The 72089-nt window shown below is 39.1% G+C and overlaps 1 protein-coding gene across 2 annotated transcripts; it reads left to right on the forward strand.

The window, feature by feature from the left end:
• Positions 1-18592: 18592 nt before the first annotated feature.
• Positions 18593-52197, forward strand: LOC149164613 (uncharacterized). 2 transcript variants are annotated; one of them, XM_089432119.1, is made up of 6 exons: positions 18593-18939; positions 19764-19959; positions 30465-30578; positions 30764-30862; positions 31000-31139; positions 51564-52197. In XM_089432119.1, exons 2-6 carry the CDS (start codon positions 19924-19926, stop codon positions 51943-51945), a joined length of 771 nt encoding a protein of 256 aa, XP_089288245.1. In that variant the 5' UTR covers positions 18593-18939; positions 19764-19923; the 3' UTR covers positions 51946-52197. The 2 variants fall into 2 exon arrangements, with proteins under 2 accessions (XP_089288245.1, XP_089288247.1); XM_089432121.1 differs by lacking the exon at positions 30465-30578.
• The last annotated feature ends 19892 nt before the right edge of the window (positions 52198-72089 follow it).

Consider the following 72089-nt stretch of genomic DNA (forward strand, 5'->3'; position numbering starts at 1 on the left):
TCAGTTTTTTGCATAATTTTCTTACAAGTTTTAGGTCGAGTCTTTCAATTGATCTCGTAACTCAACCTTCATTTCATCCAACTGGTTGAATGAAATGAAGCTAGGGGGGCATGCGCTCTAGCAGTTATGCTTAGGGGGCATCAAGCACAGTTTTCTCTCTGTTTCAAGCTTGTGTAAAAATGAAACTACTTTGAAGCATAGTTTTTCTCTGTTTCAAGCTTTTGTAAAAATGAAACCTATCTCGAGTCAATTTCAGTTATTTTCAAGACTCGTTAAACTCATGAAAATCCCGAGATTATTTTGCTATTTTTCATTCTCGTAAAACAAATGAAAATGCCGAGTTCTTTCCGTCTTTTCCTGCTCGTAAATTAAATTGAAAGTCGGCCATATGGGTACATTTTTATCATTTTTTCGAACTCATTAAACCTTACGAAAAAGTGAAAACCATGAGTACATTTTTATCATTTTTTTCGAACTCGTTAAAACTTACGAAAAAGTGAAACCTCAGAGTCATCTTTTAAGCCCTTTTCTGACTCCTAAAACATGAAAAGATTGCCGAGCGTTTCTTTTACACTCGTTAAAACGGAATTAAAAGACGGTCCCCTTATAGATCTTTTCTGACCGTAAAATCAGGAAAAGATTGCCGTGTTTTGTCGTTTCAAACTCGATACGGAAATAAAACGACGTGTCCTTGATCGCTTTTTACTTTTCAGGTCAGTGACACTAATTATGAAAGTACTCCTTGGTCGCAAGATCAAGCGGTTCCCCCAGGTATTATTTTATACTTTTTCGGGCTTGAGGGACACAAATTTACGAAAAAGTTCAACTTGGAGTTTCCTTAAGTTTTTCAGACTCTCTAAAATTGAAAAACGCCGAGTTTCTCCTATACTGGGCTCGTTAAACATTTCACAGTAAAGGACCTGTTCAATTACAAACAGGAATGAACCACTCCTTCCTAGGGTTCGAATCAAAACTAGGTTGGACTCATCCGAAGGATGAGCTTATAATCAAGCATATGTTATCCTCCTCAAGCTTGTTAAAAATAAAGAGGTACTTGCCATAAATGGTGGGGGAAAAGAGAGAAGAATGAACCTATTTGTTACCTTTTGTCTCAGAAGAAACTTTATTACCACTCTTGGACACGACACTTTTCATTCACCTGGGTTGGGAAATCTTTTACCTCACAGTCAATCAAACCACTTTTGAAAGTCTTCAACCGGGTTTCGGGGATTAACTTTGAGTTATTTAGCACCAAACCATCTGTCGTGTCGTTATGTGTTCAAAAGGTCTGCAAACAAAACTTTCATCTGCAAAATACTTGTCATCCATTTGACCATCCCTGATTCAGTCCTTACAGCAACATTTCTCCAACTTGAACAATGATTTCGTGTTGTGGGCTTGCCTGCAACGGGTCACTTTCTATCGACATCAGCACATTATCTAGAGAGATGACTTAGAAATCGTCAGTACCTTGAAGTCTGCATGCATCAATGGCAGGTTTCTCGCCTTTGACGTCAGTTTACATCATTGACTTTCGATCAAAGGATTCCGTGAAATGTTCGACATCAACTCATTCATTCACATCTCATGGATTGTACTGGGTACTTTGAGAACCATTGACATTACTGGTGGTCTCTCTCACGCTTGTTAACAGTTCACATCATTGACTGGTAATCAAGTGGTTTCTACCATGTTCGACATCGACTCATTTATTCGCATGGCTAGAATCGTACCAATTCGAGAAGTAGGAATGAAGACCCTGGATCAAATCTTTACCATCCAGGCTGCGAGGAGTTTTGTATTCATTATCTAAGTAGACTAATCATAAACAGATGGCTGCGCCCATACTGTGTCTACAAAAGTCTATGATTATGATGTATTGCAAAATCATTCCTGTATCAGAATAGTTAGTCTGTTAGTTAAAGTTTTTATCTGAGTATGGGAATGCCTACCTCAGTGATGATATAATCTTATCCATGTATTTTGTGTTGAAAATTGCAGGTTCCAACCAGGTTCTCCACAAGATAATCCTCGAAATGATAAAGCGCTTCACCCTTCCTAGATAATACAAAACCCTAATCTATTCCAGGCTTCGCACTTTAGGGGGCAATCTGTTAAACTAAAAAATGTCACCATGGCTATTTACAGTTGGTATGGCTCTATCAACAGTCATACTACCCTCTTGAGCAAGTCTTATGCCTCTACTATTCATGTCAAACTCCAAGAAAGAGAGAAAGTCTTTATAAACATGTTTATCTCTGGGTACGCAGGTTCTCTCAAACCTTGGCTGCGGGTACGCACCTATTGTTCATAAGGTCTGCGTCCAAGGACGCTCTGTATCTAAAGGGGCAGGTGCGTCCCTCTGAAAAGGTTAAAATGCGCAAGTTTTATCTTCAAAAACTTACTTGTGGTCATTTCTAGAGCATTCTAGAAGGTTGTTTGATGTGTATTGAGCGCCTCCAGATGGTTCATGCACTCCTATCAAAGAGGAACTTATCCCATCAATAAGGGAGTGATCCCATCCAAAGAGGGGACTATCCCATTGATGGTGGACCTGATTAACTTCCTCTTGAGCACTATAAAAAGAGGCATTGAGCCAGAAGGAAGAAGGTTGAAAGCTATACATTTCTAAGGGTAAATGCTGCAGGAATTAGGACTCCCATTTAGAAGCTTGTGAGGAGAGATTGCCATCTTTGCTTGTTCTATTTGGAAGTGGGTGAGCTTTGTCAAAGTAGAGGAAGACTCTTGTGGACCCTGGAAGGAGCTTGCACAACACCAAGGCTCAGGTTGTAATGGTTCCTTTTGATTACCTTTAATGCAAATTGGTCCATTCTTCTCAATAACTTGTTGTTTATGGGTTATTTCATGTACTCCTTGGTCTATATGTTGAATATGCTTTGTTTTATGTTATAATCAGGTGCTATTTAATTGTTTGACTGTTGGTGATTGCAGGTTTTGGAGAAAAGGAGGAGCTCATCCAGATCAACAAAGCTTGGACTTCTACAACAGCGTTTGGACAAAGGTAAGAACGAAACACTTGATTTCTCATATCATAATGCATGTTTAGAGAAGGATAGCTCCAGTTTGTTTTGTTTGTCATTAGAATGTCTTAGACTTCTAGGAAGGTCGGTTGTGTCCGCACTTTTGACTGATTCCGTGTGACACGGAGGCAGGCATGTATGCGATAGCGGAACCCCAGACTTGGCGATTGCGATAATCGGCAATCAAAGGAGCAGGGATATGGACCCCGCTAATGCGATACATGATGGGCGATATCGGTGATCAGCGAATCGGCAGATCGGCGGTCAACACGGCCAAAGGAAGGAACCCCTGAGGGCCGTTGCAATTGCGATATTCCGATAGCGATACGCCGATATTGGTGATCAACGATCGAGTGATCGGTGGTCCCCGATACAAAGGGCCGTTGGGCACACGACTTGCGATATGCCGATAAGCGCCGGACCCGATGGGTTTATAGACTCGATTTCATAAATTTTGAAATCCAGGAATTCGGGATTTCTGTGTATTCCCGTGTATTGAGGTTTTTAGATCTCCTGTCTGTGCGATTGCGATATGCCTATGAAATCGCCCTTATAAACCCTATCAGGTCTGCCTTTCATCGAAAGAGATCTAAAAACCTCAATACATGGGAATACACAGAAATCCTGAATTCCCGGATTTCAAAATTTATGAAATCGGGTCTATAAACCCATCAGGTCTAGCCCTTATCGGCATATCGCAAGTTGTGTGCCCAACGACCCTTTGTATCAGGGATCACCGATCACCCGATCGCCGATATCGGTGTATCGCTATTGGCATATTGCAATTGCAATGGCCCGTGGGGGTTCCTTCCTTTGGCCATGCTGACCGCCGATCTGTCAATCTACCAATTGCCGCTACCACCCATCGTGTATCGCATCAGCGGGGTCCATATCCCTGCTCCTCTGGTCGCCGATTATCGCAATCGCATTATCGCAATCGCCAAGTCTGGGGTCCCGCTATCATATACATGCCTGCCTTCGATGCGATGAGTCGAAGATCGCTGATCAGGGGTCCTTCCACCCTGGCCTTAAGTCCGCCCTTTGAACCTTTTGCGATGCAATTTTCCTTTATAAGGCCTTAAGCCCATTTTTGGAAGAAATGCCTCCTTTTTCAAAGGACAAAGGCAATCTTCCTTTTGCAATAACTTCATTATCCAGTCCATTTTATCCCATTCAAGTTGTAGTAGATTCAGAATGAAAAGATCTATGCAATGGAACTATTTCCAGGAGCATCCTTGGACTTTCATTTTCCTCTGTGAGAAACACTTTAGACATAGAAGTCTATCCAAGATCCATTTTGGATCATGCCTTCCCACTAAAGAACTTTTGGTCTCCAAAAGACTGATACACTAATCTGAACAGTAAATGAGAGTAACAGCACCCTCTTCTTTCAGCCTCCATACACTTGCCTTGCATAGTGCCTCTGAACAAAAGCATTTGACCACTCTCCTTCTTGGATGTGCTGGTCCTCTGGGGAAGAATTGTTTTCCTCCTTGAATTCATGTAGAACTCCTATTGATATGGTCACAGAAGGTAGTTTGAACTTCTCTTCCTTGATCATTGATCCAAGGTGGCTCCAACAAATGTGAAGTTACATCTGCTTCACAAATTTTTCATTTGTACTTGTTTGACAAGCTATCAACAACAACTGTTAACAACAAGAGAAATACAGACAACAATGGGATGGCCTAAACTCCTTCTTCAACAAAAGAAACAGATTTTCACATCTTGTGAACACCTCCATGTCTTACATATGGATACAAATGATGGACTAGATAACAAGCCCACAAAACATGCTTTTAAAACAAATGACCCTTCAAGTCAAGCATGTAGAAAAGATCCCAAGGATTCTTTTCAAAAGATGAAACACTTCATCATAATCTCCATCTTGGAGACCAAATCAACTTTTCTCAAGTCAATATTGCATTACATGCATGCCAAAGCAATCAACCCTTCAAGTTAATTACACATACATGTTCAAATATAAGGAAATCATGAGCATCCCTATGTTCATGCACATCAAGTTTATGCAAGCATTTCATCCTTCAACTTTCACTTAAGCACACTGTACTTTCGGAGCTGAAATAAAATATGATGTTGCTGCAATAAAGTGAGTCTCCTACTCAACTTTTCCACTCACCTTCTTGGTAAAATCCTGCAACTTGCATTCTATTAACAAAGAAATGCAAATAGATGTATCAAATCAAAAGACATGCAATCTTTAATTGGATAAGAACTCTAACCATTTCTTACCAATTCATTTCAAAGGTGCTACCTTTGTCTGCACATCAACATCCACATGTGAATCATCCTGAAACACATCATTCATGGAAACTTCCTTTCCATTTCTGCCATCTGTCAGAAAGCAACTGCTTCTCTTTCTCCACGGAATTCAACTGCTCTCTAAGTATGATGCTCTTCCTTCCATCCTCATACATTTCTTTCACCATATCCATCATGGTGGACAAGTCTCGCTTCATGTCTTCATCAAAGACTCTTGTGAAGAAAGAAGAATTTGAGGACTCACTTGTAGAAGTTGTCATTATGCCATTGAACAAAAGAACTTCAACAAGATTAACAAAGAGCTTATTCAAACAACCTTTTGCAACAAACCTCTTATGCTTCAAGGATTGCCTTGAGGTCCTTTGGGATAAGAAGAATGCCTTCAGCCCTTCTTCCTTCTTTTCCTCTCCTGGACTGAGCTATCAATAGATTTCCTTTCACCTCTGCAAACTCAAACAATAGTCAGTCTGCAAACAAGCATACAACAACCTCTGATTGTTTAAACACCTTTTAGACAAGAAATCTTTGCTCTGTCAATCAAGCATTCTGATCTGATACCACTTTCTATGGTATAATCAACTTTGATATGACCTTCTTTGAAGGTGGGGTTAATCAAACTTAAGCTCTAATACCACCCGATCTAAAAATGGGGCACTAAAGGCTTCTTGTCAGCTTACAAGAACCTCTCCCACTTCCAAAGCTTAAATATTTCCAAGACCTTATGATTAACCATTTGCGGAATTAAAAAGTGCTTGAAAATAGGTGTATACTTGTGTTTGCCTTTATACTGTTCAAGTGCTTATGTTCATTTGCTTAAACTGATATGAAATGCATATAACAGTAATTAAAGCAGCAAGTAAGCAAACACATAAGACAACAATATAATTAGGAGTTCACCCAAAAATTTTGGGCTACGTCTCCGTTAGCTCTAGTCAACTCAACTAGGCTCTCTGGGATTATGGCATAAGTTCTTTTACAAGCTCCATGCTCAACTCCATTAGATTACACAGAAACAATGGGCTTAGAATGCCATCTTACCCCTCTGGCTGTCCTCACTCTGCAGACAGATCTAGGCTTCTCTGGACTTGAGTCCTTCAATCAGCGCTCTTACTCTAGCTTGCACCAACTCCCTCAGAATCCTCTTAACTATCTCTGGAATGCCTTCTTCTACTTTAGTACACTCTAGACACCAACATACACCTATTTTCAAGCACTTTTTAATTCTACAATTGGTTAATCATAAGGTCTTGGAAATATTTAAGCTTTGGAAGTGGGAGAGGTTCTTGTAAGCTGACAAGAAGCCTTTAGTGCCCCATTTTTAGATCAGCTATGGAGGCCCATGGCTCTCAACGCTCACCCTACATGTGCCAATGTGGCTCTCTTGAGGATTAGGATCCCGTATAGGGAGACAAAACCCAAGATGGAAACCATCTACAATTACGCATAAGATCCAATGTGTCCCCTAGCCTTCCAGTACAACAAGTCAATATAGAAATCGAGTAAATGAGCTTACCTAATCATGGACCACAGGTGGGGACTTCATAATAGCATGCCCTTCCATAGTGGCCTTTGAGATGTGCCAATGTCTCCTAAAATCCAAATGGGGTTAACTAATAATCCTATTAGGTGGTTTCCACTTCTAAAGGGGATAATATAGTCAATGTACATCCTTCAAAAGGTGGTGGCATGTGACAGATAGGTGAATGAAGTAGGGAATGAGAAGGGGAAAACCTGGGTCATATGTTGGGGTAAAAGGGTAGCTAATAAGAGGGAAGCCCACACTTGGGTTTATAATGTGTAGGAGGGAGAAATCGTGGTACATGAGGTTCCCCAACCTTGATTTTTTTATCCTTCTTTTATTTCTTTTGCCTTTTAATTATTTTCTTTGATTAACTACTCGGGGCTCAAGGGGTTAGAGCATGATGTATAAAATATAGTAGTGAATTTCCCCTTTAAAGGTGGGGCAGTTCATCGCCCACTAGGGGTTGGGACAATCATGGGTTTCTATATGATGAAGAAGGCTCATAGAACCTGTAGGAACTAGGGTGATGGCCATGATGATCTCGTAGAGCTCATGTATTAGTTTCCCATGTGCTAAATGTATTTGTCCCAACCATATTTTTCATTTTGTGTTACATTTTCCTGTTGAAATCGGCCATATATGCTTTTATCTTTCTTTTCAGTTGCTTCAACCTCCGGGCTTCATTCCAGGCCATGAACCAAGGTGTGGGCAAGGGGAAGGTACAAGCTAGCCCTATGTGGACCCAGTGGAGGAATGTGGACCAAGGTGGGAGAAATGATGAATGGTGTAATAATGAATGGAAAGAGGGTAATATAAGCAGACAAGGGAGCAAGACCACGCGACCAAAATCGGGGTTTCCCATGAAATATCATCCCTAGAGTTGAATGGTCAGTAAAAGAGATCCCACGAGACTAGAATCCAAGGTAAATGCTTAAAAGGGGTCTAGGGGACAAAAGCATAGCCCTAGCCCATTCTTTCTGCTGGATCTTCCCATTAACCCATACCCAGAAGTGCCCATGATAAGCAAACTACAATACTCAATTTACAAATGAGAAGGCATACCTTTAGGTTTGGAAGGTCCACCTTTAAACATACGATCATGGCAAATGGGGGAGGGACCACATGATTGGCTTAGGTGGCAGAGAAATGGTATAATGAGCTAGTTGGGGGCTGTTGGTTGCCGACTAAGGACAATCTTGGAGAACAAAATTTTCCTAGTGATATTACCCACAAAATGGTGGGTAATAGGACCGAGGGTGCACAGTCAACCTATTGAGTCATTGTACGGACTTCCCAGTCAACAATCTTGTACTTCAACCGGCAAAATTTTTAGTTGTTTAGGAAAATGACCAGAACACGATATCTTGAGCATACGATGTCAGTTTTGAACGATTCAAGTTGCGTTGGATTCAGGACGACGAGATCTATGTTTTGGCACCATTTTCGAGCACTTTTGAGTGCTTTCATTTTTGAGCACTTTACTAATCCACTAGATCACTCCTCCCCACTGGAAGCTTTTGGATCACCAAAAGACTAATTTTAGTCAACATATAGGTGAGGATACAACTCCCTCACCCTTCCAATATCAATCCATTTGGCTTTAATTGGATTAGTATATTTGAGCCCCACATGAAGGTACTCCACGTTCCCTCATTTTGAAGTTCTTGTTCTCCTGTCAAGGATCGTATCTTGCAGCCATTCTTTAAGATATTCAGGAGAGAAATCTTCAATTGTAGGAATCTGAACATTCTCTCCTCGATCTTCAATTAAAGGAGGCTCATATAATATCAAGTTCTCTTCACCTTGAAGATTTTCTTTTTTGATGCAAAGCCTTATTTCACATCCAACCTGAAAATTGTGGTCAACGCGATGCTTATCATGTATAGCCTTGTACTTGGCTGGACTCTTCACCAAATTTTCTTGTACCATTTTCTTCACTAATTAAATTTGTAATGACTGATTAAGATCTGATGCAAAAATTGATGTTGTACTGATTTTACCTTTCAATGCATTGAAATCTTTCTGTTGCTTGCCTCCCCATTGAGATACATGTTTCACCCTTGTCAAATCATGCAATGAAGCTAGCTTTGTCTTGAAAGCGGTTTTGCATGTATCATCTTCAACAAGTATTATTTGATGGTAACCACTTCGCAAGTTCAACTTAGTGAAATAAACAACATCCTTCAATTGATTTAACAAACCATCAATGTGAGGAAGAGGATAATGATTATTTACTGTGATTTTGTTGAAAGCTCCAAAATTCACACACAGTGATCGCCATCGCCATGTACCATCCTTCTTCAGAGCTAAAACATTAGGAGAACCATAAGGATATGTACTAGACCTAATGACCCCTTTGTCAAGTAGCTCTTGCATCTGCTTCTTGATCCCTGCATTCTCTAACACTGGCATCTTGTTCATACCAATGTTCAAAAGTGATGCATCCTGCTGCAATTGAACTTCATGTTGTTTTCCTCTTTTAGGAGGCAACACGTCAGACTCCTGAAACATCTTATCACATGTGTTAACAACCTCAACTAAATCATGTTTGAGTTTTACATCACATCCTTGGAAAGCTTCAGATTCCTCAACATCTTTGTGTTTGATCATTAACAATGCAAAATTCTGACTAGCATTTACAAGCCTCTTCATTTGTCCAGCATTCATAAGAGACAAATTCAACTTCTTGCGATGTGCTTTAACAATATACTCAATCCCATTGTTAAACAAATGATACTTGTTCTCATGGTGATGAAAGATGGCTTTCCTATCATATGAGTATGGGCTTCCCAAAACAATCCCACACATGTCAAGTGGTACTACATCAAGCTCTACCTCATCAATAAAATTTGCAGTGATGGAAAATTTAAGTATGCATTTTCTTGTCACTTGTAATTTGGCATTGTCACATGCCCAACCCAGAGGATAAGGTTTAGGATGAGGAATGGTTTCCAAGTTTAGTTTATTGACAATGGCTTATGAAATAAGTTTGGCTTGGGATCCACTATCAAACAAACTATCTACTTTGTTATGTTTTGAGATGACTCTAATATGGAAAAGCTCAATTCTTTCTTTCTCACTTTGAGTTTCAATGGGCTTGCTAGAAGAACTGGTACTTGCAATAAAATCTTTACCTTTCAATCCCATAGCTGTGATTTTGGTCTCATCTTCAAAATCAGATCCTAGATCTTGTTCAGTTGTTGCAACAATCTTTTTTCTCTCCGTGTTGTTAAACTTTTTGGGTCTCAACTTAGGATGAAGTTTCCAACAATGGTCTTCATCATGGCCTTCTTTTGAATAGTGTTTACATGTAAGTTTCTCGCCCTCTTTCATGATTGAAGCATTATTTTTGTCTTTGCCTTTAAACTTCCCCTTTCCTTTGTCTCCAAACTTAAATGGCTTCTCTCTAATCTCTTCAGAAACATTCTTCCCTCTTGCTTATAAATGAGTTGCTTGTACACAAACTTCATCTAGCTTTGTAGGTTTAAACATAAGAATTGTATGCCTCAATTAACTATGTAAACCACCTATGTATTTAAGGAGAGTATCTTGAGAGGATAAATCTGCACCCAAAATGGGAGCTTTCTTCTAAACTCCTGGGTATAACTTTGAACACTCATACCTTTTGCTTGTCTAAAATTTTTCCAGTCCATTATTGTTTTCTGCATGTATGCTCATGGATAAAATTGTCTTCTTAATGCAACTACAAAATCATTTCAAGAGGAAATAATCTTACCAATTTTCTTGAGATCCTCTTGAGTTTTGTCCCCCCACCAAATGAGTGTTTCACTTTCCAACCTTAGAGAAGCAAGCTAAATTTTAGTAGAATAATCATCAATTTGTTGAATCCTGCAATAGACTTGAAGTTGACGAACCCAATTACCCAATTTCCCAGCATTTACTTCCCCATTGTACATATGCAATTCAAATTTGACATCAAGCTTTAACAAAGGTGTTTTAACATGTCCTTTTGGAGTTCTTAGAGGAGTATGTGAAGGGGTTGAAGTAGAAGAAGGTGAGGGTGAAGATGGAGGTGAAGAAAAAGGTGGAGGTAGAGGTGGTGGTTTGTCACCATTTCCTCCATTACCTTTATTGAGCTCTCTTCTTGCAACCTTGTGTTTCTCTCTTCAAATAAAACTTTAACCATTTCAAAGAAATATTTTTTGAAAGTTCTCTCATCCTCAGACATCCCCTCATTAGCTTCTTCATGTGCCATGACTAGTGAAGCTTGAGGTATGTGTGGCTTCCTTGAGCCCACTTGAGGATTTGGCTCTACAAGCACTCCTCCTCTTTTCAACTTCAACCTTGTAAGCATCAGAAAACACTTGCAAACAAAATCAAACCTTCAAAATAACCTTGAGCTTTGATACCAAACTGATCTGTATTACAAACTTGAAGGTTTATGGAAAAATTGCAAGTAAATTTTTATATCTTTTAGGCAATGGATAAATTTTCAAAAGTACATAAATTTATGGTTTTTAAACTCAGTTTGCAGCATAAAAACAAGACAAATATACCATACACAACAACACAAGACAACAAAATGATAAAGGAGTTCACCCCTCCTGGGCTACATCTCCTAGTCCAGCTTCCAATGTTGGGCCTCTTTCATTAAGTGCTCAAATATATGATTTCATGGATTTAAAATGCTTAGAATGTAAAAATAATGTCTCCAATGACTTCGGAAGACCCATAAACCCCAAGCTAGGCTCTTATTGGGCTCAATTTGGCCAAAAATTGGGAAAGTTATGCTCTAGATAAGTTTTGCTTCTAATTGTCCTACAAACTAGCTCCTCTGTCTAACCTTCCTAGGAATTCCGCAGTTCAGGAGGCCGCCTAGCACCATTTTCGCCCTTTGCTCGTGGGATTCATGCTAGATTTGGTGCAATTTGTTGGATGATTTAATTGCCCAACGACCCTTATGGCAGAAAAATCTGGCCACATGGGGGCATGCGGTCAGGGGCTGGGGCTAACTGCCCACCCCCGTCGGCTTAGCTCCCTAACCGCCGGGCCACGGTTCCAACGACGCATAAAACCTAGGGCTGTCACCCAAAATCACGCGCTCGTTGCTTTGGCACCTTACTGCTCTCCCGAGGTCTTATGGTTAAACATATGCCCTGGGCTAGGGCTAAACCTTAGCCCTCTCCACATTATCTCCAGTTCCGACAGGTGTGGTCCCGTGGCATGCCATGTAGCCTTGGCCTAGGGCTCCGAACCAGCTCCCATCCTGTTAGTGCCTGCAACCTTCGTCCACCAGTCATATGGTATAGGGTGTGACCTCGGGTTGGGGTTAAGCCTCGAGCCCTTGGTTGCTTCGCCTTCAGTTATGTGGGCATGTAGTGACTGGGGGCCAAGGGCTTAGCGCCGACCCGTTCCCTCAAACATCCAATGCCAAAACTTTAAATAGAACATGGAGCCTATAGTTGTTAAGTCCCACGGTAGCAGAGACGGTAGAGCACTGTAGTGCTGTCCACGAGGCTGAAGGTTCGATCCCCATTGAGTCTTATTCGACCTTAACAATTTTTTTTTGCCATCGGGGTGCCACATGGTAGCCCATGATTGGGCCACATGACACCAAATTATTGGTCCACCAAAACAAGCCATCAACCAATCAAATTCAATTATGTGCTAATTCAGAGGCTGCTACTTGTTAGTTTGTCATTGGCCCGAGGGTGCAAGTCAAGTTGTTGATTCATCATACTGACTTCCCAGTTAGCAGTCTTGTACTTCAACTTGCGAATTTTTTAACTATTTAGGAAAACGATCAGAACGCGATATCTTGAGCATATGATGTCAATTTTGAGCGATTCAAGTTGCGTTGGATTCAGGATGACGAGCTCTACGTTTTGGCACCAATTTTGAGCACTTTTGAACACTTTCATTTCTGAGCACTTTATTGGTCCACTGGATCAAAAGGGATCCCATCGCTCAGGTGGTAAATGCTCAATACATTAACTCATGTAGAATTGAGTTATTTAGTTTCAAAGTGGGAGAGATTTTCAAGAATTTCGAAAGTCTAAGCACACAACCCTCAAGCCTTTAGAGAGAGAAGCCTTTGAAATGTTAATAGTCAAAAGCAAAAAGGACTTCCAAAGCTCGTAACATTAATCTTAACATTTATGTGACACTAAGCCCATGAGTTAAAATTATGTATCTTCGAAATTCACTCCAAGGATTAAAAATAATGCTCCTCATACTTTCAAGGTTTTAGGAGAATGAATATGCCTTAAGGTTTGAGGGATGGAACATAATGTAAGGGAAAGAAATGTCTAAAGGAAATTGATAACATTGATCTAGGTGTAGAAAAATCCTAAGCTTACTAGGACATAAATGTTGATCTATCAAGACTTAAACCTATGAAAAGCCAAAAAAATAAAATAAAAGATGGATGCATACTTCAAGTATGGGTGTGTTAAGAGTTCAACATGGCTCATATTCATAAAGAGCTGGTCTTGATTTCAATCCCCTCATAATTCTCATGCATTGCCACAAATTCAAAAATAGATCCATTGATTGAAATTCTAACAAATAATGTGACTACCTTCTCAACTAACTCAATTTGACACTATGGTTAAACACCCATATCCTTCAAGTCAATAAAACAACAAACATACATGTAAATGTTCACCCTCTATTTTACACATAAGTGAACCAATGGACTTTTACCATTCATTTCCACTTAAACCATTTTTTAATGTTTTTATGATAGCTATTTATAAATCGTATGAACTTCAAACACCACTCTTAGGGAATCATAATATAGTGACTAGAAATTTGTAAGCTATTAATATAACCATAAACCACATTAAGAATAACAATAATGTTGTTTTTGAATATTTTTACTATGTAAGAGGGAGAATTATGTCCAATGTTACATGTGGACACTCCACCCAAAAATCAAATGAAGCCAAATGATTAGCAAATAGTGCAACAAGATTATAAAGATGTAAAGAGGAGGAAAGGACAAACCTTAGATTCAAAGGTCAAATAAATGTTTAGAATTAGAGGACAAAGTTGAAAGGTCAAACCAAAAGGCTAAGAAATAGAGAGTAATAATAGTTAAAATTTAACGACACAAATTAATAAATAAATAAATAGAAGACAAAGGTTAAAGGTCAAAACTAAGGACTAAGAAAACTGAGGGAAGAATAATTAATAAACTAGGAGATTATGAATAAATTAGAAGAAGATTAATAAATTAATAGTCTAAGATGAATACAATTTTACATAAAAATAATTAATAAATAAATAATTAAAATTAAAGGTCAAACAGAAAGACTAAGAAATAGGGTTAATACTAATAAATTAATGATATAAGAGGAATAAAATTGTAAATAACATTAATTAATGAATTAGTAAATTAGAAGAGAAACTAATAACCATAGATTAATAAAAATTCGAATAAAATTAATAAAGAATTAAAAGGAAAACAAAGAGAATAAAATCGATATATTAATAAATAAGGTTAATTTTAAATAAAATAGAAAGTGAAAAAGAAAAAGAGAAAATTACATTAAATTAAGAAAAAAAGGGGGAGGGGGAATTGAATAAACAATGGTGGATTTGTGGGGGGGATGAGGGGATTTGGGAGTGTGCTACTGGGAAATAATATGAAAGTTATAGGAAGAACTAAGGATATAGGATGGAGAAGGCGAGTGGGGATAGAGATTAATAATTAAGGAATTTAGCTCAGAAAGAAAGGGGGGTTTAATGATTAAGGAGTAGAATGAGTGACTTCCAAGAATTGTTTAATTTGTTGCCATCTTCACAGTTAAAATTATTCGTGTGCTTTTCGATTTCGAGGGCTTCACAAATGATTTAAGTGGAATAGAAGGGAGCAGGGGTAAGGATTTTTGCTTGGTTAAGGCATCTAAGGTGCTTAGTTTTATATGAGTGTTCAACAAGAACAATTTTCACAAACTGATTATGATTAGTATCGGCTATGTGTTCTTTCAACCGAGATTTAATTGATCTACATGTTTGACCTATATAAGAATTTTAGCATGAGAAAGTAATTTTATAAACCCTAGGGCATGACAATAGATCTAATTGATCTTTTAGAGATTTGAATAATTGATTTAATATCTTAAAGGGTTTGAAAAGAGTTTTAATGTTTTCCTTGGCTAATATTTTAGAGCTGTGATCATTGGTTTGTTTGATACAGGGAAGGGAAACCATAACTCGAGGGGGAAGGGTGGGGGGTTGCTTAGAGGACCATTGATCACATCTCTAAAAGATTATCCAAGAAAAACATTAAAACTCTTTTCAAACCCTTTAAGATGTTAAAATTATTCAAATCTCCTAATGATCAATTGGATCCATTATCATGCCCTGGGGTTTATTAAATTCATTTCTCATTCAAATATTCTTATATAGGCTAAATAAGGAGATCAATTAAATCCCCGTTGAAATAACACATAGCAGATACTAATCATAATCAGTTTGTGAAATCTGCATTTGTTGAACACTCATATAAATCTAAGCACTTTATATGCTTTGACCAAGCAAAATTCCTTGCCCTCGCTCCCTTCTATTCCACCCAAGTTATTCGTGAAGCCCTAGAAATCGAAAAGCATCCGAATAATTTTAACCATGAAGATGGCTACAAATTAAGCCATTTTTGGAAGCTGCTCATTCAACTCTTTAATAACTAAACCCCCCTTTCTTCCTTGATTGAATTCCTTATTTATTAATCTCTCTCCCTCCTTGCATTCTTCATCCTATATCTTTAATTATTCCTATAACTTCCATATTATTCCTGGTAGTGACCCCCAACTTCTTAATTTAATATAAATTTTCTCCTTCCCCATTTCCTTTTCCCTTTCATTTTATTTAAAACTAACCTTATTTATTAACTTATCAGTTTTTTTATTTGTTGTAAATTGATCTTCTATTCATTCTTCAAAAAAATGTACATCATTAACAAAAACACAAGTAGTCTCACCCCGACCAGGTTTGTTGACTACTTCTAGTAGCAAGTGACAGTAAAAAAAAAACAACAGAAAGTAACAAAGACCACAGCTGAAAGGGCTAGAAGCACCAGAAGACAAGCAAGATACATAAAACACCTGATATCATATCAATCGTCAGAAGTGATGGAGGTTGGGTTGTTTGGGGTTGTTCCAGGAGGCAGAGGAGGGCAGAATGCACATTGCACATGCTCTTCGAAATGGGCCATCCAGGCCTCCAACTTTTCAACTTTATTAGAGAGTAGATTATGGCTGCGCCAGACCACCACCACATGTTATCGGGTATGACACTGAAAATAGTGCATCTTGTTCAATGTCGCGATAAGCTTTGCATGTTCCTCCCGCCTCACACGCTCTGCAATAGCCAATTTATCCATAATTGTCTGGATGAGGTCCCAACAACGATCCATGCAACATGTTTGTTGCTGCCCCCTTCCTCCACGACGCGCCACCCCCTGACTCTGTCCTTCTCCACAACGAGCATACCCTCCTCGGTGTTGACCTCTCATGGTATGAACACCTCGCCCATCAATTGAAACTCTCAGGCCTCTGCCTCCTCTAACCTCCAAACCATCCTTGCAATTGTCACCAGATCTTCCTCCCCCATGCCCTACTGAAGCTGATGAGCAAAGACAACCACCCCTAGAACCACCGCATCCTATATGTTTTCCCCTAGATGTCGGTGTTACCAAGGACAGACTCCCACCACCCACAAGGTCTGCCGAATCAGGCTTCAGATGAGACAACCTGCGCGAAATGTGAGGTGTTGGCCTCATTCCAATACACCAGAAAACACTGACCGAAAGAGAAATGGAGGGCTTCCCTCCTTCCACCACCAGGACCGTCTGCCTACTATCCAAGCCAAGTTGTTGGGCACTCGATCTCACCACCACCAACACAGAACCACAGACGCATGAGGGGAAAACACTGCCTGCCACCCAACCTTCCACCCATGGTGCACTACACCACTAGGACGAAATTATCCTAGCTAAAGAACTAGTGAGGGCACTAAGAACATAGTCTCTCCATGCCCGAACACGCAAATCCCTACCCCAATTGCTCGACAGAAGAATTCCCCACCCTTTGTTGAACCACTGTTGCTCTAGGATAAATGAATTGTCCCATTGGCTGCTCCGACTCACTAAATGTATGTGCTAACTTAACCAATACTTCACCAGGATATACCCTCGCGGGAGCTTGAAGGACTGTCGACGGTAAACCGCTACCTTTCTCACACCAGTCGCGCTCGCGACTTCGAAATTTCCTTCTCCAACCTCACACACAAGGAGCCATAATAACACCATTCATCATGCAGGATTTCGAAATTGAGCCAGGCCTTGTCTGGGTTATAACGGGCCTCCTCCCCGACCATGAACGCTCCCTTGACGCCACCACATGCAACGTACCCTTCGAGCGAATGTTTCACACACTCAAGGTTCAGTGCCCTCGATCTCAAGGTACTTGGAGAAGGCCTGGGGGAAGGCCTTCGTACTTGCATCCACGTGCCCATCATCAATCCCCACGCGGTTCTTCGGGGCTTGCAATCACGTCGTTCAACACCCCCATCGGGGAATTAACTTATCAGTTATATTTTCTTTATCTTCCTTTTAATTCTTTATTAATTCTATTCGAAAATTTTATTTATCTTTTGTTATCAACTTCTCATCTAATTTATTCATTAATTAACTAATTTTATTTACAATTTTGTTCATCTTATATCATTAGTTTATTACTATTAACCCTTATTTCTCAATTTTTGGTTTCACCTCTAATTCTAATATATATATATATATTTTTTAAATTTTATTCATCTTAGACTCTTAATTGATTAATCCTCTTCTAATTGATTCATTATCCCCTAATTTATTAATTATTAACCTTTTTTCTTCGTCTTTTGTTTTGATCTTTAACCTTTGTCTTCTATTTATTTATTAATTAATATATGTCATTAATTTTAACTATTATTACTCCCTATTTCTTAGTCGTTTGGTTCGTTCTTTCACCCTTTGTCCTCATTTGTACCATCTTTGAATCTAAGGTTCACCCTTTCCATCTCTTTGCATTTTTATAATCTTGTTGCACTCTTTACTAATAATTCAGCTTCATTTGGTCCTTAAGAATGGGAGAGTGTCCACCCCAAACGTTGGACATAATCGTCAAAGATGGGTAGAGTGTCCACCCTAAAAGTTAGACATAATCCTCCCACTTACACTGTAAAAAACTCCAAAAACAATATTATTGTTATGATGCTGCACTGTGAAAACCTACATATTCTCACATTATAAATAATAAAAACATGAATAATTAAAAAACACACCATATTACAAAAACCATAAACCTAATTTAAAATTGTAAACACATTTTTAATACAAAATAAGTCACCTCCAAAATATATATATATTTTTTAATAATAGAAAGATTTTAAATAATTATTTATTTATTTTTTAAATAAAAAAGGTTGATCGCTGTATCATCCATATATCAAAAATCATATTACATTGCTCTCACTCTAATTCTTTAACTCGCTGAAATAACCCACAAACGTATAACACAAATTAACTAGAATTTAAAATACGGTGAGTAACATTAACCTTGTGAATCCCAACCATTTAAATTATTCCTTAAAAATATAATTAAAAAAAAACCATAATACATAAAGGCACTTTCTATTTATTTTACATAAACAAAATTTAAATACCTAAAATCTAAATCCATACATTTTAACTTGGTTTACTATATAAATAGCCCTCTCTATCCCTCCATATAATTCACACCAAAATTTTGACCAGAAAGCCCCGGAAAAAGTGGCGAGAGTGTCTTCAAGTACCACAGCACGCCATCTTTAACTACACGCCATCTTGCCTGTTCGAAATAAAGGAAACGTTAACTCCTGCCTTTTCCCACGCATTTCCGTCCTGCAAAACTCTGCTGATTCCGCCTCCTCCCCCAGGCCTCGACCACACGTCCTCCTTGAAATTGTGCCCGTCCACCGCCTCTACCGCCGCGCAAAGATCATCCTGCGCTTTCTTTATCATTTTCTCGAAACGGGCTCTCACTGAGTTCGTGCTCGACGACTCTGATTCGCCATCTCTCAGAAACGTTCCGGGCGGCGGGAATTAGCTCAGTAAGCATAATTTCTTTAACGCCTTTAATCTGATTGCCGAATCTTTAATCTGTATTTCCTTTAATAATGCGCTCAGTCTGATGTTTCCTTTAATAATGCCTTCAATCTGCGTTTGCATTTTAATCTGTATTTCCTCTTCAATAATGACTTTAATTTGATGTTTGAATTTCTGTTTTTACGTTTTAAGGTTAAATTTTATCATAAATATTTTAAATATTTTGTTCTATACCGAACTGCTCGAATCTTTAATAATGCCTTTAATTGGATGTCTGGATTCCTCTTTAACGTTTTAAGGTTAAATTTATGAAGATTAAATCAATGCATAGGCATTTGATAGTTCGCTTAAAATGCGGTTCGGTCAAACCTACCATAAATATTTTGTTTTACTCTCTCCTCGTGTACAGAAATGCTGGAATCCGTGTTTGCAATTTTACCTTGTTTTTCTTTTAAAAATGTTGTTGGATTCTGCATATGCATTTGATAAGTTTGGTATGCATTTGATAGGATCGGCTTTAAACGCCGGTACTGTTAAATTTGATAGGATCTTGAGGATGCTTTTAATTTGATCCATCTCGCACTTGTTATGATCTACGTAATGTTATGCTGGATCAGCTTTAAATTAGATTATACGAAGTTCTAATTTGATTCTTATACTTGTTACAATAATCTTTAATATAAAGTGTTTTGGAATAATTGTCTTTATCTCATATATAAATAATGTTCAACTGTTTACATATTTAGATATTTCTGTACTCCTCGCCACTTACAGCTAATTGATATTAAATGACAGAAGACTGATTAGTTTGCACTCTGATTTCTGAAAGCTTACCCCTCAAACTCCTCCATAACGTCGATAATTAGATCTATTCTCCGGTCTATTGACGAAAAGCCAGCTTGCAAGTAATTAGTAACAGAGGAAACCTGGTAAAAGAATAAAGCATTGGATATTAAGAGGAGTGGTGGTGAAGCATTCTGCTATTTGCAATGGCGTGGAATCAACATCCAGCAAATATCCCACAGGTAATCTGTTTTTTTTCTTAATTAACGTTTTCAATGTTGGTTGACTCACCTACATTTGCTCTCACATCTCATTTTTGTACCTGATCTAGGTATTTCTTTGAAGAAACACCAGAAACCATATGTTACAGAAAAGTTTCTTAGTATTCGATTCTGTTTTATTTATTCCGCTGTTTTTGTATGTATTTCACAATCATGGACACACATATACTGAATTTAAGTTTTCAAACCCTAGTTCTGAAGCCATTGATGCACGAAAACCCTAGTAAATTTAAGTTTTAAAACCCCAGTTTTTCTTTAGTCAAGATCACGGTGGTTTTTTAGAACATTGTGGAAAGCAGATTTGAATTTACCTTGCCTTCTTAGCAAGATTTTCTTTTTATCCCCATTAAGCCAATTCCGATTTTATTGCTCCCGACGTTATTGGGAGTGTTTAGAAGCAAATAAGTCCGCAACGCATACGATATATCTGCCGAATTATTGATTCAACTGCAGATGTTCAGACTACAATTTCCAACACCAGCTAACCACATGGTCAGGCTAACCTAAATAATTAGAAGAGATGGTGTACAGTAAAAGACCATCTTAATAGAAATCACCCTCGCTCTCGGGAAATTGGCGAACAGATGCAGTCTTGGCTCACGTTCAGATATAATGCAATAATGAAGAATAGCAATTCTATTATATTTGCAAGAATAAAGAAAAATACATAATAATGAAGAATAGCAATTCTATTATATTTGCAAGAATAAAGAAAAATACATAATAATGAAGAATAGCAATTCTATTATATATGCCAGAATAAAGAAAAAAACCTCCCATAGTAAACTCACTTGATGACAAGGTCTCATACTGGCATCACTTTACATCATCCCCGTAGGGGGCTTGTGGAATCTGAGTACAACAGAAAAAATAGAGTTAAAAAACTCTGATGATACATGAAGCTTCTGGTACATCCTTGGGCATGGAGTCCTCAAAAATCTTTGGGTACACTTCAGTTGTCAACACTTTGCTTTTACAATCACTTAAATCCAGAGCTTTTTTATGTTGCAATATACGTTAAGTAATTGTAGATAGAACATAAACCATATAAACCATATGCACAATAGAAGACAACCAAGAACTCAATGAGACATAGAGAAGTTAGGTCAATGATTAGGGCAAAACCCACAAGTGAAAGACTTAATCAGATTCTTTTTCTATTAGAAATCAATCGTTCAAGAGAGATACAAAGTATAATGAGAGAATGAAGAAGTTCATCCAAATCTGAAGAAGATCTCTTACAATAGTAGCTGATGCAAACACTGATCACTTTGGCTCTCCAAGACCTTCTCTTGCTTTTCAAGAATCTCTATCTCTCTCTATCTTCCCCTAGACTCTCCAACTCTCTCTCTCAAGTTCGAATTCTCTTTTCACAAGCACAAGTAAGTGTGTCAAGTGAGGAGGAGAGACACAAATATATAGGAAGAACAAGGAGGTTGAATTCATGAAAGAGTAACTCCTATGCCTTGAGGAGTTACACATGCCAAAATAGGAGTGTAACTTATGCCATAAAGGAGAGGAGTGTAATTTGTGCATTTAGGAGATAAGTGTAACTTATGCCATTAAGGAGAGAAGTGTAACATATGCATTAAAGAGGTGTAAGAGGAATCATTTTATGACGAGTCATTAAAGTGTGTAAGAGTGTAAAAGGTGCGTGAGAGCATTAAAGAGAGAGAGGAATGAATCCATCAAGAGAGAGAGAGTAACATTTGCATTAATTGAGGGGAGTTACATATGACATGATTGAGTTCCATGATTGAGAGACTTGAATTTTTTTTAATAATAATATAATAATATCTTAAAGAGGATAATAATAATAATAATATTAATATTGATGATTAAGTTAAAAATGAAACAATTGAGATAGATTAAGGACAAGTTAAATGATTTTCTATCATATATATATATGCTTATGAATTGATGGAAGGTGATTTACTATTTTCATGGTTGCAAAGATAGACATGATTTTCTGTTTTAGAAATTCATTCTAGAAAGGTCAGAAATGAAATTTAATCAAGGAAATTCATCCCATAGCTGCCAATTTCAACACTTTCCCTGTTTTTGTTTTTTTGTTTTTTAGCCTGCATTTCTGCTCAAGTGGGCCCTGCACTAATACAGATTTTCCATATAATAAATGTTAGTTTCTTGTAGAAAATTTGAATGTAAAATAACGAATAAAACTAATACTGAGGCAAAATTAACCTCTGCATTATTTTCCTACATTTCATTGTAACACAGTCAGTAATAAAGTTTAGAACTTTGGATAGCTTGTTTTTTTTCCAAGGAAAAAAGCGAACTTTTCATTAAACATAAAAAGTTACAAGTATATGCCAAAGGCATTCCGTTTGCTGTATGATGTTCTCATATAGCTGCTACAAAAAGACAGTCCTTTCTGCACCTCAAAATCTGGCTAAAGTATCAGCTGAAAGGCGTAAAAATACACAGTTACGCTTTCAGCCTATCAAGATCTATAAACAGTCCAAAAAATATGTGAACCATCTGGTTATGACCAATTTCTATTTCCTGGGCCTCCTCTTAGGAGGAAAACAGCCCAAAACGAAAATAGAAAAAGCATTCAGAATAATACTGTTGTGTAGTTGAACCCCATTATCTAAAAAAAAACAGTAAGTTTCCAAGTGTTTTTGTAATATCGTAAAAGTCTTTAGAACTGAAAAGATAAAATAAAATATTAAGTGTGAGGTGGCTGATCCGACACACGGATCTGTCCCTGATCTTCTTCCACTACTTTCCAACTGCCCATAACCTGCTGTAAACCTTCCTTAGAAAGGTTGTCTGCTGTAACATTTCGCTCCCTGTAGATGTGGCAAATTGAAAACACATTAAAAGAGAGTTTCAAGGACAAAATTTCTTCTAACAAAGGTCTGAGCATATAACTGTGGCATCTACTTTGTCCATTGACCCATTTAATGACAGATAAAGAATCTCCAAAGATCTGAACTGTGAGGATGTTCCTGTGAATGAGCCAGCATAGAAGAAGTTTTAACGCTGAGAGTTCTGCAAAATTGTTTGTCCCTGAGCCTAGCCCTACAGAAGCTTTTAAGGACTGGGTTTCGTTTAGATGGATAATCATTCCTGCTCCTGCTGTGTTGTTCTGAGAAGCCCCGTCAAAATATGCCCATGGTCCTTCTCTGATCTGTTCCTCCCTTATCTGCCTGGTATTCTTTCCTTCCTCTGAATCTGGGATATTTTTGAGGATAGAAGTACTTTGAATTGCAATCGATGCGGCTGTGGTTTCCTTTTCCATGAAAATACTCCTATTTTTTGCAATCCAGATTCCCCAACATATGATAGGTGGTAAATTTCTCATTTTCCCATCAGGATAATTGCACCACCACTTATCCCATACCTCCTGGACATTTCCCCCCTCCCATTCAATCCTTTTTCCAATAAGTTTCCCGACCTCCGCCCAAACTGTTTTGGCAAAAGGGCATGCAAGGAATATATGTCTTATATTTTCAGAATCAGCCTTGCATAGAGGGCATCTCCTGGGCCCTTGTTTATACCTAGCTTGAAGAATATCCCATGTAGGAATTTTCCTTTCTAGAATGCACCAGAAGAAAAGTCTGGCTTTTGCTGGGCATTTGAGTTTCCATATTAGTTTGACCCACCATTCCGGATCTGCCTCCTTTTCTAGTCATTAGAAATTTGTATCCGAATTTTGGGGAATAAGATCCATTTTCCGCGTGTGCCTAGACCAGCTGATCCTGTCTGTCCCTTATCCTTACATTTGACCGAGATAGCTCTTCAGTGTATACCTTCCATTCGTTCCACCAGGCTGGTCGAAGGCCTAGATCTTCTCCAGATTTCCAGGCTTGCCCCCATATTGAGGAGAAACCAATTTTCTCAATTTGACTAAGATGCCAGATACCTTTTGATTCTAGATGTCTGATTAGACCAGGAGAGAGGGCATAGTTTTCATTGCATCCAACCCAAGGATCTTTCCCAACCCTCAGGTTTTCCCCATTTCCAATCTGCCATGCCAGCCCTTGTTCGATCACCTTGAACGCCTCCACAGTGGCTTTCCACACCACCGAAACATTTTTCTCCTTCTTAGCTGGGTTCCTTATCCATTCTTCTAAAGGAGTAGGGTCTATGTATTTCCTTTTTACCACTTTTGTCTAAAGATTTTCCATTTTGATTATTCTCCAACCTGATTTTGCTGCCAGCGATATGTTGAAATCAGTGAGGTTTTTTATCCCCCATCCACCCCATTCTTTTGGTCTTGCTACTTTATCCCAGGCTACCCATGGAAGAACAGAGTCCTCCTTTGAGCCTGCCTAGAGAAATCTACTGCAGATTCTATTTATTTTCCTTAGAATCCCTTTTGGAACCCATGTTAATGTAGCCCAATAGACTGGCATGGCTAGTAGCACCTATTTGATTAAAGTCAGTCTCCCTGCTCAGGAGAGCCATTTGTAACTCCAGTGTGATATTCTGACTTCGATTTTGGCTACTAGCCAGTTCCAGTCTTGTTTCCTGTAAGCGTTAGGCTTCAGCCAAAAGCCTAAATATTTGAAGGGATTCTCCATGCTGAGCACATCAAAAGGAAGAAGAGAGGAGATTTGGTTTTTCTCAAGCCTATTTAAACCTTCCGTGATAAGCTGGGACTTTCTGTAATTTATTTGCATTCCAGTCGCTTTCATGAAGAGGCCCAGGATATTTTATAATTCCCTGATTTCATTCAGGTTTCCATTGGTGAACAGTAAGATATCATCCACAAACAAGAGATGTGTGATAAACATGTTGACTGCTACTTCCAATCCTTTTATTGTTCCCTCCCTTTTGGCTAATCGGATCAGATGACTCAGACCTTCTGCCACCAGTAGGAAAAGTAGTGGTGACAGGGGGCAGCCTTGTCTTAACCCACTGAAGCTTTTAAAAGAAGGCGAGGCTGCACCATTTATTAGTATTGCGAAGCTAACATTTGAGATGCATCCCATTATCCATCTGATGAAATCATATTTAAATCCTAAATGGGTGAGAAGCATCCTTATATAAACCCAGTTTATTCTATCATAGGCTTTTGATAAATCAATTTTTATCACTGCTCCCTTCCTTTTCATCTGCTTGACTTTGTGAATAGTTTCCTGTGCCACTCCTATAGCTTCGTGGATCTGACGACCATCCAAAAAGCCAAACTGCTCATTTGTGATACATCTTGAAAGTATTGGTTTTATTCTTACTGCGATCACCTTGGCAATGATTTTGTATATACAGTTGCAGAGGGAGATAGGCCTGTAGTCTTCAAAGGTGTCCGGAGTTTCCTTCTTCGGTATAAGTGCTATGAAGGTTGCGTTAAATGGACTGTATACCTCTCCTCTTTTCCTAGACTCTTCCACTACCTCTGTTAATTCTGTCCCAATCTGTTCAAAGAAATGTTGGAAGAGCTATATGGTCCACCCATCCGGGCCTGGACTCTTGTCTTTTGCCATTGATTTGATAACACATTCAACTTCCTCCTTTGTAACTTCATTCATTAAACTCTCTGCTTCCTCCTCCTCTACATATCTAGGGAAACATTGGGCAGTCCTGATTACTTCTGCTAATGTGATTTCCCCTTGATTCGCAAACAGGTTCTGAAAGTGATTTCTCCCCAGAAGAGAAAGTTCCTCGAAAGTGTTTGCCTCTTCGCCCTCCTCGTTTTTTAGTTTCCAAATTGTATTTGCATTTTTTCGTCCTTTTGCATAGTTGTGAAAGAATTTCGTATTTTCATCCCTAGCCTTTAGCCATATTGCCCTACTCTTTAGCCTCCATTCCTCTTCTCTTGCCAAAAGAATTTGATCCCTCTGTTTTTCAAGCATTAATATTTTCTCTTTTGACTCCTGTGATTCGTAGCCATCTGTCTCCGTACATTCCATCCTTTGGAGCTCTTCATTGATTTGGGCTAATTCCTCTTTTTGTCTCTCCCTCCTTGCATTTGCCCATTCGATAGTTGCTTTCTTTAGCTTTTTTAAATTTCCCATGAACTGAAATCCTTTCCCTTCCTGGGAGCTTCCATCTGGATGATTCCATGTTTCACTGAACAACTTTTCATAGGATTCCTCTTGCAGCCATGATGCATTGAATTTAAAAGGCACTGCTGGTTTCCTAGGAAGCTTGGATAACTCTAGAAAGATTGGGAAATGGTCTGAATTTCCCCCCTCTCCCACCCATTGTTGAAACATAGGAATACTGGTAGTCAGATTTTCACTTAAAAGGAACCGATCCAGTCTCTTAGCAATTCTGGCTTCTCCCACTCTTCGATTCCTCCAAGTGGGTTTCAGTTTAATAAGATTTACGTCTATTAGGTTATGTGTGGTTATGGCGTTCAGAAAAAAGTCTGATAGATGGTCCTCTCTTGCCGCAGGTCCCCAGGCCTCGGCACTCCCTATTGAGAAGTTCAAGTCTCCACCCAAAACCATGTTGTTGCTTCCCATTATATCTTTTGACAGAAGATCGTTCCAGAAATCCATCCTTCCCTGACAGGGCCCATAGATATTTAAGATTGTAAGAGGAAACCCAAAATCTGGTGATTGTATCTCAGTTCCCATTGCACGCTCCAAGCCCCATTGGTTTAAGATTCTTACTCTTCCTTCTCTATATCCAATAGCCAAGCCTCTCGAGTGGCTGACTGAATCCAATGCTGAGAACCGCCACCTCGGGAGTAGAGACATAAGAGCTATTTCTACTTCTATACTTTTACCTAGGGTTTCTTGTAGAAGTATAAAATCCGGTTTCGAACTCAAGACCAACTCCTTTAAAGCCAGTTTTTTGGGCTTACTGGCTAACCCTCTGCAGTTCCAGGATAACAAGATCATTTGATAACTGTCTCTTGGGGGTTCACAGCTCTAAGCGCCCCATGTATTGACATTTGTTTCCCGTCTGCCACATCAAACTTTGCTCTAACTTGAGCGTTAGATAAGAGCGATTTCCTACCCCTCACTTTCCTTTTTTGAGGGGAAGTTCGGCCTATTCCGCCAATCGTTCCTAGTCGCTCAGGATTTTTATCTAAAGACCACAGATTATAGTGACAAGTAAGGGAGGCCGAAAATGGTTTAGCTTCCTCGGTCGGATCATCATCGCAGTTCAGATCAATGGAAGGGATAACAGTCGTGATATTTTCAACATGAAATTGATCATCAAGCGTGCGTTTTTTATTTTGCAAACTAGTAATCAAGCAATCATCTTTAGTTTCAGAAAGAGTTAAACATGGGTTACTTGAGTCTAGTCTCATACCCAAAAAGTCTTCAATAGAAGTTGTACTTGTGGATGCTGGTATTTCTTTTATAGGCTCCTGAGTTGGGCTTCCATTGACGGGCCCTGTTCCAGTCGGTCCCTCATTATCAAGCCCTGTTCCGGTCATTCCCTCCTTGACTGGAGAGCTATCTGGGGCCTGCTCTAATTGCTTCTCCCCCTGATGATTGTCCACCTCCATTGCCTCCGCCACCAGATTCTCCTTTATTTCCACTTCCTGTACATACTGAACCTGATCTGCTTCCATGCCCTCTCCTTCCATCGATTTCTGGTTCCTTCTTTGACGTTTTCCCAGGGGACAGTCTCTTGCTAGGTGTCCATAAACGTGACATCTATGGCATCTGAAAGGAAGATGCTCATAGTCAAGGAGCTGCTCGAAAACATATTCTCTGTACTGGATGTTTATCTTCTCCGCAAGACCTCCCCTGGGGTTTAGATTTACCAGTATCCGGGCCATCGCCATGTTTTGGGTTTGAAGAAACGACATGTCCGCCTCCAGAAAGGTGCCTAACTTGTTCCCAATAGACTTGAATACCGATTCCACCCAGAGGAAAGAGGGCAAACTTGGAGCACGTACCCAGACTGGAAAGACATCTGTTCTTTCATGCAAAGCATTAAACATTGGGCTCCATCTCTTGAATAATACTGGAAAATTTCCGAATGCCCAGTTTCTCTCCATTACCCAGTCCGCCGCTTCTTTATTCTCGAATCTCACCCTGAACCATCCCTTTGCCAAAGTCGCGACCTTGAAGTTTTTAACTAGATCCGTCTGCCATTTCTGCTCTCCCCAATTTTTAATGAATTGGGTTGAATGTTTCTTACCCCTTGCTCTTCCAACCAGGGTGCATTCAGCCACTTCTAGAGCCTCCTCCACTTGCACATCCATTCCCAACACTAAATTATCTTCGAAGTCCTTCTTCTTGATGGGTTTCGGTTTTTTCCTTTTTTCCCCTGACTTTTTAACCACAAAACCTTCCTCCCTGGTTTGGGTATTCACGACATTCTGGGGTATCCCTTCTTGCTGTTCTGAGGGATTCCTCTGGGGGCTATTTTCTGGTACTGCTTCGCCTCCTGAATCTTTCCCTATCACGCCTATGGAGTCAAGCACCACTTCTTGCCTCTCATTGCCTGAGCTATTGAAACTGGACCTCGGTTCCACATGCCCTCCGGGTTCAGAAACAACCACAGCTGAAATCTGACTAGGGTTTACCAGGTTTTCGGCATTGACGGATCTGATGACTGCCGGTCCTCGTTCGTTTTCCACACTGGTTCGGATCCCTCGGATCGACCCAAAATTTACAATATCTTCAAGACCTCCTGAAAGGATTGGACCCGAGGCCGAACCCTTCCCTTTCCTTCCTTGAATCAATCGAGGAAATACGAATTGACTGGGTTCAATTTGAAAACTCACCTCCTGAGGACCCTATGCGTCGAAATTGCATTGAACAACCTGATTGAGTCTCCCTTCCAGCGGACCTTTGGAGCATTTGTTAATGCCTGTTTCTTCCGCAGAGTGTTTCACGCTCCCATGGCTGCCTACGGCCCTGAAGTACCATTCCACATTTTGTGCTGTTAGGTCCTTCCCCCATACAGATAGAATATCCTCTGGCGCTGGTTCAAGGTCAAGAGCCTCCCGCTGATCAACCATGGTTAAGACCTGCAGACAAACCCTAGAAACCGCCAGCGACTTGTTCCTCGCTAAGCGTAACAGTTCGTGACTTCCGGGTGGGGTGCCAGCACATGGGTTTCAACTCTTTTGCTTGGAAAACCCACCAAAAAAACCTATTAAAAAATACCCCAGCTGTCTCTGTCGCGCCTGCCTTCTGTCGATCATTCCGCTCGCTTCCACGTTGCCTATGATCGTACTAACATCTTCCCGTATCATTACCTTCCCCTGCCTGCCAGGTTCTAAGCCCTCGGCCTGGGCGGCCGCGCCTTTGCCTACCCTGGCATCATCCTACGCTCTCCTTCGGCCTCCAAAATCTCCATAGACAATCAAACTTTGGATAGCTTGTTATTAGACAACTGCTGTTGCTTTTCAGTTTGAAACTTTGAAGTACTGTGTTAATGAGAATGATATTGAAGATCATTCTTTCGAAGGTCCCTGTTAACAAATCTGCCAATACTAATATAAAATTGGCTATGACATTGTTTCCTTGAACATCTGAATTGGAATTGCATTTTATCGTAAGCAGTTACTTGTTGATAAGTTGTATGTTGCTAAAGCTTAGGTAGCTTGTTAGAAGCGAACTGCAGGTGTTCTTTAGTATTCAGTACTTTGCTAAGGACAATTATATTGAATGTCATTTCTTTTCAAAAAGGAAGTGTTATGCAAAAGTGATCTGGTCAGTGTAGGAGTCGTCCAGTCTTTTGACTATTCTCAGTGAGAACTGTCTCTTTTTCAATAAGTTCGGAGAAAAGACATCAAAACACAACCGAGCAATATTTCAGTGATAAAACTGTGACAAGCAACCAGTTTTAAACTTTTATACTCTCTTTGATTTAGATCTAGATGTGTAGCAAGTGTCTACTGTCGTCAACTGTTTGTCTAATTAAAAGATTGCTAAAGTGATTGCACATTTTCAGTAATAAACTAGTTTGCAAGACTTGCATTTACACAGCTCTGTAAACTGTAGGCCAGTGAATACTCCCATCTACTCATCCTGTTGGCCATAGATACCCACTTCCTATTTCATGCATGATTTTCCCATGTTGGGCTTACCATCTCACCTGCCTGAGCAGACACGTAAAAGCAGGCATTTCAGTGTGTTTTGTGACTCCTTTTCTTCCACTTTTTTTATGTAGTGGACAATTACTGTTCTTTTATAGTTGATGGCTTGTAGCACGCATCTTAAGGTGTTACTGTTCTGTTATTCCTGGTCAAAAAGAGAGCATGGAATCCTCAGATGTAAATCTGACCTTTCATGGGATATAAATTTGCAGTTTACTTTTTTGAACTTCCTATTAGCCTCTACATGTATGCATACATGTTTCCTCATTTTAACATCTATAAACTGAAATTTACCAATAAATTAAAGCATGGAATATTTTCCAGCCAGCCAGTTATCAAAAGGAGTCAGATCCAATTCTACTCTGTATTTTCTCCATAGAAGCGGAGATCTGGCTATCTCATCTCTATTTCAGGACAGTTTTCAACTATGGGTTGTAACGTGGTTTTTTTTAACTTTATTCTACCTGGTTGATTGTTACAGGTACCCAAATTCAATAATGCATTTTATGGGGCTGGTTCAGGATTTATTCGAGATGGATTAGGTGCTTATGGGGAAAGAATTTTTGGAAGTGGCACAGAAAATGTGCAAAGCATTGTATGAGTTGCATTTTTATCCTGGTTGAATCACTTTGAAATTTATTATAGGTCTCCATTTAAAATGAGAGATGAGTCAATTGATTCCATGGATAGGGGTTTACAGCAAGAATAGTTTCCTTTTTTAATTTCTTCTGATTGACAAAGTTTCTCTTAATAAGCTGAGTTGATGAATTTTATGAGCAGGTCAGCAAATATTTTTCTGATCCACAATATTATTTTCAAGTCAACAACCAATACGTGAAGAACAAGCTGAAAGTAATCCTGTTTCCCTTTTTGCACAGGGTAAGTCACAAAGTATCTGACTCCACTGAAAATTCATCTCCCCATAGTGGTAGTATTTTCATTTTGCTTGAGAATGTTTAGTAATCATTTATACATAACTTTAATTTTTTTTGTATGTTTTCACTGTGTTTTTTTAGGGTCATTGGACAAGGATTCCAGGTGGTCTCACACACAAGCCACCTATCTATGATATAAATGCTCCAGACTTATATATTCCCTTTATGGCATTTGGAACTTATCTAGTCCTCTGTGGCCTGAAAATAGGTCTGCTTGGGAAGTAAGTATTCTTCCCTGGCTGCATAATTCTTAGACATCAAAGATAGACATGATTTTCTGTTTTAGAAATTCATTCTAGAAAGGTCAGAAATGAAATTTAATCAAGGAAATTCATCCCATAGCTGCCAATTTCAACACTTTCCCTGTTTTTGTTTTTTTGTTTTTTAGCCTGCATTTCTGCTCAAGTGGGCCCTGCACTAATACAGATTTTCCATATAATAAATGTTAGTTTCTTGTAGAAAATTTGAATGTAAAATAACGAATAAAACTAATACTGAGGCAAAATTAACCTCTGCATTATTTTCCTACATTTCATTGTAACACAGTCAGTAATAAAGTTTAGAACTTTGGATAGCTTGTTTTTTTTCCAAGGAAAAAGCGAACTTTTCATTAAACATAAAAAGTTACAAGTATATGCCAAAGGCATTCCATTTGCTGTATGATGTTCTCATATAGCTGCTACAAAAAGACAGTCCTTTCTGCACCTCAAAATCTGGCTAAAGTATCAGCTGAAAGGCGTAAAAATACACAGTTACGCTTTCAGCCTATCAAGATCTATAAACAGTCCAAAAAATATGTGAACCATCTGGTTATGACCCATTTCTATTTCCTGGGCCTCCTCTTAGGAGGAAAACAGCCCAAAACGAAAATAGAAAAAGCATTCAGAGTAATACTGTTGTGTAGTTGAACCCCATTATCTAAAAAAAAACAGTAAGTTTCCAAGTGTTTTTGTAATATCTAAAAAGTCTTTAGAACTGAAAAGATAAAATAAAATATTAAGTGTGAGGTGGCTGATCCGACACCCGGATCTGTCCCTGATCTTCCTCCACTACTTTCCAACTGCCCATAACCTGCTGTAAACCTTCCTTAGAAAGGTTGTCTGCTGTAACATTTCGCTCCCTGTAGATGTGGCAAATTGAAAACACATTAAAAGAGAGTTTCAAGGACAGAATTTCTTCTAACAAAGGTCTGAGCATATAACTGTGGCATCTACTTTGTCCATTGACCCATTTAATGACAGATAAAGAATCTCCAAAGATCTGAACTGTGAGGATGTTCCTGTGAATGAGCCAGCATAGAAGAAGTTTTAAGGCTGAGAGTTCTGCAAAATTGTTTGTCCTTGAGCCTAGCCCTACAGAAGCTTTTAAGGACTGGGTTTCGTTTAGATGGATAATCATTCCTGCTCCTGCTGTGTTGTTCTGAGAAGCCCCATCAAAATATGCCCATGGGATTCCTTCTCTGATCTGTTCCTCCCTTATCTGCCTGGTATTCTTTCCTTCCTCTGAATCTGGGATATTTTCGAGGATAGAAGTACTTTGAATTGCAATCGATGAGGCTGTGGTTTCCTTTTCCATGAAAATACTCCTATTTCTTGCAATCCAGATTCCCCAACATATGATAGGTGGTAAATTTCTCATTTTCCCATCAGGATAATTGCACCACCATTTATCCCATACCTCCTGGACATTTCCCCCCTCCCATTCAATCCTTTTTCCAATAAGTTTCCCGACCTCCGCCCAAACTGTTTTGGCAAAAGGGCATGCAAGGAATATATGTCTTATATTTTCAGAATCAACCTTGCATAGAGGGCATCTCCCCGACCCTTGTTTATACCTAGCTTGAAGAATATCCCATGTAGGAATTTTCCTTTTTAGAATGCACCAGAGGAAAAGTCTGGCTTTTGCTGGGCATTTGAGTTTCCATATTAGTTTGACCCACCATTCTGGATCTGCCCATCCTTTTCTAGTCATTAGAAATTTGTATCCAAATTTTGGGGAATAAGATCCATTTTCCGCGTGTGCCTAGACCAGCTGATCCTGTCTGTCCCTTATCCTTACATTTGACCGAGATAGCTCTTCATTGTATCTAGATTTGACTATGAAATCTCCATGAAAGATATGAAGACTCTGATGAAGTTTGAAAAAGGAGACCCTTGACAATATATATATCTTATGGAGATGTGTCAATATGTATGCAGGATGCTGATGCAAACAAAAAGATGTCATTATGAAAGACCATCACAAAGGTAATTTTGATTTAATGTTCATTTCTTATTTTTTAATAATATCTGGATGGGCTTATGCAGTGCTTCCAAGGAAAGAACTGTGGATGTCTTCTGCAATTGATGCCCATATAGCAAGATGAAAGATACTTAAGGAGGCAGGGCATGGAGAAGGTAGCATGGCATGAAGAAAGACAAGATATGGACTAATAGATCACTTTCCAATGAAAGGAATGATGACATGACTCATGGATGAAAGTGATGGATGGTCTGTGCCCTACAAAGAAGTCCTGAAAGATGTAGACTCTATGACAAAGAAGAAATTCATGACATCAAAGGAAGGAGTTCTACGAGAAATTAGTTATTCCATGATATCCATCTGAGGAGCTGCTGGAAACAAGTCCTTGGTCAAGAAGGAGCTTAGTCAAGTCCCTAGTTAAGAGGGAGCTTGGGTACATTCCTTTTAAAAGGAATGGGTACATTCCTTCAGTGGAATGGGTATGTCCTCCCTAAGTTGAGAGGGAGAGATAGACAAATCATTCTTGTCTTCACTTGGGAAGACAAAATGAAGGATTGGGTAAGCATCTGACATTCGATACTCTTTGAGGATGTGTTAAGGCATCCAAGATAAGAGTATTCATAAAGGACCGATATTCTTTGAGGACGAGGAATCCAAGATAAGAATAGTCCTGGTGGAATATACTCTAGGAGAACCTAGGTGGGGTATGTTTTGAGAGAGACAATGATGAGGGTGTCTATACATTATGGGTCTCACCAACATTGAGCTCTAATCTTGTGGAGAGAGAGCATTTAGTCAAGGTTTTGCTATGTGACAATGCTAGATTACATGATGCTGAATAGATGGGTTATCGATCCGACTCTTCTTATGAGAATTCTTCAGATTGAGAATATCCAAGTACCTTGTATAGATTATGAATAACTCATTAGTTAAGAGGGAGTGTTGAAAAATATAATTAGGTTCAGTCTTCATAATGACATGTGTAATCATGATTTTATGTAATTGATGTAAAGAAGAAAATAAAATTATTTTGTTATGCTTGAGTCATGGATTTCATGCGCAAGGAATTTTATTTTTAGTTGAAGCTCCCATTGTGAGCTATTAGGTTTGGTCATCAAGTCATAAAGTCTATTGATTCAATGTTATGTATTGAAGATCCATTTTGGGTATGTTACAGATTGTAAAAAGACAAGCTAGTTGTGTCACAAACCCTCCAAGACCTTGTCACAAGCATTCCTTCACGTCGACGTTCAAAAGAGATGAGATGTTTCTAGAATGACAAGTTGGCCTAGCCCATGGCACAAGTCGGCCTATTTCAAGGAACATATCACTATATACAGAGTGAGCTCAGCCTCACTTAGGATACAATTCAGTCAAGCAATTGAAATAAGCAGTGCGAGAATCACAAGGTGAATAGCCTCCTAACCAGCGAGAAGCAAAGGAAGAAGAACGAAGGAATTTGGGATTGTTTTTGGGTCATCGTCCTCTCATGTATGACATAAACTAGTGTTTCAGTAGTAGGGTTACACCAACCCTTATAGAAGCCAAGTAAAAGGTCACTAAACCATCTATCTTGCTAGTCGAAGTTACAAGGAGAAGCCCTCAAGCTAAGCGAAGAAGGAAAACATCATCAAGATCCATAATTCAGCCCACACGTGTGATTTTGCAGAAGTTTCAGGTAGTCGAGAATTGCAGATCCGTGGAGGAAGGCCGAAATACCAATGTAGCCAAAATTTGCAGTGGCAAAAGTCAATTTGACTAGTGTTGACTTGGGCAAGAAGCAAAAGTACTGAAGAAGGGCCTTGTGACATGGTCTTGAAGAGGTTGTTGTGTCAAGGGTCCTGGTCTTGGTCTTGGTATTTGTCAATTGAAGTTTTTATAAGAAGAATTCGTTTGGGTTTTCCTCTCAAGTTGGAAAGGTTTTGGCCGTGGCTGATCGCCTACATCTTATGCCTCTTGTCTCTTTATTGTTTATGATTTGGTAGCTGTTTGATGAAAATGAACACTATAATAATCTAAGTCAAGAGAAGATCCTAATCTAAAGAAGTAAAAAGCATTCACAAGCAATTAACATTGCAAGAGAAATCACTTAATCCTTATGCCCTAGATTTCTCAACACTTAGGATGCTTAGTGGCATGGTGTCCAAACTCATGGCAATGGAAGCACTTGATCTTGCCTAGATCCTTCTTCTTTCCCTTTTTGACTAGACTCGACCACTCCTTTGCCCTTCTTGCCCTTGGCCTTGCTACTCTTGCCTGCCAGGGCATAGTTCTCCTTATCCTTTGTCTTCATTGATCTACCATCTCTAGTCCCTCTCCAGATCTCTTCTTGAATGCGGTCAATCCATAGCCTTTCCCAATTGGGAAAATTTTCTCCGCCACTGATAGGATCCTAGAATCCATACCAAGACTTTTGAAGTCCTAGAAGAGAAAAACTCGCAAGGTCATGCTCCAGCTCATCTCATACCTGAGTGAACTTTGACAAATACGTGACCATGGGCTCATCCTTGCTCATCCAGATACTCCTTAGCTTCTCCTTAAGAGAAAGCTTCTTGGTATCATTGGTGCTCTGATATAATTTTAAGATGGCTTGATACATCTCATACGCTGTCTTCTTCTCATGGATATGAGGAACTATATGATCTCTGACCCCTTCTAGAATAATCCTTCTTGACTTGATATCATTCTTGTTATGCTGGGCCAATTGTTGGGGATCTTGAGGTGGTGCTTGCACCTGCTTGATAAACTCTCCCACCCCATTATCTTCCAGCACTATCGTGATCCTCCCTTTCCAAGAGACAAAGTTAGAAGCTCCCTCTAAACAATGATCTGCCCTCAATCCTTGGTGTGCAATCCTGCTTCCCTAGAGAGCTCTCCGACACCTGTATGGCACTTGCTGCACCTTATGACCCTCCTTGGCACATAATGGAGGGGTTTGGGCCTCCCTCAAGAAGACTGTAAACCAGTGGCCAAAATCACAGAGATATGTGCTAAGCTTATGCCCCAAAATCTTCCTAGGAACTCGACCAACCTTCTCCTAGTCCTATACAAACCAAAACACACAAAAAGATCCCAAACTACCTTCTTCCTTCACTTGATTTACCTCCTCTAGGTCTATGACTCCCTTAGGTTACTTTCCTCTTATTTGATTGCACTTGGATGATGTATTAATCACTTGGATGATGTATTAATCAACTAGTGCTAGTCTTTATTATGTTCCTTGCTTTGATACCATGTAGAAAATCCTTGAAAATTTTGCACTGTTGTAGCGAACAATTCTGAAACTAAATTGTAACACCAAGACATAGAATTTCTCTACTCTTTTGTAGTGGAATAAAATAGAATTAAAAACACATTAACACAATACAATAACATGGTATTTTCTAGGGAACTGAATTGGGAAAACTTTTTGCTTGTTTGAGAATTTTATTGATAGAAATTTGAGCAATAGATCTCTTACAATACAACAGTTTCAATCAGAAAACAATCTTGTTCTCCCTCTGCTTGCCCTATGCTTGAAACACCTTGCAAGAACCCTTATCTGCTTCCTAAATCCTTGTGAATAGGGAGCTCCTATTATTTAGAAATTAATTCTTAAATCCTAGTGCAAATCCCAAGGAATTCTTTTCTATCAATTTGTGCACAAGCTTCTCCTTAGTAAGCCCTTCCCACACACAATCTCTTGCACGTAACCTTGTGCTCTCTATTAGCTTGTCTCACTAACTCGTGCTCACAATACAATGATTACAATTGTGCCTTTCGACCTCCTTATAAGCAATTCGACCCATATAAATCTGGCAAGTTTATTTTTGGGACTTGGTCTTATGATTGACTAGTTAACTGAGTCTAACTAACTCATGTAACTCGTCCTAGCCACAAATAACCATTGAGACTTCTAACTCGCACTAGGAGACAAACAACTGAGCCTCCAACTATTCACATGAGTTAAACTGCCTCATGAACTCGCTCTAACTTTTAGGAACTCATCCTAAATTATACAAACTCGTCCTAACGTATCGGAATTTGTCTTAAGTTATAGGAACTGGTGCATGCTAAAGAAAGACTGCTCGTGGTCTCTTTGATTAAGACACAAGTCAAAGAAGACCTTGCTCGCTACTATTTTTAACAATAGGAATCTCGCTAGATTTTGAATCTAGCAGACACATAACAAGAGATCCATGCCTAAACAGATTAACAAACTCTCCAAGGTGGTATTCACCTACAACATCCAATTTTCCTCTCTCTTCAGCAGTTGTAGCATCATGGGTATGGGTTGAAGCATCCTTAATCCATAGTTTAAAAAACAGGGAATCAGTTGGTTATCATTGTTTTGATCATGTTCTCCCTTCGGAATTGAGTTTCCCCTCAACCATCTGACTTTGAGCGTCACTGACCCTTGCTTTGACCATCATTGGCCCTTGCTTTGACATCAATGACAAACCTCTCAACAATCTTCCCCTTTGTCATTGATGGCAACACACCTGTAATAACTCCCCCTGGATAATGCCTCTCCTGCCGTAATGCTTCTTGATCTTTCTCCCCCTTTGACATCAATGGCAAAGGATCACTGCTTTTGTCTTCTTTGCCACTAAGGACAACTCCCCTTGAGCTATTGCATTCAGTAACTAGTGTAAACTTAATTTTGAACAAAGTAGTAAATAAGGGTAGTTTGAACTTTGAATGGCAATGTGGCAACCTGTTTTATTTCCTTCCAACCAAGATATATCTTGGCTGGCATCACCTCTATAAAGGAAACACAATGTTATGGCATGCAGCCTTGTAAGCCTTGCAAATAACTAGAAAAAGGACTTGTACTGTTGTTGAGGTTAGATTCATCTAAATGAAGTTATAGACAATGTAAATAGCTTGTTTCTTCTCTGTTGAAAATAGTACCAAGGAGAGGTGTTACTAGGCTTTTATCCCTTTTAGCCTAGTGAGCACATTAATTACTTTTGTCTCAATGACATTTGAGTTAAATTAATATCGCGGGTGGAAAAGACACTTAGAAGTGTTGTACTATGTACTTTTTCTAATATTAAAGGCACTTTTACTTTATAAAGTGACTTATGTGTAAAGTACTAAGTGTACTTTTCTAATATTAAAGTGAGGTGAGTATGAGGGGGGTCATTTGAGATAAATGGTCTCAACCACACATCTTGAGATTTGAGGATTAAATTACAACCATTGGATCATAGGTTTAGGGATTCAATCTTTTCCAAGGAGACAAAAGAGGAAAATGGAGGTTCATTCTTCACTTCACACTTGAGAGAGAGCATGACGAGAAGAGAGGAGAAGAGAAAATTAATGGAGGAAGAGAGATTGCAGCAGTGAGAAGGGGGCACATTTTTGAAGGAGGAGGTTGTATAAAAACACAAAAATCGAAGAGAACAACAACTACAACATGCATGAATTTTAAGGCAGGGAGGCACAAATTTCGAGGAGTTGTAGAACGAAATTCGAGGAGCAGAGCAACTCAAATTTCGAGGAGGAATTTGTTATTGTCAGGCCTGCAATTTGAGGCACGAATTTCTGGATAGTTGCCACATGCGTCGTGAAAATTGAGGGTTTCTGCAATTGTCAGGCACAATTTTTGAGGCAGACAATCACCTTCAACACAGATTTCAAGGCAAATTTTGGGCACATTTTTTGAGGAGTTGGGCAAAGACAGTTTGCCAAATTTCTGGGCATGTAATTTTGTGGAAATCTGAGAAATTCAGTGGGCACAAATTTCTAGAATGAGTGAAATTAATGCTTCAACAAAAAGAGAGATAAGTACTGTGTTTTATCTACTTATTTAAATTTTCTCAAGCAATAAAATCCTCCTTTGAAGATCGGTTTTCCCCAAGAGGCTATGGGGTTTTTCGGGAGTCAGATTGACCAAAAACTACTCTCAAATGTGTTGAATGCTTCCATAATTTTTGCATTAATTATCAGTGAATAGGAAAGTGAAAAATTAGTAGAAGCACCCTTTAATGTTTGCAATAAACGCACATTGAAATTTATATCAGAATGTCAAAACATGTGGGTTGGGCCTAAACAAATGCATGCAAAATTGTGAACTGGGTAAAGTGTGCAGATCATTTAATTTTTACATGGTATCAGAGCAAAGTTGAGGCTCAGATCTCAAATTTCACTCAGCTAAGAAAGAGGGCAACAAGCATTAAATTCAGCAAACAGTGAACCAAAAACTTGTCAGAAACCTAAAGACTTTAGTAGTTTAGAGGGAGGAAGGTTTTAGCTCACAGATTTGCTCCACATTGTTGGTTGTAGGGTCATGGCTACAGGGTTGAGAGTAGAGGACAGATTGGCAGAGGCTAAAAACTTTAGCGCATAGAAGGAGAGAATTATGCTTTTATTGGAGGAAGTTGAAGTGTGGGATGTTGTTGAAGCAACTTTACAAGCACCCACTGATCCAACTCAGTTGGTGGAGTTCAACGGGAAGAATGTGAAGGCAAAGAGGATCCTTCTAGATGCCATCAAGGATCATTTATTCCCTCATATGTTTGGGATGAGATATGCATATCAGATGTCGGAGTCCTTGGTCTCTTTACACCAAAGTTCTAATGAGAACAAGAAGATGGTGTTGAGACAAAAGCTACGCAACACCAAGATGACCAAGACTGACAATGTCACCTCTTTCCTCACCAGAGTCTCATAGGTGAAGGATGAGTTCGCTGCCATTGGAGAGACTGTTCCAGAGGCGCAGTTGGCTAGGATTGCCTTAGACGGGTTCATCAAGAAGTGGGATGGATTTATTCACGGCTTGGTGGCCAAAGTGGTTGGAGGAGGATGTGGGACGATTTCATCCAGGAGGAGATCAAGAGGAGTGCAAGGGGGGCAACAAGAGTGGTGGGGGAGGTGAAGAGGAGAATGTTGCTCTTGTGGCAACGGGAAAGAAGGGTAAGAAGGTCAAGAAGGGGTCTTCTAGTGGAGCAAAGCAGGATAAGGGGAAGCAAAAGGCTAAGGAGAAGGACATGAGCAAAGTGAAATGCTTTGCTTGTGGGAAGATGGGTCACTATGTTGTTTAGTGTCCAAACAAGAAGGGTAAGAAGAAACAGGGAGTTGCAGCGTCAACATATGTGGATGATTTTGCGGCTATATTTGATTCAGTGTGTGCTTTGGTGGTGAGTTTAGCCACTCATGTCACATTTTCCTGTGCATGGTTCATAGATAGCGAAGCATCTTGTCATATGACCAGAGTTAGAGAGCACTTCACGAGCCTTTTGGAGGGATGATATTGACTTGGAGGTTGTGCTTGGCGACAACTCTAAAGTCAAAGAGGCAGGAATGGGGATCGTTTCATTTCAGAGGGCGTCCTCACCTCCTTTGAAGAGTTTGATATCAATCTTTAGCTTGAAGGACAAGGGGTTTGAGGTATTATTCCGAAACGGACAAGTGTTGATATATCTCAGGGGATCCGGTATCGAGTCTGCACGTGTGATTGGAGCTCGTAGTGGGAGACTATACTGAGTTTTGTTTCAGCCTCTTCGAGCTATGGTAGCGCAAAGCAGTAGCAACGAGTTATGTGAGCTATGGCACAGGAGTATGGCCCACTCGCACCATGGAGCTTTCAGGATGTTGAGGGAGATGGTTACAAGCTTGCCTAACTTCAGCACAGAGCGTCATGATGTGTGTAGGGGGTGTGCTTTGGGAAAGTACACCAAGACTTCTTTCCCGACCAATGACAATAGAGCTGCAGGTATCCTTGATTTGATTCATTTTGACGTATGTGGTCCTATGCCCCATGTTTGATTGAGTAGGTACGAGTACTATGTGACCTTCATTAATGACCACTCTAGGAGGAACTGAATTTACTTCTTGAAGACTAAGGATGAGGTCTTCCATAGATTCCAAGAGTTTAAGGCTCTTATGGAGAACCAGACAGGGAGGAAAATCAGGGTGTTGTGATCAGACAATGGAGGCGAGTATACTTCCACGAAGATGAGAGAGGTTTGTGGGAGTGTTGGCATCAAGAGGGAGCTCATTGTGCCTTGTAACCCTTAGCAAAATGGGGTGGCAGAGAGGAAGAATATGACCATTGTGTTAGCGGCTAGAGCAATGTTGCATGATTAGAGTTTACCTTTCTTCTTGTGCGCTGAGATGTGTAACACTGTTGTTTATTTGCAGAACAGGAGCTCGCACAGAGTCTTGGGGAGCAAGACTCCTGGGGAGGTGTATATTGGCAAGAAGCTGAAAGTTGGGCACACCAGGATATTTGGGTGCCTTACATATTGACATGTCCCTGAGGAGAAGAGGACAAAGTTGGAACCCATTGTAGAGAGGGGTATCCTAGTGGGTTACATTGAGACCAACAGAACCTACCATATATATGTTCCTGCACAGAGGAAGATTGTCCTAAGATGAGATGTTACATTTGAGGAGGAGAGGGCTTTGGGGAGGCCTCGAGAGGTTGATTAGGTAGAGCAACATGCTCCTCAGCAGGGGGCCACACTATAGGTTTCAGGAGCATCAGGTGGTGCATCAGGATCAAGAGGTTCACCTTCTTCAAGGGTGACAGGTTCACAGAGTACAGGATCACCTGGTGCAGGTTCATTAGGCACATTATCTCAGAGTTCAGGATCTCCTTTGGTTATTTCAGAGCCTTCCTTGTGAGGAGGAGAGGCACCAGTTGAGGATTTTCCCATACCACCACAGGAGACTATTGCAGGGAAGAGGAAGCCAAGATGGCTTCGGGAGACCTTGAAGGAGGCTCAAGAGGTAGTGGGGAGACCCAAGTGGTCAGTGAGGGAGAGCAGACCACCAGAGAGGTTGGGTGGCTTTGTGGCAAATGTTGTGGAGACAGAGCCAACTAGTTTTGAGGAGGCCGCCAGTTAGCAGATCTGGAGGGATGCCATGTCAGAGGAGTATGCCTCTATCATGAAGAATGATGTTTGGGAGGTAGTGCCACGTCCTGATGGGAAGTCAGTGATGACTTCCAGGTGGATCTACAAGATCAAACATGCTGCGGAGGGCAGCATGGAGAAGTTCAAGGCTCAGTTTGTTGCACAGGGGTTCTCACAGGGAGAGGGAGTTTACTATGAGGAGACTTTTGCACCGATTGCTCGTTATACTTCCATTAGAGCAGTGATATCTATAGCAACTGAGATGAGATGGAGGATTCACTAGATGGATGTGAAGATCAACTTTCTCAATGGTGTTATACAGGAGGAGGTGTACATTGAGCAACCTAAAGGCTTTGAGTTGCATGGGAGGGAGTTTCATGTGTGTATGCTGAAGAAAGCCTTGTTTGGACTGAAGCAAGCTTCGAGGCATGGTACGAGAGGATAGATTCCTACTTGCAGCAAATGGGTTTCCAGAAGAGTGATGCAGATCCGAACCTATACTTTATCAGGATAGGTGACGATCCACTCATTTTGGATTTGAATGTGGATGACTTGTTTATTACAGGGGAGGACAAACTCATCCAACACTGCAAGAGAGATCTTGCTTTAGAGTTTGATATGACTGATATGGGGTTGATGCATTACTTTTTGGGGTTGGAGGTTTGGCAGGAGGATGCATATCTTTGTGGGCCAGGGCAGGTATGTAGGTGATATCTTGAGGAGATTCCGTATGGATGGTTGCAGGCCTATGGCTATTCCTATGATCACCAACTTGAAGAAGCCGCATGCATCTGATTCTGAATTGGTGAACACTACTTTGTATCGACAATTGATCGGTTCATTGATGTAGCTGGTCAACACTAGACATGATATTTGTTTTGCAGTCAACACACTGAGTCAATTTATGATGTAGCCCATGAGAGTACACTGGGTGGCTGCAAAACATGTGTTTAGGTACTTACATGGCACAATGGATTATGGTTTGGACTATGTCAGATGTGGTGGAGCCAGATTGATTGGTTGCACAGACTCAGATTGGGCTGGTAGTGTTAGTGACCAAAAAAGTACTTCCGGATGTTGTTTCTCATTGGGCTTGACAGTTGTGTCATGGTTCAGTAGGAAACATAGGTCAGTGGCATTGAGCTGCGCAAAGGCAGAGTACATGGCAGCTAGTCAGGTAGGGTGCGAGGCATTGTGGTTTCGCAAGATGCCTCATGGTTTATTTGGTTAGATAATGAGACCAACTACAATTTACTACGATAATCACAGTTGTGTTAAACTCTCTAAGGATCTAGTATTTCACGATCGGTCAAAGCATATAGAGATCAAATACCACTTATTGGGCTTAGTGAGGGGCAGTGAAGCTTGAGTATATAACCATTAGAGCAGTGATATCTATAGCAACTGAGATGAGATGGAGGATTCACTAGATGGATGTGAAGATCAACTTTCTCAAAGGTGTTATACAGGAGGAGGTGTACATTGAGCAACCTAAGGGCTTTGAGTTGCATGGGAGGGAGTTTCATGTGTGTATGCTGAAGAAAGCCTTGTCTGGACTGAAGCAGGCTTCGAGGCATGGTACGAGAGGATAGATGCCTACTTGCAACAGATGGGTTTCCAGAAGAGTGATGCAGATCCGAACCTATACTTTATCAGGATAGGTGACGATCCACTCATTCTGGATTTGAATGTGGATGACTTGTTTATTACAGGGGAGGACAAACTCATCCAACACATAGGTCAGTGGCATTGAGCTGCGCAAAGGCAGAGTACATGGCAGCTAGTCAGGTAGGGTGCGAGGCATTGTGGTTTCGCAAGATGCCTCATGGTTTATTTGGTTAGATAATGAGACCAACTACAATTTACTACGATAATCACAGTTGTGTTAAACTCTCTAAGGATCTAGTATTTCACGATCGTTCAAAGCATATAGAGATCAAATACCACTTATTGGGCTTAGTGAGGGGTAGTGAAGCTTGAGTATATAACCATTGATGAATGTGTAGCATACATTCTCACTAAGTCTTTGCCAAGAGGCAAGCATGTTTTCTTTAGAGACAGGATGGGAGTTGTGAGCAACACCTTCCTCAGTAAGGAGTGTTGAAAATAGTACCAAGGAGAGGTGTTACTAGGCTTTTATCCCTTTTAGCTTAGTGAGCACATTAATTATTTTTGTCTCAATGACATTTATGAATTAAATTAATGTCATGGGTGGAAAAGACACTTAGAAGGGTTGTGCCATGTACTTTTTTAATAGTAAAGTCACTTGTACTTTATAAAGTGACTTTATGTGTAAAGTACTAAGTGTACTTTTCTAATATTAAAGTGAGGTGAAAAATTACTTTATCGGAAAAATAGAAAAGGTACACAACTTAAAAAAGGTACTAGGAGACTTTTAAGTGATGGGGCCAATGTACGAGGGGGGTCATTTGAGAGAAATGATCTCAACCACACATCTTGAGATTTGAGGATTAAATCTTAGCCATTGGATCTTAAGTTTAGGGATTCACTCTTTTCCAAGGAGACAAAAGAGGAAAAGAGAGGCTCATTCTTCACTTCGCACTTGAGAGAGCACGAGGAGAAGAGAAACTCCATGGAGGAAGAGAAATTGCAGCAGTGAGAAGGGGGCACAAATTTCAAAGAGGCCGTACAGCAGCACGAAAATTGTGGAGAACAGCTACAACAGGCACACATTTCAAGGCAGGGAGGCATGAATTTCGAGGAGCTGTAGCACAAAATTCAAGGAGCAGAACAGCTCGAATTTTGAGGAGGAATTTGCTGTCGAATTTCAGGACAGCAGCCACATGCAGTGTGAAAATTGAGGAGGGTTTCTGCAGCTGTCAGGCATGATTTTCGAGGCAGCAGAGTCACTTTCAAGGCTTCAACATAGAATTCGAGGCACCTTCCAGCACAGATTTCGAGGCAGATTTTGGGCACATTTTTCGAGGAGCTGGGCAGATAATTTCCTAAATTCTGGGCATGTAATTTTGTGGAAATCTGAAAAAATCAGTGGGCACAAATTTGCAGAATGAGTGCAATTAATGCTTCAGAAAAAAGAGAGATAAGTACCGTGTTTTATGTACTTATTGAAATTTTCTCAAGCAATAATCCTCCTTTAAAGACCGGTTTTCCCCAAGAGGCTGTGGGGTTTTCCTGGGGTCAGATTGACCAAAAACTAGTGTCTCAAATGTGTTGAATGCTTCCATAATTTTTACATTAATTATTGGCTGATAGGAAAGTGAAAAATTAGTAGAAACACTCTTTAATGTTTGCAATAAATGCAAACTGAAATTTATATCAGCATGTCAAAACATGCGGGTTGGGCCTAAACAAATGCATGCAAACTTGTAAACTGGGTCAAGGTGCAGATCATTTAATTTCTACATGATCTTTAGTGGTTATGTACTCATCAGGCACTGCTCTGTAGAATTTTGCTGATTAGGCTCCAAGTTGTCAGGATTGCCTCCACCACCATCTTTTTTCTTGGATTACAATCTGGTTGGCTCTCACTTTTTAATGCGATCAGGCAAAAGCTGGACAAGATATCCAGAAAAATAGTAACATGACCATTGTAAGCAGCAATTTCACGAGCTGCATTGTCTTCATGTAAAATTAGAGCCAAAACATGGGATGTCCGGGACAGCATGCTATTATCCTTTCCAGGATCTATAGTACAATGTTCCAGTTGCTCTACAAGAACTGATATAACCTTAGCTCAGCCCTGTCACCAGCTGAATCCATTTTAAACCTGTGAAACACTAAATTGGACTATCGAGTCTGTAACCTGTGTCATCAACAAGACCAAGTTCTTTTCATTTCCCCTGTTATAAGTTGTTTTATTCAGGAGTAGACAGCTTACATCATCTGTACTTTCTGTTTATAAATCTTCCAACACCTCTACAGAAATGCTCCAATTCCTTTGAACTAATTTCATATGTCCTCCAATCTTTGGAAATGCTCAACCACTGAAGCCCCTAGGTTCATCTTTAGTGACCACAACCAAAACCTCAATTGGGTGATTTATTGCATCAAATTGGCCATGATGTTGCAAACATCCTTGGAAGTTTTGAAATTTGCACTTCTTATTATTTGTCCATTTGGTGGGGATGGAAATCAGGTTGATGATGCATGGGCTTTTCCCATGTTTTCCTGATATGCATCCTTTACTTTCTGCTCAATAGAAGAAGCTTTTGAGACTTCATCAGTGATGTAACCTCACAGTCTGTTCAATATGAAAACATGTTTCATGGTGTCTGCCCATATACTGTTGTTTTCTGCACCTGAAAGTTTTTCTGTCAAAGCATTTAACACACCATGGATAGAGGATGATGCCATTTGCACACATGTATATTTCACAAGTTCAATTTTGTCAGTTGAACTTAGTGCCAATTTAACTCTGCTTTGTCACCAAAGGAGTTTTCTATGCAGACATAACTGAGAAAGGCATAGCAAACTATAATAGAAATCAATCAATCAGAGGAATACTTAACACACTAATGTTGGGTATCATATAGCCTACAAGAGCTTTGCTGAACTTAACTTGGTTTCTATTGATGAAGACTGTTTCATGAGCATGCCTAACTTTCTCAGTCTCATTCTTAACTCTCCGACACAGATCTTCTTTGGTCTCCATTCTCACAGACTCCAAATATCTTGTTGCTCTAATACAGTGTTGGGAGAAAGTTTGCAGATCAAGAAACAGTGTGATGCATGTCACCTTTAAAATGCTGAACTCTAGCTAGCATCAGGTGCATGATATAAGATACAAACCATTGATCCAAGTCTCCCTTTCTTGCTTCAGAAATAAGAGTATTGCCATCATCCTCTGCTCTTGCAGTAGCTAAGTTGTTTCCCTTGAGCTATTTCTGAAGGTTAGAGGGGATCCTGAAGCCCACTTGTAATGTCATTTTCTGTTTTGTCTTTGTCAAGTCATGGATATCTTGATCAGGAACATCAGAAGTCTGGTTCTGAGAGGAGGAAACACTAGGAGATTTGGGACAGCTTCCTTTATCATCTTCACAAGAGTTTTGCTTGCTTCTGTACTTTTTGCAACTTTGCACAGCCCAGTCATCTATCTATTTCTTGCATGCAGGATGCGTCTTCCCTTAAACAGAGCATAGAGCTCTTTCAAACTTCTTAGGCAGAATCTCAGTGAATCATAGATTCTGCCCTAGGCACATAACCATTAAGCAACTTGAACAAGTGCCTTGAGCATTCCAGGCAAGTTCTTTTCCGGGTTCAACCTGTTTTCTTCTCCAAACTTTTGTAGTATTTTCAGATAACTTTTGTTCCTTGATTTGTGTAGGAGCCCACTTCACGCCACTTCTACAGTCTCATGCTATATGTCCAAAATTGTGACATTGGTAGCATTCTGTATTGTACTTGAATGACGGAGCAACTGATGTATACTTTCTGCCAGTGAAGCCATTTGGATATTTGTCTTGTCTGTCTGCAAACCTGCTTCTAGGGGTTTGATAATAACTTTTATAATCATCCCTGCGATAGGCTCTTCAAATCCTAGCCTTATGCCCAACATCTGTACATGAAGAACAATGACCAAAAAATATACTTGGGTACCTGGATGAAAAGGATTGCCTTGACGAGGTTGATATTCTGAAGATATTCTGCCTTGGAGGAGGTTTAATCTTCTGTTGATCTTTACTGTGTGTGGATCTCTTGAGGGCATCATCATAGCTTCTTGGACTAGTAATATTTTCAGCCTTCCGTTTTTCATTGTGATTTGGATTTTGAAGGATGATGGCTTCCGGTTTTTCTTCATACTTAATCTTTGGAAACTTGGAGCTTGCCTCACCTGTATAACCAAGACCTATTTTGTCGCATGGTGATCTCTGGCAACTGAGAATGTCATCTGATACTTGTGTGCTCTTCAATTTCTTGTTGAGCCTGTCAATCTTAACCCTTCATGAGACAACTTATTTTTCACACTTCTTGCAATCTTCTTCTTTAAGAAGAGTCTTTTTGGTAGAAATCACATAGGAGAAAGTTTTCTCCTATGTGATTTCTACCGAAAAGACTCTTCTTAATGTAATATGGATCACAGAAGCTTGAATTCAGAAATCTTATTCTTTCTTTAACATTTTGATTTTCATTACTTCTAAGTTCTTTGGCTCCTCTTGGTTCTTCAAGTTGTGTCTTCAAGGAAATGATTCCTTCAAGTTCTCTCTCTTGTTGGCCAAATTATGCTTCAAGTTTGTTCATGTCCTCAGATCTTGTTTTGAGATGACTTGTCAAAATACCTTCTCTTCTTTTTGCTTCTTCTAATTGGAGTCTTAGGACAACAACTTCTTCCTTTGTACCATCAAGGTCATGATTCTTCTTTTCAAAAATTCAATGTCTTGCATCTGCTTCTTAAGTTCTTTATTTTCTTCTCTCAGTGTATTTATTTCTTTTAGATCAGCCACAATCTCTGCTTTAAGGTCTACTTCAGCTTCTTCTTCATAGTCTTCTTCATCCTCATAGTATTCAAACTTCCATGCTTTTGGTGTTTTCAATTTTGCCTCCATCTATCTCCTTTGTTTCTTGATCATTTCTGTGATCTTGTTCCACATGCTCCGGTTTTGGCTCAGCAGACACCAAGACAAATTCTACATAAAACTTTTGTAGATTTTCCCAAAAACTTTTGGCTGAAGAACATTGAACCACCTTGACTTTTATGGATTCCGATAGACTACTCAAGATTGCTTTCATCGCTTTTGTATTGTATTTTTTTGACTCCTCTATAGCTATGCTTCCAATAACAACTGATTCCTATATTTCACAACCAAGATTCATCAACTAGTGCATCATTTTGACTTTCCACAGATCATATTTTGTTCCATCAAACGAAAGAGGTGGGAAACACAAACTTTTTTCAGTATTTTTAGATGTTTTGACAGCATAGCATTGGAGGGGAGGGGGCTTCCTTTGAATGCTCGGAGGACTGTTTTCTTGATCTTGCCATTTTCCCTTCTGGGATCTTCCTTCCAGCTGTCAGGTTGTGATAGAAGGAACCTTGCTCTGAAACTAATTGTTGGAAACACTGAGAGGGGGGGGTGAATCAGTATTTCATTGATTAATCAATTTTAATCATCAACCCATCACAATATTAACCATCTAAGATTGAACACGAACACAGAGGATTTATAACTGAAATACAATTTCTTTCAAATTTTCTTAATATATAAAGAGTACAATCAAGTTTATCGGTTTCAACTGAAACTTTCGTAGGCACCAACCTATGGGAGACACCAATCCCCCAATTGAGCACCAACTTAATGAATTTGTGGGCACCAACCCACAGGAGACACCAATCCCCTGGCTGAGCACCAACTCAGCAAAAATGCATGGGCATCAACCCAGCTCCAAGCTATATTGTGGATTTGTTGTCAATTACGTCTTCCTCAGATAGTCATCACTTTACCATGCAATCAGTAGATTTTCACTCTCAACTCTGATTATAGCCACCTGGTCTCCACTTGAATTTTCTTCTTTTTCAAGTGTTCCTAGTTCATCTTGCAGGTCATCAGTCTGCACTTGTCATTACCACTATTACTCAGATTGCTGCAACTTGGTCTTGCATAGTCCAGATCAAGGGACTTGTCAAAAAGAGATTCTTCAGTGCCAATGTGCCCTCTAATCCTAAGAATGCCCTGCTAATATAAATCACCAGATCAAATTGGCACTATTCTGTTTTTACAGGTCATATATACCAAATCAGACTTGATCTTTTTGCATGATCAAATTCTTTGCTTCTCACAAGGTCCAATGTCTATCAGCTCATGCACTAAATCGCTTATATTGGATTCACAACAATGCAGCCATCGAATCAGACATCAGCTACGATCATACCACAGACACTACAGGTCATGCACTACAAAACGTATACAGAATACACCAAAACAGAGAATCAAAACACCATCGAATCAGACCACACAGTCAATAGACTAGACACTGTCCACTTCAATTGCAATCATCGAATGCGTTATATCTGTTACACTAAAACTCAGGCGTTGTCTTGGCCTTTTTTCACCTAAGAACCCTTCGCAGCTACGTCAGGAAGCTTGCTTCAAACACAGAATTTCTATTCGACTCTGTTCATTAGATGAATCACTCCTCAGATGGCTCGGATTTCTTGAAGATTTCAGACCTGATTTTTTAACAATCTCCAAATGACCCTCAACATACGTGTATTTATATGAGATATGTATTGTCCTTTTGGAGGGGCCGACCTGATTCTGGCAGGAGCTGGCTTGTATGCTGAGCCGACTGGTGCATATTTTTATCATCGCTATTTTTCCGCACTGTATAAAGGTTGAAATTGTTCTCTGCTCCAAGGTATATATATATCATCATCCAGAACTTAAACTGCTGTCATCCAATCAATAGCTCCCTCCTCATGCTTGCATATCAATAAAGAGATCGATTTCATCAAATCACAACTACAATAAATATCCATGGTTCCCGAGGAAGAGATGCAAGGACACCAATAACAGCATTGACTGTTCCAAATATAACTGTAGGAATCTGGCAGACACATAACAAGAGATCCATTCCTAAACAGATTAACGAACTCTCCAAGGTGGTATTCACCTACAACCTTCCAATTTTCCTCTTTTCATCAGTTGCAGCGTTATGTGTATGGGTTGAAGTATCCTTAATTCATAGTTAAAAAAAAACAGGGAATCAATTGTTTATCATCATTTTGATCATGTTCTCTCTTCGGAATTGAGTTTCCCCTCAGCCATCTGACGTTAAGCATGGGTGTTCCTTGCTTTGACCATGTTCTCTCTTCAGAATTGAGTTTCCCCTCAGCCATCTGACTTTGAGCATGGCTGGCCCTTGCTTTGACCATGGCTGGCCCTTGCTTTGACATCAATGACAAACCTCTCAACACAACTGCTGAGATGGCTCTCTCAACATTTAGTGCTTGCTCATTGTGTGCCTTCTCCCTTGGCCCAACTTTTATTTTATAAGCTTGAGTTGTTAACTGAATCCACAAGCCTCATCTCGAAAGTGATTGATGGTTGAGATTGGATTTTACTTCACTAGATTAACTCACTTTGTTGTATAAAAAGAAATTACTTTATTCACTAAAGTAATTGCTAAGGTTAAGTGTGTATTGGGCGACTTCCGCAAGCCTAAATATTTTGGCTTGTGCAGAAGTACCTGCCCGAGCTTCAAACATCAATATATTGCTGCACAATGCCACATGCTAGCGAATAGGTCTAAATTCTTGCAGAATTCATCATCAGTTTGCTAGAATTTTGTATTCCGTGGACTTACCCTAGTTTAAATCTGTATAAAAATTAAAAAAGATAAACTAAATATTTCTGCAATCAGTGCATAACTAAAATTTAAATTATATCGCAAAAGACAAATGAATGTCATTGCTCTTATAATCTATAATATGGGTTTGTACTTTGAGATTTTTTCAGACTTTTGTTGTATTGGCCTTTTGCTGTGGCTTTTTTTGTTCTATTATTTTGAGAAAGCAAATAATTTCCGAGGTATAGATCATTGAACTTGTTTTTCCAATCTGATTTTGATGTTTATGTCGAGCAGGTTCAGTCCCGAGGCATTGAGCATTCAATTTTCAAAGGGTCTTCTTGGTTGGTTGGCTCAGTTATTGCTGTTAAAATTGTCATTATATGCACTGGGTGGTGGAGAAGCTCCAATTTTAGACCTCGTTGCATATGGGGGCTATGCTTTTGTAGGCATAGCTCTTTCTGTTTTGGCTCGGACTATTTGGAGTTATTCTTACTATGTCGTGATGCCTTGGACGTGCCTGTGCATGGGAATTTTCTTGGTTAAGACGATGAAGAGAATCTTATTCGCTGAGGCTAGGAGTTATGACAGAGATTCAAGCAGGCATCACTACCTTCTGCTTTTCATGGCAGTTGCTCAATTTCCATTGTTCCTGTGGCTTGGATACATTATTGCCTAGTTTAATTTTTGTTTGCTTTTGTACATTTAGTATCTTGTATCACTCAACCTGGAGCCCCCTTTTTTTTCTCTTGCCATGGCCTTTTATGGTTTATGTTGGCACCTTCTAGTGTTCTCACATGATAGAAAGATGTAATCAATGTATTCATGTTTTTCGAGGCAGACGACAAGTCTTTTGGGTGCAATTTCTTAGAGTGAATTTATTGTATAAGTTAGTGACATTCAACTTTTTTTAAAGGAATTTGCTCTGAGAAATGCTGTGATTTATGTGGATAACATTTCTGAGAATGTTGGCCGGTTTGTTTAGTAGTTATCAATTGTAAATTAGGTATAGGCAATTTATTTCCATATCCTCAAACATGACTGGAATGATTACCCTCTAGTATTGGGATACCTTCTAAATGTATCAAAGAGCACTTTGATTTCACAACTAGAACTGCCGAAACTGCCCCATCAACGATGTACCACCCAACCAACAACGATTTCCCTTAACCATAATTGATCATTAATTAGTTTTTATTATAGCTAGTTAGTGTGTTTTGTCTTTGATTAAAAAGTTGCAAGTTATTCAGTCTGCCAAACATACAATCTCCAATTCCACTCAAACCTATTGAAAGGTGCTAGCTATATAACTAGGCGGAGAAACTAGTTAGATTAAATTTTGTCCAACTCCAGAGAAACATCTGAATATGTTTATGTACTTTTTGGACTTAAGCGTGCTTGCCCAATTAAGGATAAGCTCATTCAGATGCTACCTCCGCTGCTTTTATGTTGCAGGAACCCATCATAAAGATTATATATTGGATCACAGATTACTCTTAGAAGCTTCACTACTTTTATGTTGTAGGAACCCATTATAAAACAATAGATATTAGATCATAGATTACTTTTAGAAGCCTTTATGAACTCTTCTCTAGTCACTATTCTGGTTCTTGTGCACATAAATGATTTTGATTCTTCATTCTAGTTTGAAACTAGAATTGTTATATTTTGGTGCATTGGTTTATTTATGTCTGTTATACTCTAGCCATGCAAATCTGAACATTACATTATTAAAGCGCAGGAAAAATAGTTTATAGTTTCTATAGCATCTGTATGAGCCATTGAAATTGAATATTTACAAGAATATGTTATCATCAGTCATTTGGGTTTCTACATCCTACTTTGAAAATGTTTACCTTCAATTGATCCTATCGTTGAGGTGAAACTGAAATGGTTTTTCAAGTAAACTACTCATTTTAGATCTCCCACCTTCAAGTTTTGTTGCTCTATCCATGCATATAAAAATAGCTGCCCTCGTGTAATTTAGAAGCTTAAACGAGACTACTATAACAAATCTCTGAAGAAAACAGCTTCACTGCTCAATATTAAACAAGCGGAGTTACTAGGAATATCACCTAATCTTTTAAATTCAGTGAGAGCACTTTATCACGCTAAGGCTAGTTGACATAAGCATGGAACTAAGGTACTTCAATGAAAAGGTTCAATCACCTCTCAAGCCATGGTGAGAACATCGGTGCCTAACATGCATGGAGTTGCGTTTGAGCAATGAGCTTTTCCAACTGAAAGGCAAATCAAAATTATGCCCTAATTAACAGAAAACATCTCCCCTCTTCATTGACTGTGCTATAAAATTGCTTATGAATAAGTCACAAAAATTACTCAAAGGAGACTTCAGCCTCAGAAATCTATCTTTGTTGTTCTACATAAAGTTCTACAGAAGTATTGTCCAGCCCTACTCTTTTGCAAGTAGTGTGGTTTAAACATTACTACCCTGCATGTGTGTTATGATTCCCTTTGAGGTTACAGAAAGCAATGATCAATAATGTAACGGAACAGTATCTTAGACAATATTAGCAAAATAATTATCAATAAAGATATCTTTGAATATTCACTTTACCTTTTCCAAAATAGGCAAATAGTAGACATCATTTATAAGCAAAATTATAGTAGCTGATACTTCCATGCTTCTGGAAAGAACATACACATTGCCTACGCTTCTCAAAATCTGAAATCAATGCATCTAACTTCTGCAGGGCTTCTTTTTCCCTTGATTTTAGCATACTCCACCTGGGCAAGGATCTCTGCTATTCTTTTACTTGCATGTCCTTCAGCCTCTTGTGCTTTCTTCGACAACAAATCATACTCTTCTTTTGTAATTAACACAATTGTCATATGATTTCTTAGATGAAGCTGCAACTCCTTTTAACTGTTCAATTTTTTCAAGAGCATTAGCCTCATTCAACTTCAACTTTTCATTTTCTTGGAGAATGCTTTGCAGCTCATTTTCTTTGTCAGGAAGATAATCTAACAATTTGAATATACACAATTTTGGATGGTGATTTCCCTAATGACAGTGTCTAGTTCATCGATACTGCAATTTAAAGAGAACAAAACAATCAACAAACATAACGCCATAGATTCTATCTTGAAGTGATCACCCAAATCACGTAAGAGTGGATAAAAACTTGGCACACAGTTTTTACCAACAAATCTTGCAACATGCCAATGAGCAAGCCCATATTATATTAATCAACAAAGATTGCATATGATAATTAAACAAAAAAAGGTTACAGTTTCAACTCTAAGAAAATCCATACAGAGTCTAATTATTGGATAAAAATAAGTTGGGAAGAGCATAAAACAACCGGACTCGAGACATCAACCTTCTAGCTGGGGAACACATGCGAGTAAATGACTCAAGTTTGTTCCAAGCAAGACCATATAGGCCCATCACAAAGCAAGACCATACAGGGAGCCATCCATGGAGTGCTGAATGACAATTGTTATTTATTGTTATTTATAGCAGCGTCAGAACGACATAATTGTCATTTGCAGTAGCATCATTTCCCAGTTGCACAGATAAGGTTTTGGCTCCTTGAGAAAGTGTCAAGGATTGCTGTCATTTGTGGAGGCACAATAATGGGCAGCCTCTTAATCCACGAGTTTCCTCTCAAAGAATTTTTATAGTAGAGGAAACAACCGTTGAGATGAATTCAACCACCAACAGATCAAAGAACAGCTTTGATTTCACGACCAGAACCAATGAAATTGCCCTATTAACTCCTACCATTGAAATTACCCCATTAACTCCTAACTGAAAATTGATTGATTGTTATAATCCTGTTTTGATAGTGACTAATAACATAGACCAATTTTTTATTATAAATTTGTCATGTAAATAAAAATAAAAGTTCACTTGGTATATTTGTAATAAGAAAAATAAATAACTATATATGTATATGACAATATTTAAAAGTAAATGAGTATAAATCCATTTAAAACCCAAATAAATAAAATACTTAAGATATTTTTTTTTTTGAATCATTGACCGGAGAATCCACAGTTTGAACATTACATTTTTATACCAACGTTTCAAATGCCAAATGGGATCCATCATCAGGATATGAGTATGATGATAAAAGAAGAGCAACTAAGAAAGAATAAATAGTGATGAGGATGAATTTTAGGAACAACACACTGTCGGCTGTAATATTAATTAATAAAATTTATTGTTATAATCATGTTATTGTAGAGACTAATAATACAGATTTACTTTCAATTATGAGTTAGTCATGTAAAAATAAAATAAAAGATTGCTTAGTTTATTTGTAATAAGAAAAATAAATAACTATATATGTACATGACATTTAAAAGATAAATTATCATAAATTCATCTAAGGGATCAGATTAGATGTCGTATGATGTAATTTTTTTGTCATTTAATATTAAAAAAATAATACATTATATGGAATTAAATGATAAAAATGTACATCTTAAATAATTTGATTCCTTTTAATACTTTTTTTTGTTGGCTAACTCATTCGGATTTGAACCAATAACCTTAATAGTACACCCATTCATTGCCAATCCTTTTGGCAAGGAATGCTTTAACAATACACTCATTCATTGTCAATCCAAAACACATTGGGCCCTTTTTGGTGGCTAACCCATGGGAAATTGCACCAATGACATTTCAGCAATGAGTGCCTTAACAATACACCCATTCACCTTCAATCCAAATCCTAGTGGTCCTCTCTTAATACTTAATACATTTACCAAGAGCCTAGAGTAATCAAATGTCTCAAGATGTGTGACAACCCTCGCATTACCCCAATTTTTGTAATTTTTATAATGTGGTTGTAATGCTAGTGTGGGCACAAGAGGCATGGTTCGCTGATATAATTTGTTGTGATTGTAGTGCCAACATGCACACAGGGGCCATGACTAGCTAATACAATGTGTTTTTAAACATTTAAATATAGTTGCCAACCGAAGGAGAGGATGACCTTTCGGATCCCAATGTATGATAGCGTTGCTTGTTTGAAAGGCCATAAAACTAGTGTTTAACGTGATTGTTGAAGTTAATGAGCTACCAGTTGCAGGCCTGGTCGAGCCACTTACCGACAGTCAAATTTTATGTGATGTGATTGGGGGCAAGCTACTGCCTAACAAACAAATTGTGAGATGCGATTGGGGCAGTGGAGAAAGAGATAGAGCCCTCTCCCCTAGCGGATCATAGAGAGATAAGCAGGTGGTTCCTCAAATGCACAAGAGGATGCTAATAAAAAAGTGATATAAAGATCACTGAAGAGAACAAGGTGCTGGCTAGAGTGGTTTTATTTGTTGGCTCTCACTAGGGTGATTGCTGGAGAATGAAGTGGGCTCTTGTGTTGATCATTGGAGTGCGTGTGAGTTGTTGGGTAACAATAGTGGAAGACAAAGCGATGTCTGTGCTGGTATGCAAAACCCTATGCATGAGTTAAACCCCTGTGAATTTTGGGTGAATTTCCTGTAAATTATGTGAGGCCATTGCACTGTGTTGTTTAAGCCTATGTTGCCAGTGGGAGGTTCAATGGATGATTGAATCACTGCAATGCCTACTATATAGCTGATAAACCACTTGGACAATGGATTTTGGGTCACTATGATGCTTGCTGAGTCATTGATAAACCACCTGGATAGGGAATTTTGGGTCACTTTGGTGCTTGTTGAGTAGTTGATAAATCACCTGTATAGTAGACATCAGACCCCTACGGTTTTTGCTATGAAAAAACAACCAATAAACCACTTGTACAGTGGATTCCAACTCATTAGATTGAGAAATACCCCATCTGAAACTAGGGCGAATCCCTGTGAATGAACTTAGAGGAAAGAGTGAGTCACTGTGGTGCTTATTGCTACAAAATAGATGATAAAACACCTTGGTGCTTGCTATAGGTATAGCTAATAAAGCACCTTGGTGCTTGTTGTTAGAGGGAAGTTGATAAACCACCTGGACAAAGGACTCCATATTTTTTAGAGTTAAACCAAGACTTTGGTTAATTCGATGAACAAGCATTCCTTATGCATTGGATCTGACTCGGGGGTGGTTCGCTGCAAGAAAGTTGCGGTGTAGCTAGCCTATGGTTGGGTGGAGAATGGAAGTCTTTCTTTCAATTGCCAACCAATTTGAGGCATATAGATAAATATATTATATTTGTATATTTGAATCATGCACTGTGATGTTCAAATTCTATGATTGGTATGGGATATTGTGTATCTATGATTTTAATCAATGTTTGGATTGCGTTGTTCAATATTTAGTTCATGAGTGATATGAAGAACTCTATGTTTATGCTCTCTTATTTGACGAGCAATGGCTTATGAAAATGTAGCTCAACTTGTTTAGAGGATTTGCAATGTCTGATAAATGGATTGCGACCCTTCTTGTTTAGTTATGAGAACATGTGTGCTCATGCCTAGTTAATTGTAAATCATAGCGCTTTGAGCAAGTCTAGCTATATTGCATGTTGTTCGAAGGGAGCGAAGGTTGTTTATTAAATGTTTCATTGAATTGATGAAATAACCAGTGTTTTTGAAACAATGTGTTTTGACATAAAAACCCGATGGATGGTATGTGTAGGGCTAATTAATAATCCTTTTAATTAAGGAGCTTAATCAATGTTTAATTGGTGTTTAGCCAATTTTTTAAGGCTATTATCCTAGGGATTGTGGTACTGGGGTAGGTAAAGAATACCGACCTAAGGAACATGATCTTGGGGAAAACAATAACTATTGGCCTTGGGAGATATCGGCTCGAGCTGAAAGTGGGGGGGGGGAAGCGGGAGGAAGGTTGGATACAATACTGAGGTATGTAATCCCGGGGAACGTGGTATTTGAGGGGGAGGTTTTATCGACCCAGGAAAGGTAATACTAGAAACAAAAAATTGGGGAACTAAAAAGATTTGTCAATACCAATATGAAGCACGTGCCATGAGAACCCCCACGTGGTGGTAGCGTGGCATCACATGGGCCAGGTGTGACCACATGGGTGCCACATATATTTTTCTTGATGACATGGCCTTCTTCATGGGTTAAAGTTCTAAGGGGCATAAATTTCCACCCAGGACTCTGATTGAGGCAAAATTTATATCACTGAAAAACTCTTGACGAGTTGAACGGGATGGTGGCATTAGTTTTAGGTTTCAAAAAAAATCAAGGAAAAGAGGTTGTTGTAACACCATCTTCATAATAGACCTTGGATATCGGGTCAAAAAGAGTAACACTCCCATAACAAGAGATGGTTTAAGGGTTGGGAGGTGTTATAGAGTAGTATCAAAGCACGTATTCAACAATGGACTTGAAGGGGCTAATATAATTTAATTTTATACGTATAGGTAAATTGATTTTTTAAATGAATGATGATTTAAGCCAGTAGTTGATGTGATCACTAACTTTGATGGAATTCTATCTATCCTTTTTTGGAATATTTACCTGACATGGGATTTGGTTGTGTGAACAATTTTAGATCAGCATGCTTGGTGCTAGCATACCAAGGCTATGATTATTGTGTTTATGCTTGATTTTGCTGACACTTGTGTGTGTGTGTGACAACATATAAGAAGACATACTCTACAATGGAAAATAAAGGAATGAGTAGCATAATGGTGTAGTACAACATGGACAAAACTTTTCGAATCAGGAAGAAGATTTAGTTGGAAAGAGGTCAGAAGAAAATTCCCCTAATTGGATGGATACCCTCAAAATCTTGAGAGTTGAACTAAGGAGCTGCAAGGCTAACGCCGAAAAGATTTGTAGAGCTCAAGAAAGGAAAGCAAAGGTGAATACAATGATATTTTAGAGCTTATCAGATCTACAAAGACAAAGACAACATGATCCTAGTGCTAGTTATATGGACAAACATAAATCCAAGCAAAGCCCATACGAAATTTGGAAGCATGGATTTGAAGCCAATAAGGCAGAAAGTAGCAAGTCAAAGAATAGGCGTAGGCATGCAAGTGAAGACATGATGAAAGGGTAAACTCCACTCAACACTATGAAAAGAGAAATAAACAACCATGACAAACTATCTAGTGCTACTACCAGGTCGTGAAGACACCAACAACAAAGAGAGAGTGAGAAAAACACAGTGTTGAAAGCATTCAAGAAAGATAAGCGTCCTACCTTTGATGGAGAGACTAAGAAGAGTGAAGAAGCAGAAGCCTAGATTTTGGGCTTAAATAAGTACTTCAGAGTTCATGATTATTATGAGAATATGAAGGCCAAGGTATCCATTTTTAACTTGAAGGCAAATATGACATATGGTGGGAAGATCTTAGAAATGTCAAAGGCATCAAAGAAAATGAGTTGAATTGGAAAAGTTTCAATAAATATTTATGGGAAAAGTACATTTTTGAGAGGTACTATGACAACAAAATCAAAGAGTTTTGTGAGCATAAGCTTGACAACTCACCTTGGATGCCTACACCAACATATTTTTGGAACTACTAAGGTATGTACCCTACACCAAGGACGAGAAGGTGAAGATTCAAAGATTCTCAATGGCTTACCACAATCCTACCAAGACATAATTGAATTTGATGAACCAAAGTCACTAGAGGATACTATTAGGAAGGGCAAGTATTGTATGATTTGTGCAAGCATAAGGCTAAATTTCGGATATATTGGGAGAAGAATGACAACTAATTTTAAAGTGAAAGGACCACAACCCTCAAGGTAGAAGAAAAAGGGGAAAAATGTCAAGTTCAATACACGTGCTAGAGGTGATTTCTAGCAAAACTTCCCTATTGCAAATAGAGAACAACCCATCACATCCGCAAGAGAAGAGATACAGGAACCCAGGAGGATGTCATTACAGTGTTGAGGATGTGGAGAGGATCACATGTTAAAATATTTCCCTCACTAACAACATAGTAGTAATAATTTGTACACTGTCCAAGAAGCAACAACAATGAATGATGTGGCTCAAAGCATACTCAGATTTATGCAACATGGGACAACAGACAAGAAGATCATCAAACCTTAGTGATTAAAATGGAAGGTATGGTTCCAACAAACTTGTTTCAATTTAAATTGATCCAGATTCTAACTTCAATTATGTCAGCCCAAAAATTGCAGACATGTGCATTACAAAAGAAACTACATGTTAATCGTGGTTGGTCCGTTAGCCACAAGAGTCAAAAGAGTGTTTTATTTGGTGGAGTTATGCCAGTTAGAAATAAGTGACATGCCCAAAAAAGTGGCACTTAATATTTTTCCATTGGATTCAAATGATATCTTGATTGGCATAGATCAACTGGCAGACCATAGGACCAAAGTTGACAATTATAGTAAATCGTTGGAATGGCTCAACAATGAAGAAGAGGAAAAATTATTGCAGGGAATAAGAAATCATGTTTTAGTAAGGACAATTTTAGCGCTTCAAGTGAAGAAATGCAGTGAGAAAGATTGCTCTATTTATGATTCAAATAACTAGTGTAACATTGGACGACGAACTCAAAATTGAAGATTACCCCTTTCCGAAACAATATAGTGATGTATTTTTGGAGGAAGTGCTAGGAATACCACCTAGGAGGGAAATCGAATTCTCCATTGAATCAATTCTCGTTTTGTACCAATTTTTAAAACTCCAAATTGCATGAGCATGCCAAAGTTCGTGGAATTAAAATTGCAGTTGAAAGAAATGTTGGATAAATGATACAAACATGTATTGCACTGGGGAGCACCAACATTGTTTGTAAAGAAGGATGGCATGATACAATTGTGCATTGATTACAGACAATTAAATAAAGCTACATTGACGAACAAATACCCATTTCCTAGAATTGATGATCTATTTGATCCACTGAGAGGAGCCATAATGCTTTCCAAGATAGCTATGAGATCTAGTTATCATCAAGTCATATTTAAAGGTGACGACAATCACAAGACAACTTTTAGGATACTATACGGGCACTACGAGTTCGTAGTGGTACCATTTGGGCTCACAAATGCCCTAGCCACATTCATGTGCTTGATGAACAATGTCCTTAGCTAGTATTTGGAAAAGTTTGTGCTAGTATTTGTTGATAATATTTTGGTTTACTCAAAATCCAGAGAAGAACATGAAGAGCACTTGAAGGTAGTGTTGCAATTACTACATGAACACAAATTATATGCCAAACATAACAAATGTGATTTCTTCCAATCACAAGTACAATATTTGGGACATGTCATCTCAAAAGGAGTAGTTGTGGATCTAGAAAAGATCAAGGCCATAATGGAGTGTCCTACTCTCCCTGAAATGTTACAGAGGCTAGATACTTCATGGGAATGGTCAAATATTACTAATGGTTTGTACAAGGTTTTTCAAATTTTGGACATCCAAACACTTGTTTATAGAAGAAAGGAGTAAAATTCCAATGGACATTAGAGTTCACAACTAGCTTTGAGAAACTTAAGCACTTGATGGCACATGCATCCATTATGAGGATAACAAACCTAGAGAAGGATTTCCTAGTTTTCATAAATGCCCACAAGGAAGGACTTGATGGAGTTCTGATGCAAGAAGGACATACAATCTTCTACAAATCAAGGAAACTAATGGAGCATAAGAGGAACTATGTCACTCATGACTTGGAGATAACAACAATTGTGCATGCATTGAAGATGTGGAGGTACTACTTGCTTGGGAGAAGGCTTGTGTTGATGTCATATAATGGAGGATTGAGATACTTGTTTGATCAGCCTAAGTTAAATGTTAGAAAATCTAGATGGTTGGCTTTAATTATTAAATTTAATTTTGAAATCAAGCATATTAAGGGAAAGGAAAACTGAGTTGTAGATGCACTTAGCAGAAGTAAACAAGTAGTTCACTTCGAATCCATGAGCACTTGTGAAATTGACACCAAAGAAAAGATTTGTAACACCTTCCTCCCACATCTATCCAAGAAACTGGCCAACCGGGGTAAACATGTGACGAGAGGCCACTAAGATATGATTTGGCCTCCTAAGTCACGTTAAGGAAGTGGAACTGATGGAAACAAATCATAAAGACATTAATCATTAGCTACAAGACCCTCAAGAACCAATCCAATACTTTAGACAACTTACCTTGGGGTCCCACTGAACTTTTGGACAACTTAAGCCTCAGTCGCTCCCATGCTACAGGCATGAGGGCGACCAGAAAGCCAAAGTTGCTCTCACAGGCTTGCTTGCCAGCGACCAGAGACCAAAATTGTTAGCGCTATGCCAACGACTCCGAGATTTGAGCCACTTTTTCAGGCCCAAAGCCCATGTCACTACCCATAATTGAACCATCTCTTCAAGTCAACAAAATAACATGGAAATGATAGTACTGAAGTAAATACGTGTTCAATACCTTAACTGGACCCCTACTAGCCATGACAAGCATTTCGTCAAACATATTGCAAATGTGTAATCTACAAGTGTAATTAACAATTCTGAGCATAGGGGTCTCATACTTAGCTGAGAATCGCTAAGAACCATTGATGCCTCAACACATCAACTTCCATTCCATCCATTAGGTTGTAGATACATTGATCATTCAATTACAAGTAAAAACATGCTGAGACACACACATAGTTGCTGTCATAAAACACATACATAACCAACATAATAGCAACAAAAAATACTCATGAAAGTATAATCCTATAGGCCACATATAATCCATCAAAGTGCTCATAGAAATACAAGGAGAAATCACCTTTCATTAATGATGAAAAATCCAAACCCAGGATGGGACTTCCATGTTCCACTCGACCGTAGAATGGTTGAGTCAAATCTCTCTTCATCCATTCACCCCCATGCCATATTCCAAGCATGAATGTGGGATCTCATAGAACACATCAATAAAATACCACCCGAGGCTTCTAGAGGCCATCCACCTCAACCCATCAAACAATTATTCCACCTCACCACTGGACATCACAAAACCATCATCAGATCGGTCTCTATCCTAGCCATCCAGGGCTCTAGAGCGTTTGTTCCAACCAAGGCTCCAAGACTAGTAATTCAACGCACCAAGGGATCTAGAGCATTTGTCCAACCAAGGCTACGGGAACTTGTAACTAAACCCAAGCTACGGAAACATGAGAACTAACCAAAAACAAACAATGAAAGTAAACCCACAATCACAATGGATTTCCAGGAAATGCCAAGGCTAGGCAATCCACTATCAATCCAGGCAATCCTCCATGCCAATAATATATCACAACCAAGAAACCACATGCATGTGCCATGCATGCCAAAACTAATGAAGGAAACATACATGAAACTCGGTATCCGCAAGCAAAAATGATGTAACTGTTGATCCCAATGCCTTCTTGCGCTTTCCTATTCTTCCTTTGCCTTCTTGCTCCAAGAATACAAGTATTTCACACCCACCAAGAGTGATCCAAGAAAACTCTAAGTCTCCAAAAGTATGAGAGAGAGAGAGAGAGAGAATAATGAGAGAGCTCTAAAACTAAAATACAAAAAGTTACCAACTGATCATTGAAAGCCTATTTATGAATGAGGCCTCTATTTTCATCATTTTCCATTATTTTCGTTCATTTTCCTCCTCACATGCAACCTGTGGCCTTTCACCTCCATTTTTTTACTAATTTCCATTATTTTCATTAATAATTGTGCCAAAAATGCCATTTTTCCTTTCCAAAGCCTTAGCCATTTCCTAATTTCCATTTTCCTTAGTCTTAAACAATCACAAGTGATCCCCATCACTAGTATTTTGCCCAAAATTCAAGTTGAAATAAGTGTGCCATCATCCGTGGTTATTATTTTGCCTTTATTTACTTTTATTACATGGAATTTTCACCAGGGTTGTGTGGGATCTGGATTTGATCTAGTGTAACGGATATTCTTCTTTGGGGCCAACTTCTGAATATATTTTTGGTTTTTCTCGAAATATTTGAGGGATAAAACTTTAAACAGTGTCTTTCTAGGAAGTTTTAAATATGGGAGTTATGAATTTTCCTAAAGATCTATTGAAATAGGGAACTGATCAGGTATTTGAGACAACTGTTCAAAGCCTAAAACTAGATTGGAGATCGACTAAAGCAACTTTTATTTACTCCTGCAATTGCATAGCAAAATCGGTTTCAAAGGCTACCTGGCCAACTTCAGGCTCCATCTGTAGCTTTAAAATTTAAACAGCAATAACAAACAATCATTAAGGTCCTCAGTGGAGTCGCCAATGATGTTATCACTCAGGTTGTTCCCAAAAGTTGTAAGAAAGGGAATATGGTCGAGGTAACGGCAGACCAATCTTTTAGACACAGATTCTAGTCAATCTGCATCCAAAGAGGGCTCTCTCTTTATAATTTAGCTTTGTTTTGAGGTGTATTAGGCTAGTTATGTAGTGCAAAGGTTTGTTTTGAGTTTTGGTTGGAAGGATGGTGACTCAATAGAATAGTGAGATAAAATTGAAGAGTTTTAGTCCATTGGGCATGATGGAGTTAGAGGAGAGTGGCTTCCTGGGTTAAGTTTCTTAATAGAGGATTTATTACAGAGCAAGGTACTCAAATATGGAACAATTTGTAGGCTGAAATATGATGGAATGGAGTCAATGGGTGAAGGGAAATTAAGAATCCTTCATCATGTTGATAGAGGGAAAATGGATGATCACTGTCAAAGAGCAATTAAGAATTCCCTAACTAGTATTAAAGATGAAAGAACCAGGGAAATAGGAGCAATTAAGAATTCACTGTTTGTGCTAATTCTTGAAGAAAACATTAATAATAACAGAGATTGAACACAAAGTGCAAACAAGCAAATTCTGGGTTATTCTTTTTCTCTATTACTTAGATCATGAAACATAGATGATATAGTAAACAATGAAACTGTAAAACACAAGTTAGAAGAGACTTATTGATCCATGAAATGATTCAAGAATTCTGCAACATGGTCCTTAACATCAAATATTCATCCAGTGAGCTAGACAAAATGGTTCCAACAACCTTTTTATTCCAAAATTGTTCAGTATTACAGTCACAACTACGAATATCCACCACCAACCAACCCCGAATACCTTGTCTGGGGGGGTATTTATACAAAAAATGCCAAGATATTATGCAAAATATTTGATAGAAATAAATATCTGCTGACAATTAATGTTTCTTTTACATAGATAGAGACAGATAGTCTCGAAAACATGGAGACAATAAATGGTGCAATAAATTCATGCTACGCTGGTTGATCCGAATTAAAGAGAAGTACTGGAGGTAGGTGCTGTAAGTTGGTCTCCCAGCTGCCTTCTACAGATTCTTTGCATTGATCTTTCTGCTTTGGCCGGACTTCCTTTAACGCTGATGTGATACGCTTTGATTTGCAGGACCGTGATTATTTCTTGTTCTACGCATTGTAATAGGTTGTGCACAATTTTGATTTGATCAAAGATAAATTTACAGGATCTCCAACATGCTTTGCCACCATTCTGGTCCTGTTATTTGATGTCTCTGCAGCTTCCTTAAAGTCTCATCAGTCTCTGTGTACCTGAAGAAATTAGGTGGGGTAGTGAACAAATGCTTCACTTCATGCTCTACGTAAAAAATATTTTCCAGGCTGTCATACAGGGACTGGCCAGATGGAAGTGCTTTTGAAGTACTTGAAGATGCACTAGCTTGATTGGCAGAAAATGTATTTAATTTGTGTATATAGTCCTTGTGCTTCATCAAACGATCATTATCTCCCACAGGACTTGGCAAACCCTTTTGATTCAAGACTGTAAATTTGTCTCTGAAAGAGTCAATTTCTACCTGCATGTCCTGGCAACTTTTGTCCAAGTTTTCCATTAGAGTTCTCATGGTTAGAACTCTCTTGATGTCAAAAATGGTACCTATTCTGTCTCTGATATCCAGTGCTGCCACTTCTTCACTGGTCTTGTTATTCAAAAAATTGATTAGCCTGTTAGCTTGCTCATGCATTTGCCCCAATACAACTCTTGTTTTCTGAACTTCCACTTGGGCTACTTTTATCAAATCAATTTGTTCATAAATGGTCTGAATAGACCTCCATACACTACTAAGTGATTGAATGATGTTGGTCCACAAAATTCCTCTGATTTCTGCCAGAGGCTTATGCATAGAGAGATCCTTTTCCAAGGCTCGTACCTTGTTCTCCAATGCTTTGACTTCCCTTGTCTTTTCTGCCACACTCATTTTGGATTTATCATAGCTTTGTTCAATATTTGCCGGTTTTTCTTTGACTTGCTTTAATTCAGATACTTGGAGTTTTAACTCCTCCATGGCTTCGATTAATTGCTCAATGGTCATGGATGTACTGTTGCCTGGTGCTATTGCTGTTGATGTTGATGTTGCTCCTTCTGTTGATGCTTGGACAATGGAAGGCACTACTGTTATAACTGTGGGAGGGGCAGCTGTGGCCGTTGGAGTTACTTCAGGTGGTTGGGAGACCGACTCTCCTTGCTTCTCTTGTAATGCTTTCTCCAATGCCTACTCTGTCTCACTCAATCTTTCATTCAACCTCATGAGCAGGTCCATCATGTCCTCCTCGGACTTCTGCTGCACAACATTTGCTATCTGTGGATGCATAGAAGGAGGCATTTTGAGCTGTTTTCTGAAGGGGTAGCAATGTCCTCTTCCTTCTTCCTCATTAATGCTTTTATGCCCTTGGCATCTTTGGGATCATGTCCCAGTTCAATGATAATATCCTCCAAGGATTTTATCCTGTTGTCTTTTGCCAGAGGAAGCTTTCTCTAAATCTAGCTGAGCAGAGGTGTTCTCCAATGAGTTTTGTAATTTATGAGCCAACATTTCCTTGTCAGCTAGTGTAGAATACACCATTTCTCCTGTTTGTTTGTGCAACTCAATCTGATCTATTGGATGAATGTCTTTGGCCAAGACCTCCAGATTTGTCCTGATATAATCAACTGCTGACTGTGGTTGCTGCACCTTGGGCTTGAAATAGCTCATGATCATTTTTCCCTTCTTTATGTCACATGCAGACATCAATCTTTGCTGTTTTGTGGGGGCCATCTTAAGATATTGGTCATAAATTTGCAGCCTCAATGGATCATTTCTAGCCTTTATTTCTGTGAATGTTCTTTTGGCATCAGAGGTCTGCTTGCTTGGTGGCCTTGTGGATGAAACTTTCACACTATGCTGCCTTTCCAGCTCCTGCCTATGTGAGCTGGTTGATGTGTCAATTACTGGGGATGTTTGTGGGCTGGTTGCCCTCTCATCGAGTCTCAGGATTTCTAATGTTTCTTCAATGATTTCCTCTTAAGATAGGGGATTCAGTCTTTGCCTTTAAGCACCCCGCTATTCTGCAGGTCTGCTGATGGGTGTGGCCTCTTCTCTATCCCTTTTCTTACCTTTTTCCTCATTTAGAGGAGTCTGTAGTGCTGGTATCTCTGCTGCTTTGGTCTACACTGGAGGAATTTGCTCCTGCTGACCAGTCATTGTTTTCTACTCTGTGCCTGCCACTTCCTTGCCCTTTAAAGAACCTAAAACTGGTGTGCTGCCCCCTTGTATAGGCTGCTGTGAAGTCCCAGCAGAAGATGTACCCACTCCCATTTCCTGAGGCATCTTGAAAGATACCTGTCCAAAAGAGTCCAGGTCAAGGGTCTTTTATAAATCTTTCATAGCTTGTTCCATTTTTTGTTGCCGAGTAAGTTCTTCTACTAATGTACCCTCTATCCATTCATCCTGATTGGCATATTGTTCTACTTCAGGGATCCTATGATGTATGTAAGCTGATAGCTAGTTTTTTACTTTTCTTTCACTTATAAAACCATTTGGGTCATATGGTACCCACCAGAAGCTTTTCTTCAATTTCAGGACTTCCCCTAATATTTTATCAACATCTTTCCATGCTTCTCTTTTGTTAATGATAAAGGGGCCTAATTGGTTTCTTATCCTCAACTGAGCTTTCTTCTTCACATTGCAAAAGTGAGTCAAATTTGCATTAGTAAGTTGCCTGAAATATTCCAGAGAAAACAACCTCATAGGCACATATTTGGGCAGCTTATAAGGGCACAACTCACAGCCATATATCCTGATTTCAGTGTGATCCTGGTAGAAGTACCAGTCACCTATCCTGTAGTTCTTGGAGAGCTGTAAAATCTTCCTTATGTCACCAGAGAGCCTAGGAGGAGCAGCTCCTATCAATAGAGTGAAGGCTGGATGTATAAATAGGTCAATGAGTTCACAGTAGGTATAAGGGGATTCAACGATTCTGTGGAAGACAGAGGTCCAAAATATTACATACCTCCTCTCTCCTTTGGCATCCAATTTTCTGATGGGAAATATTAAAATGTCTGGGTGATAATACAAAAGCAGATGATATATGAAAGTTGTGTATTTAAACACTCATTTTCTTTCCAAATTAATAAATTGACCATGGATTTTGTCAGCAATGAAAGAGGCATAATCATACTTAATAGCAAGGGCCTATCCTGGAGTAAAGGTGGACAACAGAACCAGGACCATCTCATCCACAAATTCACTGGACCTGAAACCCAAGATTATTGATATCATTTCAAGAAGAATTCTCCCAGCCTCATTGAAGGAGACATATGAATAAGGAGGTGGGCCTTGGGGCTGGCATTTTGGCTTCATGAATAACTTGGCAATCCGGGCTATTTCTGCACAAGACAGTTGAGAGCCTTGCTCAAGCAAATATCCCATGGAGAGAGGAGCAAGAGGCTGAAATGGATGGAATTGTAGCATTTCATTGATAGACTCAGTAGTTATGTAGAAAAGTACAGCTTGTGATGGAGAGATAACTGCTTTACTGACAAGGTCATAATTTGTGTAGCAGTGGCGAATAATATCTGGGAATATATTGACTGAGGGAAGGTAGTATCTGGAGAAGTTGGATTCCCATATTCCATAGATGTCATAATTGTCCAAATGACTGTTTCTGACTAGGCAGAAAGTTTGCAGATGATTTTGGCAGCCAATAGGGTCTCTTATTTGGAAATCTTTGTCGGCCAAGGGTAAATGATGCTGGTCTGTATGAGGTGCATTGGGAGGCGCAACATTGAGGGCTATCGGGGCTTCCATTGTTCAATTCTTTGTGTTTTTGAACTGTAGGTTGATTTTCTGTGGGAAAAAGGGCAACAGAGCAGTTTTGGATGGGTGGTATAGAAATTATGGACTGTTTTAGCTTGAATTTGGCTCTTACAGGTACAATTTTGCAGAGGAAAACCAAAAACACAGGTTCGGGAGGTGGAAGAGGGTAAATACCTGTGTTTTGGAAGCGCACGAGAGTAATTTGCAGGTTGATTGACGCGGTGCAGAGCAGAATGTTGGTCTTTTCTTGTCGGGGTGGCGGACTGGAGCTTCAGCAGCTACTGAACGTGATTTTGCATGCAACAATGTTATGAGAACAATGAGTGAAAATGAAAGAAAATTACAATTTTACGGGTTTTTTTATCAAAAATTGGCTTTGCGGGGCTTTTGGTCGGATGACGTCAGCATGACGGGATGGTTTGTCGCGTAACGGAAGGTATGGAATGGTGATGTGGCAATGACGTGGTCGTGACGTCAATGGGTGGGGTCAGCGAGGGCGGTAAGTGGTTTGGGCCCGCACCGCTTATGGGCCGAAGAGGTTTTGGTGGGGAGGGCCGCGAGCATGCGGGGAGGGTGCCGCGTGTCCCCGGTACGACCGTAATACCGCCAGCTCCCCAGGCAGTAATCATCAGAGGGGAAGGGTGCCGCGATATGATTGTGGGCCGTCCGATCAACGGGCCCGGATCGAACGGCTAGTGCTCAATGGAGATGGCAGACGGCTATGGCGCGAGGGTCCAATCATGTTAAATGCTTTTTTAATGGTTTCAAGACTTGTTTGATTGGTTAGCGGGGTTTTGAATTTGTTAATCAATTAACGTGGGGTTAATTGATTCCAACACAATGCGCGGGTTAGGGTTATTTACAAATTTCCAAGTGAACCCATAAATTCCCAATTTTAACAGGAATATGGTTTATATTTAAACCGGGGCGTGGAATATTAGAACATAGGGTTTTTATTATATATATATACTATGGGAGGGGTTTTTAAAGGATAGAGATTTATATAATATAGGGTTAGAGTCAATATGAGAAATGTGTTGAAAAGAGCGCTAAATTATGGAGTTTTTAAAAAGTTAGGCTTAAGGGAACAAGAGGATTTTTACACAAGAAATGTGGTTTCTTTGCCTATGGCAGGAATGTTATTTTCCTAAGGATTTTTCATGAAATGGAGTAATTTAGGAGTATTGAGCAGATCTCAATATCCTTGGGGGGAATTAGTAAGTGATTTTGGGAGAAGTGTGAGGGGAAGTTAGACATGCATCACTTGATTTGTAGCCAAACAATTTCCATTGTACTTATGATATCAAATGAGATGAACCTCTTGAGAAACAAAAGTTAATCATAAGCATGCTTCTACAACACCAAAATTGCCTACCCAGCCTACAGTACCTAACATTTTTTCTTCCTTTTACCTGGGTGCACTTGGACTAGCAAACCCTTACAAATTTTCTTTTCTGTTGACTGCAATCCTATCTAAGTCTGCCCTTATTTCTTCCAAGGGCTCAGATTTAACTGTTGAGCTCCTTTGCTTCTCTACCTATCTACTTATCTGCCAAGATTGAAATGTTTGGATAGATTTTATTCTCTATCTCTAAAGCAAGAAATTTAAACATGAACTTGCCAAGATTAAGATGTTTGGCCAACCATCAACTGTGGCAAGAGTGAAATTAACTACACACAATGAGATTTTTTGCAAAAATAGAATAGTAGTGGCATTTTGGACTAGCACACTTTCATGGTCTTCTTTGTTTGGGGTTCATTTCTTTTCTTTTTTTTCTCTTGACCATTTCATTCTTTTTACCCATTGATTTTTCTTTACGACATACCCTCTTTACATTTTTAAAGTTTTTTGATCTTTTCAAAATATGGAACCTTTGCAACATGGAAAGGATGAACATATTTGGGATTTTACCAGTCAATCATGAAATATGACACCTATTGGTATAGGAGCATAACACTGGCTCCACTTGGGGATGGCTTTTCCTGGTGAAAAGTCAAGAACAGTAGGTCAGATGGCCTTATGTTCAATTCTTGCTGCATTCTGAAAACTTCCTTTGCTGTAAACAAACTGTACATAGGACCCTGTAAAATATACACATCTCTTTATGAGCTGATCCAAACATTTACACTTCTGTTTTGGATACTTTGTTCGAATGTTTGTTCTTATGTTTTCAGCTCCCAAGTCTTCTTCTTCAACTTTTGTTTAAGCCAAAAACAGGTAACACAAAAAGGTAGTAAAGTTCCTTGATTGTTCCTCAAAATTTGCTACATATTACTTGCCATTTTTATTGCTGTAATAAACTGCAGAAAGTAAGCATCGTTATGTACAAGTTAGGGTCCTAACATATCAACAAACTGGATCAAAACAATGCTTCAACATCTGACCATTAACTGGTCCATCTTCTGCTTCTGTACCATCTAGGCTTTTCAAAAAGTATGTGTTGTTTCCTTGTGAGGCTTGAATAATGAAAGGTCTCTTCCATAGGAATTCAAACTTCCCATGTTTTCCTTTATCTTCTCTTCTAGAATCCCATTTCAGAACTTTGTCCCCTATGAAAAAATCCTCTGCTTTAGTCCTCTTATCAAATATATTCTTAATTTTTTCTTGTAACACTTGAGATCTTTGATATACTTCTTCTCTAGTCTGCTGCAAATGTATAGTCTGATTTATCCTTCTCTGGATGTCATTGGGCTGTACTTGAACTTCTTGCAATAATTTCATTACGGGTATTCCCAAGGAGGAAGGAAATACAGCCTCCATACCATATATAATCTCATATGGACTAGCCCCAATGGATCTCTTGGTAGTTAACCTATCTGCCCATAATGC

The sequence above is a fragment of the Pinus tabuliformis genome, chromosome 5_1 (genome assembly GCF_031772625.1).
Source record: "Pinus tabuliformis cultivar Carrire ecotype Pingquan chromosome 5_1, CPIR1, whole genome shotgun sequence".
NCBI classification, from domain to species: Eukaryota; Viridiplantae; Streptophyta; class Pinopsida; order Pinales; family Pinaceae; genus Pinus; species Pinus tabuliformis.

What these genes read in the sequence shown, in the direction of transcription:
- LOC149164613 (XM_089432119.1), top strand. Translation starts at nt 19,924, where the DNA reads ATGGCGTGGAATCAACATCCAGCAAATATCCCACAG. An exon ending in ATCCAGCAAATATCCCACAG is followed by an intron (nt 19,960 to 30,464) that starts GTAATCTGTTTT and finishes TGATTGTTACAG; the next exon opens with GTACCCAAATTCAATAATGC. An exon ending in CAGAAAATGTGCAAAGCATT is followed by an intron (nt 30,579 to 30,763) that starts GTATGAGTTGCA and finishes TTTTATGAGCAG; the next exon opens with GTCAGCAAATATTTTTCTGA.